The 55,131-nt window shown below is 45.7% G+C and overlaps 2 protein-coding genes across 9 annotated transcripts; both read right to left on the bottom strand.

The window, feature by feature from the left end:
• Positions 1-6,879: 6,879 nt before the first annotated feature.
• LLGL2 (LLGL scribble cell polarity complex component 2) lies at positions 6,880-40,148 on the bottom strand. 6 transcript variants are annotated; one of them, XM_062010776.1, is made up of 27 exons: positions 40,068-40,148; positions 32,724-32,831; positions 26,365-26,462; positions 25,308-25,389; positions 23,966-24,081; positions 23,323-23,481; positions 22,388-22,550; positions 22,071-22,203; positions 21,244-21,298; positions 20,896-21,050; positions 17,358-17,575; positions 16,790-16,857; positions 15,658-15,811; positions 15,443-15,547; positions 14,618-14,910; positions 14,202-14,355; positions 13,724-13,874; positions 12,925-13,041; positions 12,261-12,427; positions 11,301-11,565; positions 10,478-10,631; positions 9,823-9,860; positions 9,269-9,316; positions 8,694-8,736; positions 8,407-8,461; positions 7,912-7,973; positions 6,880-7,526 (listed from the first exon to the last, which is right to left on the bottom strand). In XM_062010776.1, exons 2-26 carry the CDS (start codon positions 32,796-32,798, stop codon positions 7,920-7,922), a joined length of 3,120 nt encoding a protein of 1,039 aa, XP_061866760.1. In that variant the 5' UTR covers positions 32,799-32,831; positions 40,068-40,148; the 3' UTR covers positions 6,880-7,526; positions 7,912-7,919. The 6 variants fall into 6 exon arrangements, with proteins under 6 accessions (XP_061866760.1, XP_061866761.1, XP_061866762.1 ...); XM_062010777.1 differs by having other exon boundaries at positions 6,880-7,523; XM_062010778.1 differs by lacking the exon at positions 8,407-8,461.
• A 1,432-nt stretch (positions 40,149-41,580) lies between these two features.
• Positions 41,581-51,598, bottom strand: TSEN54 (tRNA splicing endonuclease subunit 54). 3 transcript variants are annotated; one of them, XM_062010913.1, is made up of 12 exons: positions 51,534-51,598; positions 51,260-51,391; positions 50,028-50,091; positions 49,801-49,884; positions 47,838-47,936; positions 47,476-47,528; positions 47,027-47,125; positions 45,358-45,992; positions 44,751-44,811; positions 43,934-44,050; positions 43,185-43,368; positions 42,818-42,895 (listed from the first exon to the last, which is right to left on the bottom strand). In XM_062010913.1, exons 1-11 carry the CDS (start codon positions 51,560-51,562, stop codon positions 43,218-43,220), a joined length of 1,524 nt encoding a protein of 507 aa, XP_061866897.1. In that variant the 5' UTR covers positions 51,563-51,598; the 3' UTR covers positions 42,818-42,895; positions 43,185-43,217. The 3 variants fall into 3 exon arrangements, with proteins under 3 accessions (XP_061866896.1, XP_061866898.1, XP_061866897.1); XM_062010912.1 differs by lacking the exon at positions 43,185-43,368 and having other exon boundaries at positions 41,581-42,895; XM_062010914.1 differs by lacking the exons at positions 43,185-43,368; positions 51,260-51,391; positions 51,534-51,598 and adding an exon at positions 51,101-51,234 and having other exon boundaries at positions 41,581-42,895.
• Positions 51,599-55,131: the final 3,533 nt, after the last annotated feature.

Here is a 55,131-nt window from a genome sequence, read left to right as displayed (position 1 = left end):
TCAAGTAGAATGACTCCTTTCAACTTGAAATGCAATGAAGCTATGCTCCTCTTTAAACAAAGCTTTTGCAGACGGGTCAAAATTACTAGCAGCAAGTGATTGTGCCCATGCAACATCACTGTCTAATTCAGTGATGGTTTTCCCCTTCCTAGTTTTTTTCCCAAGGAATCAGGTAACAGAGCAAACACAAATGCACTTGGTCTAGTCAGTACATGCAGTCTCTCTCTGCACTCACCAGGTTGCAAAGTGACAGCACGATTAGTGAAGGATTTAACTACTCCAAGGATGACCCTTGTTCTTTAAGGCAAAGTCCCCTTCTACCCCCTCCCAAAAAAGCTTTCCAGAGGAGTTGGAGATTAAACAAGATAAACTCAGGTGTGGCCAGCAACCAGAACAAGTGACCCTAACAGAAAATGGGACAAGTACTGTTAAGATAAGATACTAGCTGCTCAGTAGCATTAGTTTGGGTGGGGCCTGCCTTCCTACCTCCTTCCAAGAGCTCCCTGGCTGTCATGTACTGTGCTTTGAGGGCTTTGCCACTAAATAACAAAGATAAAAACTGAGTGCTGAACAAAAACCACACATTACCTAAGCTTTCTGTCCCTGGATGGTCCCTCTTAACTCTTAAGAATGGGGTTGTAGAGAAAGTCGACTATTTTGTTACATTCTTTTATTCCTTATTTATAACTCTTTATCCCTCTCTGCAGAGAAGAGAGGTCTCTTTTGTAAAGCCCAAAACCACTGATGTCATGTGGATCATTAATTCCTTAGCCAATCTGGAAAAATCCTCGAGGCTCTTAGCTCTAAACTTCTAAGGTGCACATGGTGGGGAGGAGAAATAACTCTGAAAGATCCAACTCTTCCCAGTTCCCAAGGTGGAAATGGCTCTAACAAACCATGTTGTTATTATCTGGAGCCTCTTCAAGGCTCTGTATACCCCAGGCAGAACTGGAGCCCTCTGTTTCTTTGAAGTCTCAGACAGTATGATTGGGTTTTGCCTGAGGAGGATGGCCAAGATGAAGGTACTGATCATGTTCACTTTCTTATCAGACTACTGTCTGCTTTGAGCTACACTGAGATGAGAAAAGCTAAATTGATGCTGTGCAAATACTCTCTTTCCATCTCAGACTCAAGCCTGTCTGCCTCAGCACCTCTAACTGAATTCTCTGTATAGATTAAACACTGCATTTGTTTGTCTTTTAAAGTGCTCCGGGCAAGATGCTGACAGTTTGTTCATATCTTTTTAAGAAAGAAAGGGATGAGCACCAGGAAAGATGAAACATTGCCAAATTCCAGCTCCAGATGGCTGAGCAGACTGGACAGTGGATTCTGTGGCCCAAGACTCGGATTCAATGTCTACCTCAACCACTGCTTTACCAGGTAGCTTTGCCTGTCATTGCTTCAATAACAAGATGGATTCACTTTTGACCAGGGAATCCGGGAGCAAATGGAAGGAAGAAAAATCATCCCTTTACATCCCTTGAGGAAGTAAAATAGTCCTTGGTTTCCTAAAGATTCCCTTATTTATACAAAATATCATGTCCTTACAGCTAGTATTCAGCAATTATTATTCTAAAATGCTATTGGAGAGTGATATCAGATCCACCTTTCACTGGAAATTCTTAAGTGAACTACATAACATAAAACTTCAACAGCCTTGTTTGTTGGGTAATAGTTTGGATAAAGATGCTGGTCGATGCTGTTATCAACTATTTTTAAGATGAAACTTGATTAATGCCTAATAAGGTCCCCTCTCAGTTTCATTCTTTAGCAATTAGAATTGACAACCCAGTCAGGACCCTGCAGCCTATAAGGCTGATTTTAAAATACCTTTCTCTTTTATTGTGGGTTTCCCCCCAGGGCCTCACTGCATTAATATAAAATATGTACTCTGCTCCTTCTGTGTCACATGCTGCCTCATATTGACTGAAAACATTCCCCCTTGGGCCTGTACCCCAGGCTGCTTCTAAATGGTAAGGCCTCTGCTCTCTTTGTCCAATAACCGAGGAGGCTAAATAAAGTATTCATGAGTGCAAGAAGAAACCAAAACAATTAAGTTACATACATTTGAAAACAGCCTCCTTGAATATTTCAGGAGCACTTTGTTGCCCAATTGTCTGCTATTCAATGAGGCTGGATGATCCTGTTACACTGGAAAGCCGGAGTCCCATGGCCCTTACCCAGAGGTCAGCCAAAATAACACAACAACACACTACACAGATGGTATTACACCCTACTGGAGGGACAGACTTTATCCAGGTCTGAGCCAAAAGACTGCACGATACTAAGACACAGCTCAGGCTTCCTCCTTTTAATCCCCTGACCTACCTCTCTAGTTAGTGTCTAAAAAGTGTAAACTGAAGATGCATGGCCAGGCAAGGCTGTATTAACTTTAATCTTGCCAGTTGGGTGTCCAGAGCAGGTAACAACAGTGAATAATTGGTAGTTATGACAACAGCAGTGACTCTGTCATGACTAGGAATCAGCAAACAGGCCATTGTATCCTTCTTCTGCAGCTTCACTGTTGTTGTGTCCTGTGCTAAAAACAGATGTGATTTTGTGCTTCCATCACACTTTCTTTTTACTGGGCACACCGAGCTGCCTGGGTGGCCTCCAACAAGGAGCAGTCCTTGCTCCCCCTTCCCCTTTCCTGCATAGCAGGGAACCATGGGTTTGATTCAGAACTCATGTGAATCGGTGAAATCCCCTGGATTTGAACTGGTTTTCAGACCAATTATACATGAATGCAAGAGACTTTCCAGTTGTGTGGGCCACAGCCCTGATGTGTGGCTGCTCACAGGGCTTATTCTCTCCCATGAGAAAGGACTTCTCTGCAGAAAGCATCATAGCCCCTGAAGTATAAATCAAAGGATCAAAGTGGAAAGTTAGATTGTCCAGACTGAAATGATTACACCCAGGTACTTGAATATCCTCAACAGATGCTAATAAGCTTGCAGAGATAAAGATAGAAGGAATCTTGCAGCTCGGGGGTGAGGTTTCATATTACAGCTCCACTGACTTTCTGACTGCCATCAGAAAGGGGCCACCTCTTCCTTCCAGTATCTTCTGCATTCCTCAGTTGTTTCCTTTGCACCAGTTCTGGTGATCATCTCAGTGCAATTTGACTTACAGGTGATTTGATGTAATGGTGAGCTTCCTCTGAAACGACTGGGCACACTTACCTGCAATCACTTTTGCTGGTTATTCTCTTACTCCAGATCATAAGGCAAAACTGGTTCAGCAAAATTTTAACATAGTTAAAAATAAAGTTGAAAACTACAAATATGTACTTGGAGAAGAAAAGGAGTAGGAACAAATGAACAGCAGAACAGCTCTTAGCAGTGACACCACACACCTGAAACTCCTTTAAGGTTCCTAAGCTCTGGGGGCGAATGAGGAGGAGAGTACAGGGAGGTTTGAGTACCTAGAAGATGGTTTGGTTTTGAAACTTTGACAGATACTCTGTAAAAAATAGATTACTCTTTAGTGTAGTATTAGGTCATACATGTTTTTTGTGCCCAATTGTATTGTCCTTACAATTTTGCAATCATAGACACTCTTATTGTGCTTTGCTACCAAAGATCTGGGACAACCATTTATTATCATCATCATAGAGCTTGCAACTGACACCAGGCTACCTCACTCTACCCATCTCCACAGAAGCAGCATGAAGGAAAGGCTTTTCCTCAACCAGAAACCAAGACATGTTTGGCAAGAAGCTGTGCTTGGGAGGGACTGTTTCTACCCAAGCAGCAGTGGGAACAAATTAATCAACAGCAGAATGTTTCAAGGGCCATGGTACTCCACAGCAGCCTTTTCACAGGGGGTTGGGTTGATCCTTTTGTAAATTGTGCCTAATCTGGAAAGCCTGTCAAACATCATCATCGTGTCAGAGGTCAATGTGCTGCATGGAAATAATCCAAGCACTTGGTGCCTGTGGTTGTTAGTGAAGGCATTGACTTTTCTGTGACCAAGAGCTTTGCGGCAGCGACTGAAGGAACCAGTCTCCTGCACCCGGCTTACCTCAGGGAATCAGCTACAGCTGCCACACAACTTCGGCCTTTGCTTGAGAGAGACCACTAAGTCAAATAGTGTGTCTTAGCAAGGATCCTTGGGCTTCAGTTGAAAAATTGCACTGAAGTCTGTCTCATTCTTTAGCTATCCCAGTCCTGCTTTGATTAAAGACATCCCCATTCATGGGGCCACATAGGCAGTGATGTGCTTTGCAGGCTCAGTTTAAGACTACAGTCCAGGCATGTGTTTATTCCAGCTGCAATAGACACAAACTGTACTCTAAAGAAAGAAACCAATTAAGCTGTAAAAAAATGTCATTCTCTCACTAACAAGACACGCCTCAGGCCTTAGGACTAAGATGAAAAGTACTTTTCCTTCCAACGTTATGTTCTTCTAATAGAACTGTTAGACAAAACCAGCAAACATTCAGTTGCTAAACATCCAAGGAAATCTTTGCACTCCTGTTGGAGGTGATGGGGAAGAGCTCCAGGTCAAGCTTTTCTAGGACTAGAGAACTTGGGTACCAAATATGCAATCCTATAAAAGAGCTCACATTACAATAAAGTATTTGACCTAAAACTCAGGCCCACTATAAAACAGCATCCCATATTAAGTACCCAATATGTGTATTCAGATGTGGAGAATTCAGGCTGTTCTTTAGTTGTGATCCAAGACTTTCCCCCTCCACAGGTCTGCAAGGGTTAGGGAACATGCTGCCAGCACAGCTCAATGAAAGCATTTTTTCAAGCACTGGCAGCTAGTGTTAACAGCAGCTCAGCTCCTGCAGCAAAGGGGCACTTCACAGTGCCAGACCCCAGTGAGGCTGCATGAAGCAGAAGGGGAGAGCACTGCCAAAGCCTGACTGGCAACAACGTTAATGAGGGCCAATGAGCCCTCAAGAGTGCTTCCAAGCATTAAGCTCTTGGAGACAGCAAACTTCTATCAGATCCCAGACAAGGAGTTCAAGTGAAAAGTAGAAGTAGGCACAAAACTCGAGGAGTTTGGCAGCAGCTGAATCCTCTGATCAGAAACAGCCTATTATCATTACTGTCAGCTGATGGGCAGACTGAGGGTAACAGCAAAGCTCAGAAGGCAATTCCTGAAAGGGAGAAATGCAGAGGGATTTTTTTTCCCCCATTACATTCAAAAGCTTCTTACAGACATTCATTGAAGACTCCATCCTTCACATCTCATCCCATCACTGATTTTACTTGCTAGTGGTTTTCTGACAGCACAAAAAATACATCCTAATTCTGTCATGAGCCTTTCCATCCTCTCCTACTCAGCTCAGAATATAACCAAAAGCACAGTACGTGAGTTCTAGTCCTCATCTGCTTTGCCACTTTGCTGCTTCTCTTGTAATTTAGGTAGGGCAGCTCTAAAAGGATCCATAATGCCCTTTGCTCCCAACAATAAACCAAGCACTTCATTCTAGTGAATCCTTCAGCTGCAGGTTTCAAATAAGCACTGCTAGGAAAAGTCTGCCCTAGTTCAGCACCTATCATAAATTACTCCTGTTTTACCTTAGCTACAATTCCAGTAATAGTCTGACTTGTGCTTTCAGGAAAATAACAAGAAGCTTAAAGTTTTTTTGGTCTGTTTTTAAATCCAATTTTACTTTAAACAGTATGAATTATGACACCATTCTTTTGTCTATCTTTTTCAGTGGACCTGCTGGATTTTTCAAGTTCACAGAATCATAGAATTCTATGTTATAAAAAGTTATAAATTATCCCAAGCCTGACAGCAAATGAAATACTCTGGAGGAAAAAAAAAGGCATTGGAATCAGTCCATCTGTGAGAAGCAGAAAGGAGCTGCTTGGTGCACCAGGATCACACCAGCTCAGCAGCTGCTGATTAAACCACAACCTCCTGTAAATTTGCAGGATCAGTGCCTGGCACAAGAGGTGGGAAAGAGCAGGCCACCTTTCTGCTAGCCTCTGTCCTGCAGTCATAGAAACAAGGAAATAATGAACTTAGTAGAAATAAAGAAATGCAAACTAGTTTGTCAGACCACAGACAGCAGGAGAGAAGACTCTCTAAAACCTCATTAGCAATGAATTAGGTCTCAAAGGAGATACTAATACTTCTAGAAGGAAAGGTGCCTGAAACACCACCTGAGCAACAGCAACTCTGCAGGCATATTCTCTGTAGAATATAAAGTGCCACCCTAGTACTCTGAGAAAGAAAAGATCTCTCCTCCTTGCTCAGGAAGATAAAGCCCAAAGCAAGAGGGCTTCCAACTAGAAGTTTCTAAAGCGTGCCAAGGATGACAGCTCAGTACCCAGTATGAAGGGATTTAGCCCTTTCTCACTGAGTCTCATAGTGCTATAAGCAAATTACAGGGGAAAGAGACTACTCTCCTCTTAGCTGGAAAAGAAGAAAGTGGTTTTAGGTCCCTAAGGAGCAACAAACTCCTCTATATGGAGTTTCTCCAGTTTCAGTTCAAAATCCATTGGCTGACTAGTAGAGCAGCATTACCAGATCAACTGTTTCTCCCTTCAGTGTGCAATCACCCAAGTTATTTCAGTTCAAGCTAACAGATGAGCTTCTAGGGACTACCTTCTGAACTAGTGCCCTTTCCTGGCTACACGATGTACAGATTGCAGGACACTGATAGGATCAGTTTGCTTGTCACATGCATTTTCTCCAAACCACCACCTTGCTCAACAAGGCCACTTAATCTCCAGGAGTGCTCTTTGCCTCTCCAGCCCAGAGAGAGACAGCTCCACCTTCTTCAAGGAGTTAAGTGGGCATGAGCCTGTTGCCAACGTGAAAGAAACTGCTGATGGAAAGAATAGATATGAGAGCAGACAAGGATCACAAAAGGGAATTTAGAGTTTTATTTCCAAAAAAAAAAGAGCAAGGTAGTGTTGAAACAAAAATCAAGTTCAATTAGTTTTCCTCTGATTTGAATGGCTACAAAAATAGATTCTACCCAAATCCATAAAGCCAGTTAACAGTACCATAACAAACAACCCCCCAAATTACTCATCCAGATACCACATACAGCAGTCACAGGAATCTAACATATATTATTTAATTATCTCTTAAAAACAACACAAGGTTTCTGAAGTGTTTCTGTTCAAACTGAACTAGCCCCACGATTCTAAACAATTGTACAAAAAATAACGTTAACCCAGTCGGAGGTAACAGTGTGCGTTTATTAAACCCTGCTCCGAGGCAGCGACGTTTATAATTTAAAATCCAGCCCAGTAGAAAAGAGAAATGTGCAAACATTTAAAAGTTAGATGTACTCAAGAGGCTTGTGGTGCATCAGACCTGGCAATCCGCTTCTGTCCTAACACAAGGCAGGCTCTCCAAGAGATGTCTCTAGTGAGGCAGCACAAAGGAGAGGCAGAGGCAGGCATGCACGTGCATGCAGGTTGCAGCTCAGGAGCCTGCGATGCAGGGAGCAGTGGTGCCCTCTCCCAGGGACGGTTTGCCCAATCAGTAGTGTTATGGCACTCAATGCGATGCCAGAAAGTCCATGATGAATTCTGGTCAGTCTGCTTTGGGATAAAAGAATGCAAAAGGTATTTTAGGAAAAAAAAGTTGCAAGCTAATGAGTTGATTCACTCGACAGGTAATTGCCATGAGCTCTGGCTACCTCTCCAGTTTGCTTAATGGTAAGGTGTTAGGAGTTAGGCAGGAACCTTCAAAGGATTTTTTAGTTCTTCCTTTAAAACTGAAGCAGCACATTTACTCATGTGGCACAATGTGCTGAACAGTGCTAGTACATCACTCATCCAGCAGGTTCCCTCTAGAAAATTCATCTCAGAGTTCTGCACTGTTGCAAACCATTTCAATAAGCTGAATTTTGTAAACAAACTGAGTTCTACTTTCTGCCTCCTTCAGCTACTTCCCCGGGCCTGAAATATCTCTAGCCTTACATACCTCCTCCATTACTTAGTCCATGGCCTAATGGACTTCTTGCCAAATTTCTTTCCACATAGCTCCTGCAATGACACAAGAAAAGACTCATTATTGCAACGCAGTGGCATCCCTTCCACTCCCAGCTGCTGACAGAAGACCAGGATTAGGTAGTGTCCAGAGGAAGTGCGCAGAGCAGAGCATGTCAGGCAGTCACTTATCCTTACACACCAGCAGGGACCAATCCCACCAAGCTTCCTGCATCCGTTGCAAAACAGTAGTCCTTTGGCTACACTTGGTAGCCCCTGTCACCTGAACAACAGTATTCTAGGGAGACAAGATAAAGCCCCGCACCCATGGTGGTAGCTTAGCTCTACCGTATAGACAGAATGGGAGCAGATACTGAACGTGTCCAAGTGACAGTGTCAAGCCAGGATTAAAACTCCAGAGTCCCATCCTCGACCAACTAAGCCCATGTGGCCTGCCCTTAGATCAGTATGGGTTGACACGAATAGAAACCTGTATGCGAATACTCAGAGTCCTGCTCCTTTGGGATGTGGGAATGTGATCTCTCCTGCTTTTCGGAGAGAAAGAGACAAAGCATTATTCATTAAAAAAAGGTCAAGGGACACCATGTGAAAGAGAATCTGCCTCTCTCTTACTGTTGGCAGTTTGTGGGGGACACACAGGATCAGATTCCAGCACAAGGATCCCTGCCATCACCTTGGACATCCCCCTGCGTTCAACCAGAAATGCCCTCCCTTGCCAGCCCCACCCATTAGGAACTGAAGTTGGTTGATGCTTACCCTCTGCCTGCCTCCAGAGTGCTCTGGATCTCCTTCAGGACTTCTGGAAAGCAGAGGGTTAAAGCAGTGAGCCAAAACAGTGGAGATCTGCTTTCAGACAGCAGCCTAGCCACATTCCACCTCCCCTCTAAACAGCCTTTGAAACCTGCCTCCCACAACACAGAGGTCAGACCTTGTAATATCATTGCCTCTGCAGCAGTACCAGGTTTTTACTGAACAGTCTGGCATAAAGGACTGAAGCAGTCGTTTGCCAGGGGAAATATTGCCATTCCCAGAGTACCAAAGCCCCAAAGGGATGGTCTGTTCCAGCTGCCATTTTACGTAAGTCCTACTGGAAAGTAAAGATCCTTCCCTTATCACAGAAGCTACGTGGAACAACCCTTGCCTGAGGGCATGACAGATGTCCAACCTCTCACTTCTAGTGATTTATGAAAACCCAGTATTTCTACCAGTCTTGTGTAATTGCAGATTCCTTGGAATGGAGTACTGGAATCCACAAAATCCCCAGCAGCTTTCTTCTTTTCACACCCAGAAAGGCACTTGCCCTGTTAGTAGCAAGACTTCATCTCACTCACTTTCATCATTGAGTAAGGCATGTTCCATCAGCCTCCCAGACTTCCTTTCTAAAAAAAAGTAGGAAAAAGGCTTGTACCTAATAATATTTTCCCCTTTCCATGAAACACATGCAGTTCTGAAACCCACAATAGATCTGGACTTGTATTTTTTTTCCCTGTTAAGTACCTTTTGACTTTACTGAATGCTTCACAACTAATCCTTAAAGCCTCTCTCATACTGAAACGTATTTTCCAGCAATACTAATTTGGCTAACAGAAGATCTAATCTGCAATTTCAGACTTTATCTTCCCACAACCTCTCCCCTCCAGCAGAAACTGGAGGAAATTTTAGATACAGCATACAAAATGCTCTATCCTTTTGAAGGCAACGTTGCCACGTGCAACTTGCTTTAGAGCTCTGGCAGCTACAGTGTCCAGGCAGGTCATAATGTTTCCCTCTTGCCCCTCCTTACTGTCACCTTTCTTCAGTAGAAAGTATCATCTCTGGTAAAAGGAAAAATGGTTCAGATTTACATGGCATCATGCTACATTTAGTACAGTTATTTTTTGCTTACCATCTTCTCCATAGTCACCTGAACTTCTTCCTGATCCCCTAGAATAGGAAAGCAGGCAGAAAATAATCACTGACTGAGGCAGGGTGTAGAGAATCCATGTATACTTTTAGGAATCAGAAGCCCCAGTGCATGCTAACTAAATGGTTTGTGAAGCAAGAATGTAGCAAGGGCTTCATCACACCTTAGTGATGCAGGAGTCTGCAGGCACCAGAGAATACTTCTAAACCTTTGGGATAAAATTCCTATAGTATGTCTATGTCTATCTACTGTTATTTGACATGCTCCTGATGTTCCAAGAGGAGAGAAGGAACACTGGATTTCCCTTCACAGAGCAACAGTTCAGCCTTGTCATTAACACACAGCCCCGATTATGCAAGAGTCAGGTGTCAGGCAGATGCATTGTTAGGGAACCAGTAAAGCAAGTCAGAGCTTACAGTTTACGACTCTAGCTTAGGGATACCAATTCCAGTGCTTCATTACTTTGTCCCACCAGCTCTACTGGAAGTAGGAAAACCACCAGGGAGAAGGTTACGTTCCTTGATGCCATTTTGATCCATCTAGCAATGCTGTTACAGACTTCAAAGTGGTTTTGTTGGTCGTTGGGTTTTTTTATCTCGCTACTCAGACAGTGTGTGAGAGTTTTTACAGACTTTACCTGGATTTTCTTGCAGCATTCTCCATGCCAGACTTATTGTGCACATGATTGTTGCTTGTAACTTCTGGCATGTCCACAATGCACCGGGGCTCCACTAACCATTTAGTAGAAAGGGAAAACCTCTCAAACTCCGATGGTGAGATCAGATAGAAACCTAGAGATGATTGAAAATTCATAAGTCCAAGAATTCAAGTCCAGAGCTACAGGTGATGTAAAAAAGAAAGAACAGCTCTGAGCATCCTTTGTGTTTGGCAGAAAGGGTTTGCATTTCCTCTTATCTAAGTGAAGAGGAACCACTGAGGAAGGTATTATTCTAGTTTCCCAAGGATTGGCTAACCTGAAGACTGGGCAATTTAAGAATAAGTTAAGAGATAATTGCATTGTCCTGTGCTGACACTTAGAGAAAGCAGCATAGAAAGACATAAAAACTGAAGTGCAAAGCAGTGATCCACCTTTTGCAGCCACAGGATGTTGGATCCCAGGTTCTGCAATGTGAGTGTTGAGCCATTTCCCCAGTGCCTGATGCTTAGAGAGCCATTCTCGTGACTCTCAACAAGAGGAGGGTGACCAGATGGAAGCTACCTATGGTGCACATGCAACCCCTTAGCTGAAAACCATTGTACTCATTAATAATGGAATGAGCTGACTTCTGCTTCTGCTAATTCACATCAGCACCTGTTTGCAACTGGTATTGGCCAGAAATATAATGGACATTTACTTAATATTCACATATATACACAGTCAGTTCCCAACTAAACCCTATAATCCCTCTTCCACTGTCTCAAACACACAGAGGCAGATGTTTGGGAGAAGCACACCTTACCTTGGCCATACTTGGTGAATACACAGGACGCAATGCCACTCACATCCTCCTTACGGATGCAAGGGTAGCGCGTCTGTAACTTGAGGAAGGGCAGTGAGATGATCTGAATGTCTCCCAGGTTAGTCAGGACAGCCAGGTCATTCTCACAGTAATCGTCAGTCTTGCAGCTGCCAAAGTTCGCAACAGTCGCCTTTCGTACCCTACAGCCCTCCAGGGCTGTCAGCTTGAGCTTCATTTTGGAGCTAACCTTGGGTAACGTGAATACCTGCCCAGAGAAAAAAGGCACTGACGTCCTCCCAGCAGCAGCTGCACCTCAGGACATCTGCTGCTCCCTCCTTTAACAATGTTTGCATTCACAGTGATTACACACAGGTGTAATCCGAGTCACCCTGCTCTTCCACAAGAAATCGTCAGCCACCATCAGTGTCAGAATGTTTCTGTTCTGACATCAAGCAGTTTTATGCTTCAGGCTGCAAACTGCATTTCTCTCAACTCTTTCAAAAAACCCCATATTTGACTACAGTTACAGAAAGAGAACAGGGTTTAGGCTGTGTGCTCTCCCACATGAAAAAGCCAGGGCCAGCCTACAGCAAGCTGCTTTAGGTTAATGTGCAAAACAAGAAGCTTTTTAGTTGCTTTACAGAAATGCTTACCAATTCCTGCTTCTGTACTAAGCACAGCAAAAACTTTTTCCCCAATGCAGAAAGCAGCCTTGTCCAAAAAGCATAACGTAATATAGGAATAAAATCTCTATGTTCATCATGTGCAGCACTATGCTGAATACCCGGTTTGTCAGCACACACCTGATTTGTGGACTGCACCAAAAGAAGTGCTATCTGAGGGGTGTTATTCAGGTACAGAAGAATAAGCATTACCAAGAGTTATCTTTCCACTGATCAGTGCTCAGTGCTTTAGCAGATTTTATGCACAGTCCATATGCACCTCTTGAGTGATACTTACCTTAAATTGTTCTTCAGATACCACCAACAGTTGATGGCTGCCTTGCATATCAGGACTCTTAGAAAGGTCATGTGCTACTTCTAGAGGTTCTGGGAGGGGAGTGCTGCGTCCATCCAAGACAAGTATACTCACAACAGGAGCCCTATGCATCAGCTGGATCTCTTTGGCTAGACAAGCAAGATAAAGAGGAAAATAATCAAGAACCCCAAACAGGAGTCTAGTCAGAGACACTGTGTAGACACACTCTCAGAGTTGGACACCTAGGCAATGTGGCTATAGAAACCCTGCCTAAAAAGATTTAGTAATTGAAGGGCATTTGGACTGAACTAGTTTGTGTTAAACAGTAACTATAATTACCTAAAGACCAGCTGTCAGATGAGGTACACGTGCACTGCAGCTTGATGGCAAACTTCAACTCCAGCTGACACAAATTTAAGTTTCTGAAGTGTGCAGGAATGAGGCTAAGGCATGTCAAGCAGTGCTGGAGCTCACACTCAGCTCAGCTGTTGCAGCAAGCACTGCTTAGCTCACACACTGCTACATTTAGCTCCACTCTCACTGATAAACAGCAGCAACCGAGCCGCCTTACTTTTCTGTGCATAACTCTTGGTTATACGAGCGATAGCTCAGATCCATTAGGCCCTTGCTGTCACAAGGCACTTACCCTGCTCAGCCCGGACAGGCTCATCCATCCTCCTCTCTGCTGGAGGAACGTGTAAAGAGAAGGCGTAGACTGTACCTCCGTTGGTGCCTGCCCACAAAGACGGGCAGTGGCGGGAGCCTGGAGCAACAAGAAGGCTCATGAGCAAGGCACCATCTGTGGCATCCTTGGGTAACTGCTTCCTTCTGCAATGCACATTTCCCCCTCTGTTCACATCCTAAATACCTTTATATTAGGGCAGATTTGCCAAGGAAACTACAGCTTCTTAGCACTTCTTTTCATGATACATGTCCATCAGCAACCCTGATAAAGGACGTGACGTGAGCAAAGGGAACAGAGTGCTGTTCCCATCAGCCACCACAACTACTGCATACAGTTTTCATGTATTTCTATCACATGACCAGACTAAACCTGTGCATGGTATCAGTTTGGGCTCTGATGCACAACCAGCCACCACCTTCACCTAATTAAAAGGCTCTGCTGGGGGCTGGGTTGAACTTGTAATGAGACAATGAAAACCTTATACTAAAAAGTCAGATGTTATTCCAGCACACTTGAAAACCATATGTAAGGCTGCATTCAAAGATAAACTACTATTTGCCTTGGATTAACCAGCAGCCAGAGTGGCTGAATAACAATTCTGCATGACAACATATGCTCTTGTTCTATATTAGTTTTTCAGGATAGTACAAAGTAGGGCACAGGAGGTGCCGAATTTTCCTGGCAGTAAATCCTAATATATTTCTTGGCAGAAGCAGGAAAAACCCATTTGGAAGAAAGGAGAAATACTTTTCCTACTCACTGTCTCTCAAGAAGGTATCAGCAAAATATAAAGTTCGCACAAAGCCAGTGAAAGAGTCTTCTGCAGAGCGGGCTTCAATCTTCCGCTGGACTGGAGCCAGTTCCATTTCCTGCAACGTGTCTTGGTCAAATTTGGCATTTGCTTCTCGCACCTTCAAAGATGAGAAGGCATTTTGTCAGACAGGCAAAGACATACAGGGGAGAAGGAGAATAAGAGTGGCAGCAGTAGAAAGGGAAAGCACCAGTGAACAAGTATGTTCTGCATCATATGTTTAACTACAGACAGTACATTTTCTTTACCGATGTGACTGTTGTTCTCTAGCAGATAGCAGCATCAAACTGTCACTGTTGCCCATATATCAACAGCTACTGACACCACAGCAGGATTGCAGACCACCTCCTGCTCTAGGCAGTCTAATCAGGACTCTGCATGCTCCAAGTTGTAAACAAACAGGACCTCAAAAAGGTGGATCCCTCACCTCTGTGGCGTTCCCACCACCTCCTCGTCGCTTCCTGCTGGACACGCGGCTTCTTCTGATCCGCCTGAACGACTGACGGAGGGACTTCTTCAGGGATTTCACACGAGACAGTGGGCCCTCCAAGGCCAGCTGGTCACTGGGATGCAGTGTACACCTGAAAGAGGGAGACAGGAGGCAAATGGTGACTGTCTACTGGACAACAATCACTCCCAAGAGTCCAATGGGATACACACACAAATCTCAGAACACGCTTTCATATATTCTTGAAGATCTTCAAGGACAGAGTTCAATAAGGTAGAGCTTCTTGCTATGCTGACTGCTCTTGAGAAATGGCTTATCACAACTTGCTTTGTTAGCAGTTCCAGCCCACTTTCAGCCAAGGATTACCACAGACCTCCTGAAAAGAAGACACTTACTTGACAAAGACCAGTCGCTTCTGCTGGTGGTCAAAAAGCCCAAAACCATGACTGGTACCAAAGGCCACAAGTTTCCATTCAGAGTGTAAGGCCAATGAGGTGACCACAGCTGGTGGCTGACATTGGACAAGGACAAACGGCTGAAAACCAGCTTCAAACCGAACAGGTCCATCTCGAGTCTTTAGTTTCTCATGACCTTTCCATCGATAGCCCTCTTGGTCCTGCAGAAGATCTGCTTCAGCATGGTCCACAACATGTTCTGCATCTTCATCATTCAGTTCCATCACCAGTACCTGAGAGGAAGAAGACAAGTTTTGCTACAGCTTTTACTATGCAAGGTGTCCTCCAAGCTACAGGTCTTCTCACAGAATGGTAGGGGTTGGAGGGAACCTCTAAAGATTATCTAGTCCAACTCCCCTGCTAAAGCAGATCGGACAGGAACATGTCCAGGCAGGTTTTGAAAACCTCCTGAGAAGGAGCCTCCACATCCTCCCTGGACAGCCTGGGTGAGGGCTCCCTCACCTCAGCACCAAAGGAGCTTCTCCTTGTGTTTAAGTGGAATTGTTTGTGTTCCAGCTTTTGTCAATTAACCCTAGATTTATCACTGGACACTCAGCAGCTGCAAAGCTAGAGCATCTCTCAGGGCAGATAAATAGCATTAGATTAAGTCTAAAATACAGATTAGAGAAAGCAGAGAACCATTGAACATTTCCAGGAACTAGATTGATTTACCACCAGAGAAATAAGCATTTCAAATTTTAACATATCTCTAAGTCCCACTGGGACTACCTGCACCACTTATAAGGACTGGTTGTACTTCCATACCTGTCCTGCTGTCCCAGCTACAGCCAAGTATCCGCTGTATTTACACAGGTAGATCTTCTGGATCCCAAGTCTAGGATCATCACTGTAAGGGTCGAAGGTACCAACCTAGGCAAGAGAATACACAGTGGCTGGTCTTGGCAGATGCATTATCTAGGACAAGGATCAAAACACTTCAGAGGTTCTCTGAAAGCTCCCATGAGCAGTAGCTATCTTACCTTGCGAAGGGGTGGCCATTCGTCCTCACCCAGGGTGTTCATATTATCATTGGGATCAGCATCTGTGAGAAACACCCTCACTGTGCTTAACTTATAAAGGAGACGTAAGCAGACGCCAGATGCATCCCAAAACCGCACGGTGCCGTCTTCGTGCCTGTATGGGGAAGGGTTAGAGACACATATCATATAAGAGAACAGCACATCACTCAGAGGAGGATGATAAACAGAGGGGAAAACCAGCACAACTAAAGATTAAACCACAGTGTTTAAAGCCCTGAGCTGTGGCAACTTACAAGCTTTGAGAGAAAACTTTTAGGCTTTTTTTTTGTTGGGGTTTTTTGGTTTTGTTTAGGTTGGGTTTGTTTAATGCAGTTGGTTCTCAGTGATCTGTCACCAGTGCACAAGTTAAGGTTACTCTAAAAACCACTGAAAAGGGAAAAAAAAAAGCTTAGCATATAGAGGGAATGAATCATCCTGACAAAAAATACTGTTACTAGAAGGGAGGGAAAGAAATCAAGCTTTAATCTTCATTCTCCAGGTGAAAACTGGCAACACTTCTCACAGTGCTAGGGAAAGGACTCCTAATAACTTGCTGCATCAAGAATTAAATCTGAAGAATATCCCACTGAAATTCTTAAAAGAGCTTTGAAAAGAAAATGATACATTTAATGCAATGAGACAATCTCTTACTAGCTACTTCCAGTGCTTAGCTAGATCTGTTCATAGTGATCAAAGCAGATAGGAACCCAGGCTAACCTCTTTTCTGAGACTGAGAACAGTGTAAGGTAGAGAAGAAAATGCTTCAAAGCTGCCAGATTTTAAGCTTCACTTTTACATTGCTCCCTTTGAACCACTCTGGATTACTGCCTGCACTTCTTATGCCCACACTGATGTTTGTGCAGGGAATGGTGACACAACAGATCTACAAATAAACCAACTTTACAGGTTATGTGTGGACATCACGACCTGTTTGCTCAGAAGCAGTGGAATCAGCTCTACAAAGCTAACAGCCCAGCTTGGAGAAGTAAAGTTGCATCCTTCTCCCTGAAAGATGAGCATGGAAAAGCCTCAGTTCAAAAGGAAGAACAGAAACTGGAAGAGGCCCTTTGATTGATATCAGTTAAGTACATACCCTGTCAGAAGCAAGTCCCTCTGTGGAGGATCTGGAGCTATGTTGGTACCACCATCAATCGGCCATGGCTACAAATACATTAAGGGAAGACTGTGATTTCCTAAGGCAGTGGCAGTGTGAAAAGAATATGCAGTCAGCAGGAGAGCATCAACTTCAGTGCAAGTGCCTGTGAAACAGTCCATGCTGTTAGCTTTTGTTTGGATTAGATGTTCCTGTTCTGACACCAGCTGTGCTTTTTAGAAGATACTCTACACACTTCCTCAAGAAGCTCTGCTGAAAGCTTCATGCTTCTAAGCAAGAAGTTTGTTACCACTGACACAGCTGGAAACACTCAGACTTTCCCCTCTAGTTTGTCAAAGCCTGAAAAAATACCACATTTTAATCCCCCAGTGTAACTGTATTGGTGGTGCTCTGGGAAAAAGCCTCTCTTGACCCTATTAAGGGGCAGGACAATGTCTGTTCGGACTCATCCCTCCACACACAGTCAGCAGCACAGACCACCCACATTCTGAGCAGTCATGCTGTTCTTAAATGCATAGAAACACATGAAGGTTGAAAGTTGCCATACCATATTTGAGTAGTGAACGTTCTGCTTGCTCCCAGCACTGATAATCCTCTCCCACAGTTTCAGCGGGATGTTGGAGACATGGTGTGAGCAGGTGATGGCTGAGCAATGGAGAGAAGCCAGGTATGGAGGGTGGACTACTGGCCAGCCTGCAGTTTTCAAATCTATAACTACCAGCTCTTCTTCTGCCAGAACCACCATAGCAGAAGGGTCATCAAACTCTGCAGAAACAAGATTCATCAAGGCTGACAAAAATAGCCATCCAAAGTTAATAGAAACAAGCTTTCTGGAAGGCTTATTTGCAAACTGTTATCACAGAGCTTTACACAAACATTTTTGTTGGCAAAACCTCCAAATGCTTCTGTGTTAACTGGCCTTGTTGAGGCACTAATATTAATAGATTTCAAGATACTAACAGATTCACTGCAAGTTCAGATTTCTCTATATAACTCCCAGGACTGTCAGAGTGACTTCTCACAGATTGCACTGCAGAATAAAAACATTGTTAACAAAATACATGGCCAAATAACACAACTTCATATTTGCCATTGTCACAGTCAGAACTCAAGGACCTCACCTGCAGCTAATTGACAGCATGGGGCAGACAGACATTCATACACCCCTGCAGTGACCCATTTAGTACTGTGTGAGGACCACAAGGCCACCTAGGCTAAGCTGCTTAAACACAGTAATGCCTTGGGTTCTGCAGAATGCTTCTGCTTGGACTGACAAGTACTTACAATTCAGCTCTCTTTTCATTTTCCCTGCTTCTCAAATGATGTGATACATCCTCTGGACTTGCTGTTTTTAGAGGGTATGTACATTATCTAATAGATATTCATACAGCTATTAGACAAGACTATGAGCAAAATATATCTGTTAGGGTAACTTTACAGGTGACATATGATGGAATCAAGAAGTTAATTCTAGTTAGAATGAAAAATCTTTTAATTTACATAAAATAAATGGAATCTCCAAGGCCAGTGCTGCAGCACCATTGGTGAGACAGCCACCATAGCAACTGGTGGGGAAAACCAAACCCACAAATTAGTTCACAGCAATTAACACAGCTACAGAAATCATAGCTGTAATGCATTACATTGCAGAGGGGAGTGTGATACAGTCAGCCATAAGGAAACCAGCAGCTTTTCACTGGCCTTTCCTGCTACCCTGTACTTTTACATCCCTTCTTTAGTTGTTTGATCACCAGGAATACACTTGCAAGAAGGCACGTTTATAAGCAAGCACACACCGAGGGTGTTCACTCAGCAAACTTAACTTCAAGTAATTACCACTTGGCACCAGTCTAGATAGATATCCCAAGTTTTACCTATAACTAGCCACAACCATAACACACCATTAATCAGCTGAGTTTCTTCATGAAAAAAGTGGTTTATATTCAGTTTTACTTTGCTTCCTTACGTGCTGTCATTGGCAGCTGCCTACAGGACTTCTGAATAGAAAATTCATACCATACCTGTGCTACATGTGTTATCAGCCCTGCACTCTGCTGCTGTACACATTAACCAAATACACTGTTTTAAGCATAGTTTTTCCCTGCAAAAACACACATCAGAGCCCATTGCTAATGACAAGAATCTATTTGTCTAAGCAGCAATACTAGAATTTGTCATGAGTGCCTTACACTCACTCACCTGCTGGTTTAAACAAAAAAACAAAACCAGAAAGGGTTAGCCTTTTAAAGATTGTTTCCACAACATATTCAGGGCAGTGGAAAGTCACCAGCTACCACCATGTATAAGCTTTGTGCTTATTAAATTAAGTGGCTTTGGTATACAATTAATACCTTCGTATTGCCACTGCAGGGAAGGCTGCTTAAGGGCAAACAAGGCAAGCCAGGTAGATCCACTAAGCTTAGGCAATCAGCCACAAGGAAGCCTGTCAACCACAGAAACCTCATTTTAATGTAAAAAAACTTCCTCATCTCAGTTTCCTGTAGCAGCTTCTGTCTGTGCACACTAGAAGTCCTGTTAATGAGATAATTCAGTCTTGGGAAGTACAAATATAAAGCCTCTTTAAGTTCAGCTATCTCATCCTAAAGGACTTCTAATCATATCCAAGAATCAAACTTTTAAGCATTCAATCTCTTACCTATAAAAAACCCCTCAGTTTCATTTCATGTCAGACTTCTGTTCCATCATCTAGGATCTGAGCTCTAATAACTTCACAGAACATAAAAAGATCCAGTTTCTTTAATGAGAAAAGCTAAACAGTACCTCAAGTTTAATGGCATAGTTATCCTAGACCTATAGGTTCTGCACATTTGGAAGGTGCTTATAAAAGGCAGTGTTGTGTAGAGAAAAATCTGTTGCAACACACACATACAGGCACTTCACCTTAGTTACATTCTGTCTATTTCTTTACTGGCTTTTCATTGCCTTGAGAGGGCCTGTTAAGGTTCAGAAGAGAGGAGAGTCACCAGAAGAGGGGACTTCAAAAGCTGTTTCTTTATACCTACTTTCCCAAGACAGTCCTCCTCTGAATCTGTGGCCTGCTTTGTACAATAGGCCATAGGCATCTACATATCTGAATGCCCACGTCTGCACAGTGTGTAGCTAGGAGCTGTCACCACCAGCAGTACACTAGACAAAGAGGTTGGAAACTAGGCTACTGGTCAAACCAGAAACTAGAAAGCCTTAGAAGATTCAATAGGAAAGGTTTTAAATACAAGCTCTTTAAAAGCATCTACATTTGTGTGATTTGGTCTCGCCCAACTTCCAACACAGTGTATTTGTGGAGCTTAAAAAAGCATTTTACACTCGGTTACTTCAAGTTAACCAGAAGCAAGAACTACATCAGCATTAGACAAACAGTTCTTGGGGAAAATCCTTTCCAAATCCTTGAAAAGAAAGACTTATGGCTACTGTGCAAGTAAAGGCAACAAAGCTCTTCAACAGAAGCAAGAATCTGACAAACTCAAAGCAAGCTGTGGAATGAGGGTCATTCAGCTTTAGAACTGTTTACATTTATGTTCACTAGCAGTAAGTAAATTAATTCTCTCTATACTGACCCTTAGTTCTGTCACCTTTTGCTGATTTACTATCCAGAGCCCGAGTCATAAATCCAGGTAGTAATTAAAAGAAACAGTGTCTCAGTGGGAGTAAATTCTGGTTTTAATTATTGCTTCCTTTGAAGTGCTATTTCCCAACAGCAATATTCAGATCCTCATTTCACAAACTTGTTGTGTCCAGTGTCCAGCTTACACAGACATGAGCCTAAGAGATCTTTTCTCATTAACAGAGTAGCTTAATTTTGAGGAATGTATGGCATTTGTAACTAGTCCATTCTTTACACCAGTATTTTACACTTCACTTGTAAATGGCAAATCTCTTTTATGGTTGGACTCAATCTCAAGGGTATTTTCCAACCTAAAATCATTCTATGATTCTCTGTTAAAGTCTCAGAAAGCCCCCAAACAACTGACCTCCTTACCACATTTCACATGCTATTTATACCAGGCAGATTTCCACAGGCATACCCAGCTCTCCTAATTCCTCAGTAAAGCCCTTTCACCACATACCTGCAGCAGGCTCTGAACTGAAGATGATAAAGAAGTCTATCACCCGTGACGTGAAATCAAAGGCTGTTTGCTGACTGCCATGGATAACAGAGATACTGTGCCGATCACCATAGCTAGCCCGGGGCATCCCTCCTTGGAATATAATGTAGGGAAGTCTTGAGAGAAAGACAAAGTCAGAGTGGTGTCAGTTGAAGTGAGCAGTCAGCAAAATATCAAAGACATGAGGCAAGTCAAACTTTATCCAAAAATTCTTCTAATGTTACTCTCAAGGGCTCTCAGGATATTGCATGCTGCACCCTTGGAATGCCTTGGGACAGGTGAGAGGGAAGGGATACACCATGAACTTACCCATTTTTTGTGGTCTGCCAGTAGATCTTGGAGATGGCCTTGCAAGGAAAAGGACCTAAGAGAAAAGAGTCATTTGGCATAGTTCAAGAAGTGCATCTATATGGTAAGAAGTTCCTTACTCTGCTTTGCCTAGGTCACCTAGGCCTCTAAGTCAAGGGGAGCCACCTGAATTAGTAAGCACCACCACCACCTCCCCAGACCAAACCACATCAGAGAAGTCTTCTGGGACACACTGACCACAGTACTGCCCAGCAAAACAAGGCTTAGACTCAGGAAGTTTTGAACCACCACACTGATGGCTAACAGGGGAGTGGGAGTGTTGTTGTGGAAGCTGATTAACCAGAAAGGATTGTTAAAAACATAGGCATTCCTGAAATTAATGCAAAGGTGATAGAGCTGTAGAAGCTTCTATATGCTTGAAAGATGAAGTCATCCCCATTTGATGGGTTTCAGCAAATCAAAGACATCATTTCATCACTGCCCAGGTCGACAAAAAGTACACTGAGCTCACTATTAATTACAGAAGATCCAAGCAACTCCTGCTGAGCAGGACAATTGAACTAAAACAAAGAGCTGAATCACCAACACCCTTCCTCAAAAGGGACACTAATTTCTTCAACACATTTGCTCTTCATGTTCAGGGCATATTTCAACATTATAAAGGAGTTTAGAAGGCAAGAAAACAAAACCTGGACTGGAATCCCTTATGCAGCTGTGCCTTCTGCCATTTGGATTAACCAGGGAGAAGGTGACTGAAATATCCCACACAAGCTCAAGATGACTTTGTGTTCAGACAAAGATGCAATGATCAAATCTCACTTACTGACCATAAGGCACAATGTTTTCCAGAGGCTCAGGCTGCCTGTTGTCACTGGATACTGGCCACTGAGTGTAACTTCCATCATAGTGACAACTAATGAATTTACTCCCATCTCTCTGCCAGTAGAGGTTCTCCAGTTGCTGAAGAGGAAGAGAGACAATGATTGCTCTCCAGAAAGCTGTTAACTCTCACAAAACTAATGCATTGTTACTGAAAAAAAACCAGCTTTGTCAAGCACTCCCCTGCACCTACTTATCTTCAATGTGCTCTGAGAGGAGAGGGCCTTTCCTCTCCTGCTGAACTGACTTTGAGTTGAATTAATACCTGGCTGCCCAGGAAATGGTGTGTGACTTTGTTATTCTGCAAGTCCCAAAGGACAATCAAGCCCCTGCTGTATCCAATCAGGATCTGCTCAGGGTTCTTCGGATGCTCCCGAAGGGCTTCCACCAATTCACACGATCGCCTGTTACAGGAGTCTTCTGGGACCCTACAGAAGCAGAAGGGAAAACCAAAGAGTTATGCCAGGTACAATCCAACGTGAATGCAATAACAGTTAAGGTGCAAGATTGAGAAATTAAGCACAAAAAAGCTCAAATAAATGAGAATTAGTACAATCTTTTCACAAATCCTTCAAGCAGTAGAAGAGTCTGCACTAAGACATCACACCAGGCCTGCCACGTGAACATGACAGTCCCATTTTCTTCAGGGAAAACCCAAGGTTTACAATGAATTCCAAGACTGGATGCCAGAAATGCAAAGAGTCTGAATCACTTTCCTGATTCTCTTGCGGCCCTCACAGAATAAAGGTAACATGAAAACATCAGTAGGAGCATCATTGACATAAAGCAGGGCAGTTTTCAGCAGGAATTAAATCTCCAGAGTGACAAAATCCTCATTTGGACATCAAAAGTCCCATGGTCAAAAGAATAAACAAGTAATTTCAGCTAAGCATAACATTTTCTGCAAAGGTAAACACAAGGGACAGGGCACAAGGTCTGCAGATTTACTCCAAGTGTCTTCTATGTAGTTCTTCCTATAAGCTATACCTCCATGGTGACAGTGCTGGGCTGACCCAGACAGAAACTGTTACTTAACACATACCAGGACCAAAAGTTACTTTCACAGGAGTCACATAGATTTAGACAATGCTTAACAAAACAGTGAGGCCCCAATACATAATCTAGGGTGACATTTTAACAAAGGATATGTTTGCTAATGGGATTCCACCTCTCCACAGCAGTGCCTGTTTGCTCACTCACCGCTGCAGCACAGCCTCAGAGGTTATACTCCTGTCCTCTAGCACTCTGAATGATGGAAGCTCCACCACAAAGATGTTGCCACTCTCTGTGCCAAGATAGAGGACTTCCCTTGAGGAATGGGGAAGGACAGCTGTTATCTGTGTGGCACTCGGTGGAGACCTGGGGATGCAAAGAGACTCTCATCAACTGCATGCAAGGTGACAATCACAGACACACAGAATGGTGAGAAAGGGACCTCTAGAGATCACCCAGCACAAGCCCCTGCTAAAGCAGGTTCCCCTTGCACAGGAACATTACTCAACTTCAGAGAATTAACAGCTCCAAGATATTTACAAGTTTCATTTGTTTCCAGGCAGAGATTTTTGAGACAGGCATTTTTTCTGAATGTAAGCAATAGCTTTAAGATGAATTATGTCAAAAGACTTCTGACAAGCACATGGACAAAGACCCAGATGCCTTTTGACAGGAGCTTCTCTTATTAAGTGTCCCTGAAGGAGCTAAAAACAGCTCACCCCAAACTGGCATGATCTACTGAAACGAAGAGCATAGCAGTATTTTAAACTCTGACTGAAGAGATGCTTAGATTTACTTAAAGATTGCTTGCTTATCCCCAAACTAACTCAAAACCACTCCTGTGGATTACCCAGGTGGCCCTTTCAACGTGAAGCGGTGCTCCTCCCGCAGCTCAGATGCTCCACTATGCTGCTTCAGGCTCCAGAGATGCAAGCTGTTATCATCTAGCAATGTTACGAGCTGGCACTGCAAAACCACACAATATGCTCCTTTCAGAATCTCAATATTAAATATAACACAGTAAATCCAGCAATGAAGTTGCTGCTGTTCATAATTCTCTGCTAAAACAGGACTGAGCAGCCAGCCACAGCTCTTTGTAGTGGTGGTTATAAACTGCAGCCACACTGTTGGCTAACAGCAAGGGATTTAGGGAGAGGCAAGAACTAGCCTAAAGGCTGAAAACCCTCTTACACTGGACAAAGGCACAGGTTATCACTGAGGGGGATGACAAGGATTTAGGGTCTTGAAAAAGATCAGCCTATGCTATAGAGCTCAGGCAGGCAGCTGCAGGCTGTTAGCTCACCACCTTCTCGCTCAGCACAGTTTGCTGCAACACACCCCAGCTGCAACACACCCCAGCTTTGGGTGCGGCTGATACACTCTACTACACCACACTCCTTGCATTCTTTGTGTCCAACCTCATTCTGGAGGGTTGTGTCAGAGTCCTTTTATGAGCCCTGCCCTGCTGGCTCTGTGTTCAAATTGAAGCATTTTACCTGCTGAAGCCACACCTGGTGCAACACTCCCCATGGGAGTTTCAGCTTATACCATTAGTTAAGCAAACAGACACCCAAAACAGCCTCAAGAATTAAACCCCCTCTCAAAATGCTATACTGGGGGCATCAGACAACAAAGTACACAGCCAAGACAGCAGTCTGACCACCAAAGGAAGGTAAAGCAGTCAGATAGTTGGTAAATTCTGCCTTCCTATTATTATTTTGCAGCAATAATTGTTCACAAATCCTCAGGAGCAAGATTCAGTACCCAAAAAAACAAAGGCAACAAGCTTAGCAGCACTCTTTTGGAATAATTAAATCAGTTCAAGGGCTGCTATTGTTTTATCTGCTCTGCAGCAGAAAGACCACCCAGTCCTACTGAAAGAACAGGGGCTGCAAAAGAAGGTTTTGCTTCTGCAGCAGATTGCCTGAACTATTCTGGCCTTACCACCATTCCCAATATGTTGCTTGAGATAAATGACTAACAGTTACAAACAATAAATCTACTCTTACATTTTACCAAGCATCTCCACAGCAACAAGTGCTGCTGAGAGCCCAAAATACACTGAAATAAGCATTCCTGATTAAGCAGCATTTGAACACACTTGGTAATAGCAGCTCAGTTGCCTGGAACAATCTCAACACCTGTTTGAGAGAGACCTACCCATGTCACAGAGGTACTAAAAATACACTTACCTGATCAGGTATAAAGTGAATCTGCACTACAGTATTGTTTTCTTCATGTAAACCCATGAACTCTACCCCGGGAGCACCATATCTGAAGAGTTTGTTGAGGATCTGTGGTATTTAAGATGGCCCACAGCTACAATTACTTGATAAGAAGCTTGCTTGCAAGCAAGAGGAAAAGAGATTAGTTTGAAACCCTGTTTTACCGTGAGTGATCTGGACTAAAAAGAAACCACGCAAACCTACTTTGATTTTACGTGCTTGTGGCAGGTTACACACCAGAGGAGAACACAGAAGGTCACTTCACCCTTTGAGTATATGCAGAAGAGGTGTCTGGACCCTGTTTTTTTCTCAGGGATGTTTAGTGGTTTCCCAGACACTACAATCCTGCTTAACTAATTTGTAACCAAGAGACAGATGGCTACCGCCAGCATGTGGAGCCCAGCCTCTGAACACAAACAACACCAGCAATGAATGATTAAGCAGGCAGAGAGAGCATCAACTTTTCCTTTCTGGGCTGAGTGATGTGCCTGTTTTACAGCTTGCCTAGCTGGTCCTGTGCCATGGGAATCACCTCAGTGCCTACTGTATACACAAAAAAAAAAACGGGCTGGGCATGGTTAGTTGAAAGAGTCACCATCTTCAATGCCTGCATGGCTAAAATCTGGGAAGCTGAGAGCATTTCTGACCAGTTTTAAAGCAATTCCATTTCAAAGGTTAAGAAAAAAAAAAAGAACCCTGCCCCAAATATTTAAACAACCCTGGAATTTACAACATGAAGGATTGATAAACTTAGGCCAGATCTAGTCTGACCTCCTGCATAGCAAGAGCAGAGAGTCTTGTCTAATATCTGCCATCAGCTCAGCTTCTGTTTGAGCTATAGCTCAGCTCTTGGTAAGATAATCCCATTCTGACCAGACCAAAATCTCTTCAAACCTAGGCAAACTGTTCCAATGTTCCCATAACCCTTGCTTGCATTTGTACATGTAGTCTAATTTGTTACAGCATCTTCCAAGTTGCCCATTTCTGGTCAGAGAAAAGTAGCCAAAGTTGTTCAAAAGAATACAGTTTGATGGCTCCTGATCGTGTTCCAATGGCCATAAGGCGGAGGAATGGGCTATAGCCCAGTGCACTGGGTTGATGGGGAAATCCATGTTCCACAGTCTGGTAGAGAGAAAGAAAGAAAGATCATGATCAACAGCATGTTTCATTGACATTGCTGTACACAGATAAAAAGCCAGAAGTAAAATACAGCATGGCAGTGTGAAATACAGCACTCAATGACAGCTTTTTCTGTTGAAAAATGTTCAAGCATTGAGTAGATTTGCTGAACAGTAGCCTAAGGATGTATCTACTCCAAGAACCCCTGACTCTGTAGGCAAGATATGCAGAAGTGTAACAAATGAAGAGAAATAGTCTGAAAGCAGCAAACCGAGCAGCTCTTTATGTTAAGATTATAAATAACTCTGTGTAAGCACAGCTTACTCAGCCACAACAATGCACTCCATCATTCCACAGCAACTTTCCTCCTGTAAACCAGCTGCTCAGCACAATTTCGAAGTCTGTCACAAATACCACATGTTGTAAAGTCAGCTTTATCTGCCAAATTCCACACAGGTCAGCCTTCGTGACCTCCTCTTGTTGACTGACATCAAGAAATAGTGCAAAACTATGAAGAACTATTGAGTGAGCACCAGGGCACATCAAGAAAACTGAACAGACTTCCTATGGGGCAGTAACGAAACTTAATGTAGCTAATAGCCATTTTCCAGAGGCAGCACAAGGAATACTGGGATTTAGGAAGGGCAGGAGCCTGCCAGGCCACCTCAGACTAATTCAAAGCCATTTGGTAATAAAAAGATGTCACTTACTACCATGGGAGAAGTATGTTGCTTGGCCTTAATGGCTTCCCTAAAGTACCATTTGCACTGTAGCAAGAGGAGTATATTGTACCCATCACACTTAGTGAGGTTGATGCATTTATACATCACTATGGAATAAAATCCTGCCATACTCACAGGATGCAGCCAGGCTGTGAAACAGCTCAGCTGAATTTGTAGAAGTGCTAATGCACAGCCATTATCATTGTTCAGACAAAACAGGCACACAGGAGTGTTCAACAACATACAGTCATGTAAGGAGGGATTTGCGTGCCCAAAGATTAATAGGGCTACTTCCTGGAAAACACTGTTATCCTACAGTACCAGCTTCTGGAAAATATCTTCTTCTAAGGCAAATTGCTCAGCTGCAGAATAGGAATTTGTTACAAAGCAGCCTGAGGACCACTCACAAAGAAAAAAAAGCAGCAGACAACCCTCCATCTGCAGAAGTAAGCACTCACACCTCACTCCCATCCTCATTTCCATCATGTCTTTGAGACAGAGCTACCACATCACTTGCCTTTATGGTTTATTCAACCTAAAAGCAACACCTGGACTTTATTTCCTGTAGAGTGATTTCCCAACTTAATCTCTTGCAGGAGAATCAAATAAAGCCAGTTTCATTTCTGTGGCCATGCCATTAGCCTGAGGTGCTCCCAGCTGCTCCCAAGCAGTTTAATGCCCTTTTGCTGTTTCTGCTCAAAGACACATAGTCAGAGGAGGATGTGGCTGACTCCATAGTCTGCCAGACTGCTTCAGTTTTAGCCCTTTGCTGTCAATTCATAAATTGTAAAAATAAACCTCCTTCCTCTAAATCATCAGTGACCACAGCCTGAGGTCCTGTTAGGGGAATATGAGCCATTTTAGAAGATATAAAATAGGAAATGGCATTTCCTAATTTTCTGTTTGCCAACACATGAGACTGGGCAAAGAAACAGTTACTAATGTCTAACCTTTTACATGTAGTAAATTAAGATTACTACTGGCTCCAAGACCACTGAGTTTATTTCCCTTTATGATAAATTAATCTCCAGCCTTACTTATCTATATTCCAAGAAGGTAATTTAAGTGTTAAATTTGTATTACTAAAACCAAACTTCTGAGAAGTCAGTCCTTTTAATGACATCCTTGAAGTTGTTGCTAACCAACCTTTGCTAAGCTACGCATCAAACTTCCTAGAGGAGGCTCTATAAAAATAGGAGCTTAGCTACAGGCTCAGAACTCAAACAGGGTAGTTTTCTAATCCAGAGCAGGCACAGAGGAATTTTTCTGTACCATGATAGCTACTGAGACAACACAGAAGAGCTTCCTAGTTGACAAAGTTGTGGGAGTATGAAGGTATGGTATATTTCTGGGATGAAGATTCAAGGTAACGTTATCTTAACACCAAATCTGACATTTAATGGAATCTGGTGCAGCATGGGCAACTGACACCATTCTACTCTCCCCTGAAACAGAAAGAAGAACTCATTAGGGAAACATCAGTGTAATTCCACTGTTTTAGTTTCAACTTGTTCACAGTCACTGCACTGTCAAAAATCACCAGCACAACTAGGTGCCACTTTCAATAAAGCATCAATTAGAAACCATGTTTATTCTGAGATTTCTCCCAGCCCAGAAGATAAGCCATTACTGTCATAACAGAAAACCATGGCTTCTACAACATTATACTGCTTGTGAGGAAGCTGTCAATACTAGCTTTAATATTAGCCTAATTATATCTTGGGTTTGATGTGTTAATTTGTAAACACATTAGCCAAGTCATTAAGGCTTTAATTTTTGAGTCCTATGAACTGCATAACCAAGTGTGTACCATTCAGTAATAACAGGAGTGTCATTTTTTCTCTCCAGGTTTTCCTTCACTAGAAAATGTGAAGTATCCCCTCACCTCATGGAGCAATTTGCAAGAGCTCCAAGAACTCTAACACCCAGGAGCAGACTGTTAGTGATAGAACACTGCAGGGGGAAAACAGCACCACATGCAGAAACACCAGAGAGTGTAAGTAACAGCCACAGGATGTTACACAGCTTCTCATGCAATAAAGAAAAGGTACTAACGGGGTTTCATTAGACCTAAGGAAGAGAACTCCCTCCTATGTTAATCATTTGTTTCCACAGCCAGGCAAGATAGGCCTTGAGGTTTGGCTTCTATTGACACCACCAGAGCCAGGCATTCACATTCACTGTATTGATTACCCAGATCTTTCTTCTTGTACTTCTTTACACCTAGTTGTTAAATCACATCAACTTCTCAGCTGTCCTCTTCCCTCCCCTCTCTCGAGAAAGCTTTCAGCAGCCAATCCTTTCACCTGCTCAGCAGGTAAACTCAGCAAGGGGGAGCAAGGAGGCAGGAGAGGTTACAATGGAGCCTTTCAGACGAGCTGAAATAAGAAACTAGAGTGCCCACACCGTGCCCTCCTTCTCAAAAGAGCCTTTGTTTCTTTGAGGAAAGGTAGCAGCTTTCGTTTTCATTTTCCTCAGACCACAGATTTGTCAGACTCAGTAAAAGTAAGCCTGATGTCAGCAGCATTAACTAACAGAAACGCTTCATGTCAGTCATATTTACTGCAGGAAGAACGTGGCCAAGTTAAACAGTTGTTTGCAGCCCACACTAAAGCTGTGCAGAAGAAATTCAGCACTGTCTTCCTTCTTTCATTTCTCACCACTTCTCCTCTCAGATTGTTTTATGACAAAGCAGAGACAAACCCAACCACAAGCAATACAAACCCTGTACCTCTGTAATACATCCTTTGAAGAAACAATGAAACCTGTACATGTGAAATCTACTTTGCATAGACATCAATTCAGATTTAAGGTAAACTATCCATCACATCCATTAGCAAAGGGTTAGGAAGAATGAAAAAAAAAGGGGGGAGGAAAAAACATACAAAGCCATAAATTAAATGCAATGTTCCCAGTTTGGTAACATTCAGCTGTAAGACAGGCTGGTTCACCTGTGTGTTACCCATCATCTAGTCTGACAATGCCAGCCTGAACATGTTTGCTCTGCAGGGCTTGGACTGAGCCAAAGGCATCCAAATACTACTTCCAAAAGCAGGATAAACTTTAAGAAGTAGACTGCCAAGTCCACATACCTTATCCTTCATTCTATCCACTGAGCTAAAAACAGATTCTTGTAACAGGTACACACAAGTATGGGAAGTTCTTACTCGTACAGAGGAACCGATATGCAAAGCTGAGTGACTAGGAGAATTTAGGAAGGTGTTTTTTGAAACAAACACAAGTTTGAGGACAGTTTGAAAAGCTGCCCACTGATCACTTGGTCTTCTTTAAAACCATTAGAACCACCTTATCATGACCAGAAATGCAAGAGAGAAACAGTAAAAAGATCACAGCCTGTTTATACTTGAGGAAGAAAAAAGATCCAACACCACCAATTAAAGAGACTTCTGAAAGTCAAGTCCATTGCTAGGTCAGCATGGCCAGACACAGCCCACTTATTAACACTAAACATGTGTGGCATCATGCATTCGTATTCAACTTGTGTGTAAACAAGAAAATGAAGGCAGGAATCCCCAGCACTTTTAAGGTACAGGTACAGCCTTCCATTGGATCACCACCAGCACCACACACCAAAGATGTGCAAATACCCCATGCAACTGCTCTCATCAGCAGCTTCATAGTCCCACAAAATTATTTCCCAAGCAGGTTCTTAACCAGAAGTGTTTCAAAGACCTCAAATAACAAGTGTTTAAAAACTTGCTTACCAGCACTAATGTGCTAGCTTTACCAGCACGTTAGACAAGGACAGTCTTGTCACAGAATGTACTGTGTTTCTTGGCTCCTTGATGCCACAACATTCAACAGGTCAGAACTAAGGTCTGACTTTCCCAGATCTTTTCAGTCTACCTAGCTGTGAGAAGATGTTTATTGTATCAAAAGGTAGAGGTTTCAAATGATCTATTATCTCTGGAAATACTGGAATGGGAAACATGAGACTTGGTTTAATGTAAAAGATTCTGGTGTAATGCAATGGTGTAATCTTCATTCCCTTTTCGATTTTTGTTAGAAAAGAACAAGTTACTGTGGCTTAAAAGTGCAAATGCATTTTGCAAGGTCTTTAATTACCAAGTTGTTAATGAGAGTAAACCATTAGGAAGTGTCCAAAGTAGTCCCCTCCCTAGAAACAACATGCAGTATTTACCTTCGGGACTGAATCAAATGGAGACACAAATCCTGATGCCAACTTCTAACATATTTGGAAGTTTCGCTCTGCTACAAAAGCTAGTTCTTTCAACCTTGTTTTGCATCATCCAAATTAGTCTGTCTCTGACAGGTAAATTTTAGCCAAACATTCTCATAAGAGACAAGCATACTCAAGGAAGAGATGTCTCTGAAATAGCAAAGGTTTTTCCATGGTATTTACCATTTCATATGCTTATAAACACTTCCAGCCCATCCCTGGGATGTCTCTTCTGAAGCTGACATTGCATTCAGCTAAATGCAAGCAACTCAGTCCTGATCTTCATATACTGACTTTTTTCCTGCATCTGCACTGGCACTTCCTCACACTAGCAAGCAGAAATAGGCCTGAAGCACTCTCAGGTTGCTTTTGTCTCCCCAGTGGGAGGGAGGCATGCATGGAAATGGTGTGGTTTAGTACCAAATTACACATCTCAAATATCCAAAGTCCACTTTAAGTATCTATCTATGCTAGAACTTTAACGAATCAAGGAGGTTTTTCCAAGGCTGACTTCATTTCTCCGTTCCACTTTTCAGAAACGTTCCATTTAAACCATGGAAACACGAAACCTACAAATGGATTTCTGATAGCCAGAGAAGGTGTAAGTAGCCATTAGCCTAGCAATGAATTAATACTAGGCATTTACAAAGATGAAAGCACTATGTTCCTGGCCAGGGCTCAAAAGAAAAGTACCCAGAGTGTTGGCTAAATAGCACAGCCATTGCCTCTTCACACAAGGAAGGGGAAAAAAAAACCCCTAGATACAGATTCAGACTAAGATAATAGCAAATTCATTATTAATGGTCACTGTGCTGTCTAGGCACTACCACATTTCTACCACAGACTTTTAAATTCACATTTTACAACAGAGATATACTTATAAACCCAAAGTATAATCAGAGATGGAGAACTCTGGCTTCAGCTGCATCACAAGCTGTGGCTTATGCATACCTTTAGAAAAATGTTTACTTTCGTAGCTGTACTGCAAAGGCTGTAACACAGCAGTCACAGCACACAGCAGGACAAACTACAGAACACTGAGTATGTAAGAGCTGCCTTGAAGATCTTCTCTTTAAGAAAGTGCCACTCAACAGCCTGACAATATCCTTTTTCTTAAAAGTGAAAGCCAGAATTGAGAGTGCTCGTGAGCTTAAAGAAAACTAGTCAGGCATATCAGAGGGAAAAAAAGGACAGTATTGAGGAGGAGAACAAACCACTTCTCCCAAATTTAACTCTTCCACCCACACTCAAGTAGTTTTTCCTTCCATGTACACTGTGCAGTGGCTCAGGATAGATTTGCCTTGCACACGTATGCCTTGGAGTTTGAGGAAAACACCGTACCTTGTTAAACTGGAAAAGGTCGCGTTTAAGCCTCTCTCTCACTGGATCATGTCCAGGTCTTAAGAATCTTCTCATCTTCCTTGGTGTAGTATCTTGGCACCAAAAATCCTATCAGAAAAAAAAACCCAACAAAAGCATATAAAGGAAAGCAGCCTGAGAAAAGAAGTAAGCAGAAGTTATTTATTTGGGTTTAGCAGGTAACACAAATCAGCCAGATCAGAGACAACATCACTATTGAGTAACTAAAACCTGATACCAGCACAGAGCAGCATCTCTGAGGCAGGACTTGCACAATACTATTTGCACGTTGCTAAAGCAAACCAGTACAGATATGCCAAGAGCATTTTAGAAGAGTTTTTACACTTGGCCATTTTGTGATCACTTCACTTGTGACCTTACCCAAAGAACAGGCAAGCAAAAGTGCTGCATTTGCATAAACATTTCAGCAAACCCCATCTAAAGGCTAACTCCCAGGCTCACAGGCATTATTGACTAGTATCAATTTTCACCCCAGGTAACCCTCCAGCTATTGAGTTAAAAAGAGAAAGAACCACATTTCCAGCTCACTCCATGGGTACAGCAGAAAGGGCACTGTGCTGCCTGCAGGCTGCCTGCATTAATTATTAACCTGCTTTTGTAAAACATCAAGCCTAACTCCCTGCTCAAGGTGGGGGTTGGAGAAGGAAGCCTTACACCTGCAATTTAATGTGCAGATAGAAGCACAAGCCTTCCAAGTGTATCTCCCTGGCTCCTCACCCAAAGTGGCAAGAGGATACAAACAGAACAAATTAGACCTGACTTGCAACCTAGCGATCACACTGGCGATACCAGGCTACACATTCTATACAGATCAAGTCATATTTGTCACATCTCCCCTGTGCAGAGCTGCTAAGTGGAAAGTAAAACTCTGCCAACTCAAGAGCAAAGGTTTAATTCGCATCCTGTCAACTTACCTTAGTGCTCCTGCCCGCCCTGGCCATCTTTCACAAGCACCAGTCTCTAGTGTACAGACAGCTGAGCTGTCCATGACACAGCTACTGGACACTCCAGTCAGTATTTTACTTTAACTTGTTGGACAGGAACTTATAGCAATTTACCAGCTGCTCTGTACACAATACACAAAACATGGGAGGGGACAGAACTTCCAAGGTGTGAGAAAGAGTATCTATACAGATTCTATGTAACCCATCATCAGAGAGGTACACAGACCTACAGCAAGGTGGGGAGCAGGGGGGAGAAGGCTGGTGTCACAGGGAAAGAGAAAGACCAGGAGTGCCAAAGGGAATGTTAAGTGAACAGAGAGCCTTGGGCTCTTGATCAAACCATGGGGCTGCAGGGTATTTGAGGGAAGAGAGTTTTCATTGCTACTGCCATCTACACAGATAGGCTGAGGTGGCAAACAAGGTGGTCATCTGTGTGTTCCTGCTAGTAACTATGGCCTTTGGTTAATGACTTCAATCAGCCAGCCATTCCTGAGGAGCCTGAATTGTTTTTCAAAAGGTTGCTAGCACAGCCTTAGAAGCTGTGAAGGGCTACAAAACAGGAAATAGTATTATAAACAGGATGATCCATACCCATATTTTGGGAAGTCCCTTTAGAAACTCCCTGAGCTACAACTTGTTCCTCTTTGATCTTTTACTCCCCTTTTACCGCTCTTCTGTACACTCCAAAACCTCCAGCAGTGCAGCCCTGGTTCAGAGGATCAGATCACATCAGTATCAAGAGCCTGAGTCACTTAATCCCCACATAGAATCACCACTAGCATCTTCCCTCAGCACTGAGAACAGTGGCTCTGAGCAGACAGCTACAGGCATCTGTGTTCATCTGCATTTGTGGAGATGCCATCAGCAAGTGCAGGGGTGAAGAATATGCACATATAGCAGAGGACTCCAAAAAAGAGAGGAAGAACACAAGCTTAGTCTGCTTGGAAAGTGTATCCTCCTGCAATGGTTTAGGTACCTCAACTGAAAGTTCAAAATTTGTTATCAGATCACAAGTCTTCTTTCACCAGACATTCCTGGGAGAAAGAAGGACAGATTTACACAAGGCTATATTTACCTTAAGTTAGCAAAAGCTACAGAGCAGTGACAAGCTGCTGTGCTATGCAAGGAGAGCATATCACACCCATGTATAACACACAGTTTGCCCTTAGCCAGACAAGGAAAGGAAAGTGCCAAAAAGACGCACCCTTTCCCACTGTCAATCAATATCTGGGATCTGTTGAACTAGGCAAACCCACAGAGAAACTCCACTAATTATCCTCCTCACTTCAGAAGAGAGACCTCCTCAGCCAGCAAAGACAAACTCACTGTTGCAAGTGAAGTAAGGAGAAGAATGGGCTTGATTTGAGAGAAACAGCTTTATATTTAACACCCTGCTAGAATGTTTTATCCTGAAATATTAATTGCATCCAGAAGCATGCTGTTTTACCCTGCTTATGCAAGAGATCTAGCATTCACACTCCAGCCCACAACAACTTGCTCAACTGGCTAAGGAGCATAGTAGTTCAGAATAAAGCAGTAACTCACTTGAAGAAATGTCATCCTGGCAAACTGATGTGTCCATTAAGACCAGAGAAGGCGTGCTCTCTGCCTTGTATCAGGGCTTCAAGCCTGACCAAAGAGTTTCTGAGTATCCCAGTATGGGAGGAGATGAGCAGTGCTGAGCAAAGAAGAAACAGCAAAGAGGATGGCATCCTCTGTAGCCCAAGTGGAATTATGATTCCAAGTATTCTTTTACCAATGAGAAGACTTTTCTTTTCAGTACAATAAGCAAGGGTCTGTTCCAATTCCAGACAAACAAAAAGATTCCACAATCTGTACAATCTTATCTTCCAGATGCACATTTACATGTTAGCAGACCAGTTTCTGTCTCACACACCTTTGGTGTCTTACATAAAATTCCAACCCCATGTGCTCTGCAGTTATCTGCCAGTCAGCACTTAACAACCATATGGTAACAGTTGTGGCTACCAGTAGCCAGAGAGGAATTCTCCAGTAGCCTCTGAAGCCATGCCAGGTCTGCATATATCTAATGTTCTTCTTTTCCAGGGAAACAATTATTTAGGTTTTCAAAGATGAGCCTTTTACCAGAAACTATGTGCAAAAGTCTCTTCTTCTACCAGGCACTGAGGTCAGCAGTTTACAGGCAACCATAGCCCACAGCTGAGTCAATCTCAGTTTTGCTCATATTCACTACATGGACACCTGACAGCAGATCTTGGGGTGCCCTGTACCTGGAGCTCTTGGCGCTTCATCAGCTCAATGCTTAGCTAAATATGATGAGGTACCGTTTTCACCTCATTTGATTAGATCCAGCCACAAACCAATAGCTCTTTGTACAGAAAGGCAATAAAAGCATGAGTTGCAGGATGACCTTGTTTCCAATCACACTAAGAAGCAGTTAACATCAAAACCAGATTTTGTTCTGGCTTCCTTGCTCAGCTCCATTTTGGATGTTGAGATTTATGGCAAGTGCACAGGCCACATCTCATGACAGACCCACATTCAACTGAAGGCCTAATGCTTCTTCCTAGGAGAAGCATTAATTGTTCCTCAGTGCTGTGTGTTACCAATCCCATCAGGGCTCCACATTTTGCTCTGTCTTTATTGCTTGCAGCCATATGTCAAGATGCTTGCTGAGATGCTCTGGATTTTCTCCACCAGCTAGGCAAGGGCTGCAGGGAGAACAACCCTTTGTAGAAATTTGTTGCAATTTTTGCTCATGTCTCCCATGACAGTGGCATTTCCAGACAAAAGTATAAGAGAACCAATGTTGTAAGTCCCAATTACACAAGTTAATCCAGTCTTGCAAGACGAGGAAGCCCAGGTCAGAAGTTTTTACTACACAGACAGTATGTGGATACATGTGGAAATGGTCCCAAGTTAACCTCAAAACAAAAACATACCCACAATGAGTTTATTTTGCCCATGTAGGAGAGTTGCAAGGTACCATACACGTGCTTCCTAGGCAAGCTTTACTCTACCTGAACAGGTTTTTAATGGGATAAGGTCCAACAGCTTTCATTTCAAAATACCATTAAACGTCTCAAGAACTCTTAAATCTTGCCTTGCTTTAGGTCTCCTTTTCATTCCTTCCTCATCATCCCTTCCTGCTTACAGGTCCTTAAAGCAAGAACTCCTACCTATGCATCTGATAATACTTTATCAACCCTGCTAAAATAAAAGAGGCTTTATCAACAAGCTTTGTTTGAACTACAAGCAGTTAGTGCTCCTAGAACAAACAGGCACCGCCATGGCCTTGTCTGAGCTAGGTTTCCTCCTGTACTCAGAAGTTTGTCCTGTTCCTGTTACCAACACAGTCAGCAGCAACAGAAGAGAGGCCAGACCAACGGCCCAGGAAAAAGCTATTCCTGAGCACCAACAATCTCATAACAACAAAAATGATCAAAGTATCCTTTAAACACTACTCTTATCAAGTGTATGGATTACAGGAGCCATCAGACATGACTCACCATGAAATGACAAGTTTAAGAACCCTTTTAGCTTGAAATGGAAGACACAACCCCTGGCTATCCTTTAACTTGGAGGTCACTCTAAAGCTCCCCTTTACAGTTATGCCTGGCTCTAACGCACTATCAAGACAGACACCCAAGAAGAAAGGACAAACCAAGGTGAACAAGGGAAGAAACAGTTGCAGTACATGGAAGGCTTGGAAGGGCAAAATAGCAACTCCTTTTCCTGGGATAAGGCTTCACTGGAAAGATCCTCTAACAACATCAGTCTCATTGTTTAATAATACCATGCAGACATCTCTCACGCGACATGTGCTGATCGACTGCTGGGCCCTTGGCACTCACAGCTTTATAAACAGGCGAGTGCTCCAATGCACCTTGCCTACTGCAGTCAGGCACCAGCACAGAGAAAAGCCAAGGGATCCTTGGGTAAAAAGCAGTTATTTTTGTGAACCTGGAGAGAGGCAGTTAAATAAACAACTGAACAGCCTGGGTCAACACTGTGTGCAGGTGTCTGCCCTCCCAAACACAGACAATTATTCCCCAAGAACTCTTGGAAAAGAATTAAGAATCAATCACACCAATCAGGCAAGTTCAAGTACTTTCACATCTCTGTGCTTGGAGTTACCAGGAACCACCCACCTGCAACGAATTTACTAGTTGTGCAAACCTTGTGTGTCATTCTGAGTGCTCCTGTGTTCTCCTTGTCATGGGAGCGTGACAACGCGGTTTCAAAACGCTACAGCAGAATAAAGTCTTTGCACTGAACGTTATTGCACATGATGCAAAACTCTTTGTACATGTCCATTATGATGCATGACTCAAATGGCACAGTGGTTTCTAACTTTGGAACACCATTTTGCACCAGACATCATGGGTCAATGGAGTAAACCATGAAAGCATTTCTTTCTTAAAGCAACACACAAACAGATCTACCCAGAAGAAACTTTCAGAAGAAAACTCCACTTTCCATGGAATTTCTGCACCAAAATCACACTTTTAGCTACTGACAGTCCTTCCTTTGGTAAATGATTTTAAGAAAGATCATGCTACTAACAGCATCACACACTTTGATTGCTATGCACTAACTGTCCTACTTTATTTACGTTTAAAATCTCACTCTCTGACATCTCTCAAGCCTCTAGATCAGCCAAGAAAAAAAACCCAACTGTATCTCTTCCATAAACAATTCCCAGTAATAACCACATTATTGTACCAAAAAGCCACTAGAAAATACCAGACTCTCAACTGGTTTAACTCCTCCAATAATTTTCTTTGCTTAGCAGTTACAGCACATGCAATTTGTTCAAAAACAAGTGAGAGATGTTCCTCAGCACCACCCTGTGAAGATGTTTGGGAACCTTTTTCAATATAATAAATTAAATGGAGTCCCTGAAGCCGTTACAAGCAGCACTGAGCAGGATTAGGGGCTGCTTACTACCTGCACAGATCATCCTTGTCCCCTCTGTGGGCCAGGCTGCCTTCACAAGGAACGTGCCAGGATGCACGGAGAAGCCTCAGGACGTACCAACACTTTGCATCCTGCTTGCCAGAAGCACCAGCTTCCCAAATCAAAAGCTTAAAATCACCAGGCAGCTGCTTTGGGCACACAGCTTCACCCAGGACTTGGTAAAGCAAGATATTCCAGTTGACTGAAGTGCTCTCACAAAGAGCAGCATTGCCCATCAAGTAACACCTTACAACGGACAACTTTTGCTTTTATTATCTCAGCAAAGCCGTCTTCCCCTCTCGTCACAATCCTCACACGAGTCGAAGGCTTTGTGCCACTACACTGCAGAAACACAGACCCAGAAGTCTGCTCCAACTGCTCTGCACCGTTAACAACCCTGAAGAGAACCACACAAAACTTTCTCCAAAGCCAAGGCTGAGCCTCATCTCCAGGAGAGGTGTCGGTGACCAGCTTGTTCACACACCACAACTGCAGGACAACCCGTGACAAAGGCTGAACTTCTTGTTTCACCTTCTGGCTTCACCTGTTAGAAGCAACATGCTCCCTCTCACCCATCAGCCTCTTACAACTTCGGGGAGGAAAAAAACCCTCCAACAGTAACAGGGCACAATTAATACGGGAAAGAAGGAATTAAAAGAAGGAAGAAGAAAAGGCTACCAGAGCGTCCCAGAGAAGACACTGTAACTGTTACTAATTACAGCGGCTTCGAGCTGGTGGCAGCAGCCGGAGCCCCGCACGGCCAGGTCGCGGGCACGGGCACGTCCCGCAGCAGGACGGGAGCGAGGGGCCGAGCCGGGACAGCTCCCGCCGCAGCCCCGGCAGCGGGGCCGGTCCCGGCAGCCCCCCGGGAGCGCGGCGGCCCCGCACGGCCCCGCCGGCGCCGAGGGCTAAACCAGGAAGTTGTGGAGCGGGCGGGCGGGCACGGCCGCGACCTCCGCCAGAAAATCCCAGGATGTTCGGCGGCCCCGCGGGACCCCGCGGCCACGGGCTCGGCCGCAGCCCGGCACAGCCGGCGAGGCAGAAAGGGAAAAGAAGCAGCAGCAAACAAAAACCGCCAACCCCTCACCCCAGTGCCTGAAGTTTTCTGCGCGGGCCGAGGCCCAGGGTCCCGGGATGCATCGGGACACGGCGGCTTCAGGTGTGGGTAACCCCGGTGCGTCCGGGCCGGTGCGCGGGGCAGCGCCGAGGGACAGCAGCCGGCGAGGGGGATGCCCGCGGGGGCGGTGAGACGGGCGAACACCCGCCAGCGGGATTTCGGGAACAAGCCCTCAGAGCCCAGGAGGGGCGCGCAGGGGCCCCCTCGGCGACGAGCCCCGCCGGAGCCGCGCTGGCCGGACACTCTCCCTGGCGCCTGTTCCGTCAGGCCGAGCCCAGTCCTGTCCCCCCGAGCCGCGCTCACCTGCGGGGCCTGGGGCCGAGCCGGGCCGCCCGGCCGCGCTCCGCTCCGCTCTCCCGCGCCGCGTCCTCCGTCCCTGGACACCGCCGGGAGGGGCGCGCGCCGCGGGGCGGGGCCTCGCGGGTACAGCCCCTAGGGGCGGGGCCTCGCATGCAAATGAGCTCTCGCCTCCCTTTCGTCCGGCGCGGTCATGAATAATTCATCAGGGCGCTCGCTCGCAGCCAATCAGAACGCGAGCGCCGCTGTGGCTGGCTCGGGAGACCCGGACATGGGGCACCGGGCGAGCCCGGGGCAGCGGATCGGTTCCCACCCGGGTCAGGCCCCCTCCTCCCGGCCGCGTTCGCCCACGAGGCCACGGAGCGAACGCGATGCTGAGGCTTAAAAGAAGGTTGAAGCCTTAGTTGGAACGAGCCCCACAGCCGCCGCCGTCCCGCTGCACTGCAGCCAGCCCGTCCTGCTGCAGAGCCCAGCAGCAGGGAAGCAGTAGTATTGTGGAGTGCAATGGCAATCCCAGGTCCAACAACCTCTCTGCACCCCTGCAAAAGCTTGACAGTACCTCTGACGAGGGGCTGGTAACAGTCAGCACTTCCAGAGTGATGCTTTTCAATTAAAATACTCGTTTCTGCCATCTTCTTGCAACATCTAACCGACATCACAGGCCAAAATGAAGCAGTAGTATCAGTCTGCATCATAATCCCATCCTGGTAAAGGCACCATCAGATGGTGTGGTGCTGAGCAAGGCAGCCACAGTTTCTCAATCCTCCCTGCAGTGGTTATTAAACTGTAATTGTTTGGTGCTGAATCAGGGAGTCCTTGCCCCAGCGAAACTCACTGGGTGGCTCTCGTAGAGTTCATCAATACAATTCCACCTTGGCATAACAGATGAGGCTGATTGAAATCAACCAGGAGTGAGTTTGACCTAATTCCAGGACAAATGTGAGCCCTGTAGGTCAGGCTGGGGCTCTTCTGGCCTGTGCCTGTTCTTAGAAACTCTCTTCCCACTGCCTTTAATCTGCAAAATAGTCTGGGAGAATGCTGAGGGCACAGAACTGAGCTGCCAAGGGCCCTGGTGTTTGGACTATCAGAGCAAAAGCACTGCTCAAAGGAGGAAGAGGAAAGGGAGAGTGTGTGGGAGGAGCAGCCAGATCCTCACCTCAGCAGAGCCCTGCTGACTTCCAGCACCTGATAACAGGGGTGTGTGCACTAAACAGGACAGGGTACAGTGCAGGCAGCAGATCCCTGCCCCCATGGGCTAGGATACCTCTGACCACACAGGAGGGAGATGGCAGTGTCACCAGCTGATGGAGATTAAGACACACTGTCCTCCCAGGAACCGGGCAGGGGGTGGATCCACACACAGACAGGGAGAGGAGAGGGGTTACGCAGCCACAGGGCTGTCTGACCACAAGCAGCATTCACCAGCTGGTGCTACAGGGGTCCCAGCAGCCTCCCCAGAGTGTCTCTCTCTGTATAACATATACTAGGGGAATTAAGAACCACATTGAGGAGCTTGCACTGTTGGAAAAGGCTTTTTTATTGCTTAACCTTCTTCCCATCTCCAAAAGGAACTCAAAAAATATCAAATAAAATGCATCTAAACCAGTTTCTCTTACAGTTCTGAAGAACCATGATCCCAAACACTGCCATGCTCAGCACACTGCTGTCCACAGCAGACCCTCTGGCACCTGGCACTTTTGCATAGAGGCTAAAGCAAATTTGGTACCTGGATATCCCAATGAAAAGCTCTCACAGCAGGGCCTGGAAAGCCACGTTGTCCTCAGCTTGAAGCACAACAGCCACGGGACTGGAAGGCTCATGAGGAATGTGTAGCTTCTTTCTTTACTGGGGATCTCTCCTTTGCAAAAGAAAAGGATCCACAGCCAGGAAGGAGGATGTCAGGCTGAAACAGAGGGCTGCAATACAGTCCTGGTAAGGCTCTTGCATACAGTGTGTCTGTACTGGTGGCCAGACTTTGAAATGGCATAATGCTGCATGGCCAAGACACATCACAGTACAGTTGCTACAGCATGAGGCTGGAGGCCACTTGTAATGCCCTGGGGCTGAGACCTCCAACTGACAAAATGGTGTTTGAGGAACAGCTTCCTGCTCTTGAGTGCCTGGAAACTTGACTCTGGGTGGGTGTTTTAGGGCTGTGCCTCCTTCAGATAAGAATCCAATCTGACAGTTACTAGCACAGCTGAATAACAAAGACTCAGGACACTGCCACTGATCTGATCAGCTTATTCAGTCCCTGACTGACCTCAGTGACTCTCCAACCATTCAACTGGTGTAGCAGAGTGGTTCTTAACATGTGACAAGAGGATTACCAGCAAAGTGTTTTCTAACAGTCCACAGGTCAGCCAAAGATGACACGGAAAAGGCAGACTAGCGGTCCATGAGATGAGAAAGCTGGAGAACCAGTGGCTTCAAGAACAAAGCAGTGTGTATTCCAGTCCAGAAATGCCCAGCTAAGCCACACATACTTGTTTGCTGTAAATGTTGCTATTATGCCTGAGCCATGTTGTTGGGTGAAGTCTGTAACAGTGAATAAAGAAGTCAACTACCCAAGGCTCCACTTAGCAGCAGCTCTATTTTCTGTAATATTTCATTGGTTGAGAAAGCATATCCTGAGTAAAGCTCCTCCCTTCAGCTCATATCACTTCTGCAAAGGACAGCAATGTCAGTGATTCACATCAACTGGCAGCTTGAACTCCTTTAGCGAGTAAAAGGCAATTTCTCCGTGATCCACCAGCGCAAAGACCACCGGGACGTCCCCGCTCTGATGAGTGACCTGCTTCAAAGCCCGGAGGGATGGGATCTGCTCATCAAAGCTGCAGAGAGAAAAACATCCCCTTGTTCTCAAAGCCAGAAGAACAGAGACAAAGCTGTCCTGGCCAACGATCACAACAGCTCACTTAGTGCTTAGGAGTTGGTAGTGACTCTCCTCACCCCTTTCAGTCAAAGCAGGAGGCTGCCAGCCCTGACAGAGCATGCTGGGAACTGGGAGCTGTCAAATCCTCTGCCAAAACCATGGCCAACTGCACACTGCTCCACGCTGTGCCCATTAGACGCAGCTCCCAGGGCTATGGGCAAACGGCCAGTCCAGTGCAATCTTAATACCTTTGTGTGAGGAAGATCTTTGGGTTGCTGGGATCAACATCTGAGCTGCTTTCTTTCTCGTTTGAAATCTGCAGAGTCTGTTTGCTCATAAATGAAAATGCTTCTAAGGCAAGGATCATCCTGCTTGCTCATGACAGACCTTTGCAAAGGTGCATTACTGCCTTCCTGGCTCTGGCTACTACAGCTGCAGAGAGTGGAGGAGGGATAAGTGTTAAAGGGATAGGTACAACTTTGTACCTGCCTACCGAGTTTAAGCATCAGACTGATGGATCCAGCAAGAAAGGGGAGACTCCTCCTCTGTTCACACTGATCTTGAAGTTACATTTAACAAAAGATGAGAATACTAAACCCAAGGCCCTGAGCCTGTGGAGAGCTCTGGGGAGCTGCATCTCTGCAGAAATACAGAGGGATCTGCACTGGCTGTGGATTCAGGTATGAGACAGCTCCCTGCAAAACTGAGCTCTACCCGAGTTTCACCAGCATTGCGTAAATACAGCTGTGGCCTCTTATTCCTGCCTCTATGAGTTAGCAATCAAATGACCAAATGAAGAGGGCTGAGTGCAAGGGCTGGGGGGATTGCCAGCCACAGCCTTCAACAAAGGAGGAACTGAAAGAAAGAACCACCCCCAAAGGCACTCTGATGATCCGTAAAGCTCACAAGAAGCTGGGTCATTTACAGATCATTAGGACTTAATTTCCACAAGAAGCAACTGCAAAGTTTCAGAACACAGAATAAGGCCCATGGATACCTCCTAACACACATCCTAACAAAGGGTTTCCCAGGATTTGTCTTCTTAAACTTGGACACAGCATCTGCTTGATACACGTTGAAGTCTATCTTCATGGCCTCTGGGTCCTCCTGCAGCCTACAGAAGAGAGAACACATCCATGTATACATGGTATTGAAACGGTACAGTTTCTCAGTAGAGAAAAGAGGGAGCAAAAGCTCTTGAGGCCTGGCTAGTCTGACCCTTTGGAAGGCTTCACTCCTCAAAGGTCAATTCCTGCAACTGTCCACCTACTTTCCAGATCTTTCCTGGAGTCAGAGCAGAGTAAGCTCCCACTCTGCATCTGCCACATTCCCTTTCTCTGCAGAACCCCTTGCAAGCAAAGCACTGCTCTGCACTCCAGGAACTGTAGACAAACACCATACTGACTCTGAGACAGGAGCAGAACCAACAATGTCACAGCCAAGGTTTTATAATCACTGCAGCAGGGATGGCAGCACATTCCATGGATGAGGCACAGGTGAAACCCAACCAAACCTCTGGGGGATGTTACTTGGCTGGGGTGCAGAGATGGAATGTCAGGAAAAGGGAGTAACCCTTGTTTGAATCAGCCTGGAATGCTCTGGCTCTGTTGCTGCAGGGTCTGGTACTTCAGAGAAACATCAGCCCCTCATTACAGATGCAACAGGATCAAGGAGCAGAGGACTGGATTCTTTCAGCACCCTGGATGCCAGGCAGCTCCCAAATTGCTGCTGTGAGCATCCTGAAGACATCACAAGTACAGACAGTCACAAGACACCCCAAGTCCCTCCCAGCTCCAAGCTGGCTGGCTACTCACTGGGAGGCTCCATCCAGGATGTGGGAGGGCTGCAGCACGCTGATCTGCTGGAGAAGCGCAGCTGGGGGGAGAAGGAACAGGAAAAGATCACACCAACTATTTGTCTCCCAGGCTACTCCAAGCACTCCACTACCACCCACGACCCTTCCTCCTGTGACAATGGTTGGCAGCACCACAGTCACTACTGGCTACTTCAAAGACCTCAACTTCCCCATCTCCTCCCAGCACATGGCTCAGAACCCTCTGCAATTGCTTTGCATCTTGTTGGCCCCGATTTCACATGCCTAGAGCCTAGCAGGAAGGCTTGCAATACAGTAGGACATAGGGAACAGATTAGAAGACCTCTCAAGGCTCTGTTTATCTTGGCACTTGAGTAGGCTACAGAAAGAGATGGGAATGAAGAGGACAAGCTAGCTTCTCTCTCCCCATGTCCACAGCCCCACTGTGCCTGTTTTGCCTAGGCCTTCTTCTGACATTCTCCTTCTCAAGGCCCTGTCCCCTAAACTTATGTTCAGCATCATCCCTTTTGCTGTTCCATACCAAGGCAAAATTTCCCAGAGCTGGGGGCTGTGAAAGGGAGTCCCTGTCCAGTTCCCAGAGCCCCTACCTGACGAGGCAGCTTCCTCTGGCCGCAGGAGCGGGGTGACAGTTTGGTTCCAGAGATGCGGCGGCCGCCTCCAAACCCTCCGCTGGCTCCTCTGCTCCAAAAGGCTTTTGTATTCCCGCCAATTGGAGCAGCTCCTCACCTCCCTGTCAGCATTGACACTGCTCTTGTACCTCCTCTCCCTCTCCCACCGCTCCCTCTCCTTCCGGGACAGCTTCTCCTGTTTCTGATTGATGCGTGTGCGCCAGGAAGCAGCATCAACCTCCCTCCCCGGCACATTCTCTGGCAGGAGCCCGTTGTCAGGTGAGGGCAGGTGTGTGCAGGGCTGGTCTGGGGCCACATTTGGCAAGATGATGGTGGTAAAATCCCAGCGGGGTGTGTGGGTGCCAGTGCTCCTCTCCTTGCAGGCTCCAGCTGGGCTCCTGGAGGGACTCAAGGAGTCCTTTTGTTCCATATCAAGAGGAACTGGGTTCAACTCCTCCTTTCCACTGCCAGCATCTGATTCCTTTGGCTGCTCTGACAAGGGCTTTTCATCCACAGGAAGGCAGATGGAGTCTCCACAGACATCTCCAGCTTTTTCAGAGGTTGCTTCAGCTTCAGGAAGGTCCTCAGATACTTTATGTTTCTTCTCATGTGACCTAAAGAGAAGCAGCAGCATAAAAGACAGGGAGAGTGGTGGAACTTTATTCCCTTTCAATCCTGCTTCCTCCCTGTAAACAAGAAGAAAGCAGTCTGAAGCCTGAAGGAAGGACAGCAAAGGTGGCAGGAACCTCTAGACAGGTCTGCACACTCTTGACAACAACCTCTTGGCTGGAAGGAGGGTGTGTGACAAAATGAGAAGGGGAAAAAGAGAGCCAGAACAAACAAGCAGTGAATGCCAAAGGCAGAATAAACTTCACAGCAGTCCCGCAAGAGGTTTGTCTTCAACACACAGAGAACCCCAGCCTCGATTCATACAGACACGCATTGCCAACCCGCCATGGAGTCTCCACACATTGATCCAAACACCTCCATGCAAACATGGAGTCCTTCAGGCACACCAGCACAGGTCTGGCAGGAACCTCCCCACCAGCACCTCTTACTGGTAAGAGATTCAGCTCCTGGTCCCAGCAAAGATGAGGCAGCTTTTAAACCAGAACTTTTATCTCCCAATGCCTAACATTTCCTAAGTCCTTGGACACCCAATTACTTCTTAAAAGCAACAGACCTGCAGACCAGTCTCATCCTCCCTGTTTCTTAAGGGGTGATGCCACCTACTGGAAGCTGTCATAGTTATTAGGAAATTACTAATTGTGTCAGCTTGTTTGCATTCTGGCAACATCTAGAGGCCACGAGCAAGGCACAGGTCCCAGCTGTGCTCTCTGCTCTCCTAATATGTAAACTATACAGGGAGTGTCTGAGCAAGGGGAGACATCTGCCACATGCTGCTTCTGAACAACCTCTCTATTCTATTTTGACCTCCCATCACTGCAGTTTGGAGGTTTAGCCCTGCATCAACACAGATGTGACACAAGGGAACACTGCAGAGGCTGGGAAAAGAGCTGTACTGCTTGGGGACAGCCAAAAGCAGCTGTGCCAGACAGGTCACCCACAGCACTAAGGGCTGAAGATGCTGTTCCCAAGCTGCAGAGCTTGGGAGGAGACGGAAGAAGGCTCTGGGCCACATCCTTACCGGGGGCTAGAACTCCTCCTCCTTTTGCGATGGTGCTTCTCAGAGCTCTGGCAGTGACTTTCCAGGTTCAGTTGCCTCTCATAGGGAGACAGGACAGTGCTGTAAGGAGACACCAACACAGAGGCTGACAGCAGGGCGGGCAGCAAAACCACCCTTCTGCTCAGCCCCCAGAATACAGCCACAAAAACCTTTCTTCCAGGCACAGAAAATCCACAAGCATGACCAGGATGGTCCTCAGTTTGTGCCTCATTTCATGTTCCCAATCCCCTCCTCAAGAGGGAGGAGCAAGGAAGGGTAGAGTGCCACTTATAGCTTTTAATCCTTCCAAGAGTCGGAATGCAGGGTCAAAGTCCTCTTCTCTGCCGTTCCACTGGGGCCATGCAGTGGGCACAGAGCAGCTCAGGGTCTTCAGAAAGGAGAAAGCAGCATGGAAAGAAAAAGCTGGTTACCTGGGGTCGAATCTCAGTACAATATAACCCAGCTGCTTCAAGTGGCTGAACACCTTAGAGCAAAGGAAAGCAAGACGGTTAAATGACTACCCTAAAACCAATCTGTTTACTTCAGCTCTGCTACAACTGGGTAAATCCAGTGTGGTACTGGCAGAGGAGGAAAACACCAAGGTCGCAACCCAAGCCAAAGGTGGGTAAGCAGGAACTGATCATCTGGAAGCAGGTGAGTAGGAAAACTGAGGATAACTCCCCTTCCCTCCCTAACCATACTACTCTGCTCTCAGCCACTGGAAGAGGTTGTGTGGCAGAGGCTGGGGTCTCTGCCTTCACCCTCCCAGCAACAGCTGGAGGTCCCAACACACCTGGTAATGTGGCAGGCTCATTGTCTCCTGGGCCAGCAGGATCTCATAGGCTTCCTGGATCGACAAGGGCAGATCTCTGTAAAAGAGCTGAACAGAGCCCTGCCGGGCAAAAGCTTGCTGTTGAGAGAATCACAGGGAACAAATCCATGCAAGTTCCCACTGGTCTCAGCATCCTCCTTCACACGATATCCATGTCTCCTCCTGTGCCACCTAGATTATTTACAGTCCCTCTTTCCCATGACCAGTTCCCCTTGTTTTAGCGGCCAGGTAAGAAGTTCTCACTCACAGCTGTCAGCTCCTGCTCCAGCACTGCATCTGTTTGGAGGATGCAGCTGGCAGCACAATGCTCAACTGTGAAAATAATCATTGCTTGGGGAGATAATTTTTGATAACTTTGATAATATCAGTGACTCAGGATACAAAGCAACCACAAAAACATTTAGGATCAGCACAACTGAGAGCTGAAGCCAAGGAATCGAAGCCCCAGTGATTCAGATTCCCTAGGCACCAGCAACTAACCACCAGAAGGCAGTTTCAGGCTACTCCTCTTTTTCCTCCCTTTTCTTTAAAATGTCTTTATGTATAAACAAAGAAAACAAACCACTAGGAACCACATTATCTCCCACAGGATGGGCTGAAGGCATCTAACTGGTCTTTGTTGGTTCTAGGGAAAGCTTTTTGTACTCAGTAGCTGAATGTACAATGTCATTTTCATTTCAATGTATTTCTGATGTATTTTGTTTGTCAAAACACGAGAGGTACAAAAGCCCCAAGTTTGCAGTTAGGATTTAAGGGATGGCATCAGATGCCTACAATCTGATTTAAGTTTTGCTAAGAGAAAAAAGTTCCCCTTTACACCAGTACATCTATTCTGCTGATAACAGGCTTCATTAGAGACAAATAACCCCTTCTCTACAGCAAAGAAATGCAACTGAACCCCAATCAGCACTTCCTGCAAGGAATGGAGCACTGAAAGCAATTGGTTTCACTCTCCTGTCTGCCACATTTCTTTCTGCACACTAGGGAGAGATGCCAAGTAGCAACACCATAGATCTCTGCTAAAGTGTATAGCACATAGAGCACCGGCTACTGTGTAACTGCTTTCCATGCCAACACCATTCACACAGAAAGATCTGACTTGGTGCCTAAATAGGGCCCTACCAAGCTGGACAGTTTCATTAATTCCTTCAGCTTCTTAAACAAGCTCAGAAAAAAAGAGAACTGTGCTAATGAACTTAGGAACTCTGCCATTGCAAAATATGTAAGATACACTGGGGATAAGGGAGGAAGTCAGCTTAGGACAGAGAGGGCACTGACCAGTCTCAGATGTCCTCATTAACTGTACACCAGTTCTAAGGAAAAGGATTTCTCAGTATCAAATCTTTTATTCCAATTAACTCCTGCAAGGAACAGAAGAGAATGGTTTGACCTCATTTCCACATCCCCAGAAGAGTGAGTTTTCCTGGATAGTGGAAGTTCAAGTCCCTTGAGCTCTAGATTTCAGTAAATTGATACATAAATGTGTGTTTCATTACCCTGAGAGAAAGTAAATAGAAATACCAAACAAAGACTGCACCATGCCCCTTATGCTTCACTCACCCTGCTAAGAGAGACTTTAGTGCTGTACTAACAGAAATTCAGATCAGCTGAAACTCTCCTAGTCCTATTTGACACAGGCAGGTTAAACATGATACCAGCAGAATAAAATGGCTACCAATCCAACTAACAGACCCTGTCAATGACACAGAGGCTTTTTTAGAGTAGAACACATGAACCCATGGCCTGCAGAGAAACAGCTCCATCAGCAACAGGCTAAAAGAGACAATTCCTCGTCAGCTGCTCAAACTGCAGCAGCGGCCAACACAAGTCAGGTGGTTCCAGATTTCAGACTAAAGCTGCTACAGCTCCTCTACCACTGGGGAAAGACAAAATGCCCCTGTCCACACCCAAGCATGCTACTTACACACTCCAGCAGGTACAGAGCTTCCTCAGGCTGCAGGCACTGTTTGCCACGCTCCGTGAACCCCATGGTGTGCCAGAACTTCCCCTGGAACAGAAGCACAAACCCCTGATGGGCTCTGGCTGCTCCCTGCTGACAACCAGGCCCACTCCCACTTCAAGCAGCAAACAGAGGCACCTGCAGGGGCCCCAGGAGATGATGGCACTGCGTACACTCTGCAGCAGACTCACCGCAGGGGTCTGCAGCTCTACGATGCCCTGGCCTGGCTTCCACTCAGCTTTCACCAGATTCTTCCTGCAGAGGTTAAAGATCAGTTTGTTATTACTAGCATTTCCTACCATCAACTCCTACTGCAGTAACACAAAGAGTTCAGGAAGGCAGCAAAAGGCAGCAAACTTCCAGGTGGCATTTTTACAGGGTAAGGCACCATCCTCTGGATCTAGCAGTACCAAAGATTTTATCCAGCACTGCAGATGTCTGTCCATAGGCTACAGCAGCCTAAGCCATAGAATATCACATAATCTTTCAGATACTGCCAAGACACTCTCAAATGGCTGTATCCCACCCAGCAGCAGGAAACAAACCAACAGCTGAGAACTGGAGGGTGACTTTGCAAGAATGCAAACATGTGTTTTCAGCACCTGGCTCAAGGAAACAGAAGTTAATGCTTCTAGGAGCCACCATAAACTTGCTCTTTAGTCTGGACCAGAGTTTTCCCACCTGAGAGAAAATCCAAACTTACCCAGCTGTCCTCCCAGCTCTCCACTACTGCTCCAGATACACATTTATAGACATCAATAAACAAACTCAACTGTGACAACAGTGGAAGGTAACTGTCCACCCCGTCAGATCTGCTTGTCTACTGGAGGTGACCGTTCTCTGAAGCCTCCAGTGGTCTGCTTCACGTGTCTATTTTCTGCTGCTATTGAGCAGTGCAGACAGATAAACTGTCACCAGAAAGCAGTGGGTCAAACTGGGGAAGTGTGTGCTGAGAGGCAGCATGTGAAAAATCTCCCAAGAAACCATAAGCTCCAGAGACTGGTTGTGCTGGTGAAACCACCAATACTGATAATCCTGGGACACTGAGAGGTGGCTGGATCTGCACAAGGCCACACAAGGGTTTGTGTAACTCAGACAACCCAGGAAGACAGTGGCTTCGATTTGCAAAGGCTACGGGATTATGCAGACTCCTGAGAAAACGAAGCGGCCCTTTGAGGGTCTTGCTGAACACTCACATTGAAGCCGCGGGTGTGCCGGGGTGCTGTGAGCAGGGGACAGGCAAGGAAACGGCGCCAACACCTACCCTCTCGGTTCTATTCATACCGACACCGGGCCTGCCGGCAGCTCTGCGCTGCCACACACCCCCGGCCCCGCCGCGATCCCTCCCAGGGGAAGGCACTCGCTGAGCCGTGCTAGGGGCTCCGCGCAGCCCAGACACCCCCGGCCGCTCCCGGGCACCTACAGCCGCTCCACTCGCTCCTCGGAGAGGATCCGCCACTGCTCCTCCCGGCACAGCCGCAGCTTCTCCGCCTGCTCGGCCGAGCCGTCGGGGAGGAAATCCTTCTGCCCGCCGGGACGCTGCGAGGCCTTGCGGCTGCGGGGCAGGAATGGACACGCGCTGAGGGGTCAGCACCCCGATAGCGCCCAGGGCCACCCGCGGGAAGCCGCCCGGCACCGCGGAGCAGCCCCCGAGCGCTGCCACTGCCACTGCCACCGCCCGCCCAGCCCGGCCCTACCTCGGGCGGCGGGACCCGCCGGGCTCCATGGGCGCAACGCGGCCTCCGCTTCCTTCCGCCGCCGCGCCCCGACGCCGCCACAGCCAGCCGGCCGCTAGCCCGCCCCCTGGCGGCTGGGAGGACCGCGAGCGGCGCGGAGCTGGCACCGCCACACGCGCCAGGCGGGGTCTGGGGCTGGGGCTGAGGCTGGGGCCGGGGCTCACCGGGGCTGAGGCTCACCGGGGCCGAGGCTGCGGCCGGGGCTCACCGGGGCTGCTGCCGGCCACATGCTGATACTCATCAGCACTGGGGAGAAAATAAGTTCGAGGTGAAGACGGGCAGGTCGCTCGGATTACTGTCCTGAGGCGGAAAATTACCATATTGCCAATTAATTAGACCCGGGTGTGGATAACCGCTCCAGCAGGGCCTCCTCTGGGGCTCCCGGGGAAATCCTGCTCTGCTGCCTCAACCTCCTTCTCACTCTCTGACTGTGCCTCTCACAGAGCCATCTCTTACATCTTTTCCCCTCATGGCCCTGGGGCATTTTGCCCTCTCTTAAGTTTCCCCAGAGGTGCCACCAGCCACACCCCGCGATGGGCTGCTGGAGCCGTCCAGAACCAGCCAGAATCGCCTGGAAGGGGCTGCATCCTGCAGAAGACAGCCCCATCCTCTCCTCACAGAGCCCCAGGTGCCACAGCCCTCAGGGCAGATGCAATGGTGCTGGGGAAGGAGGTTTCCCCCTTGGGCAGGTGTCAATGTTTGCTGTGGCTTATGCTGCATCCAGCCAGCACGGCCTCGTGTCTCTGCTGACACAACCAGATTTGCTGCCTGAGGAGGCCTGAGCAGATCTGATGGGGAAACGCACCAAAAGTTCAAGTTTCACCTCAGGCCCGCCTCGTGTTGCTGTGGGAGAGCTCGCAGGAGTCACACAGCCTCGAGGAGGAAAAATACAGCTTTCCCTCACCAAAGTCCCAGCTTCCTACTGTGGTTTCCCAATAACAGGCCTTTGACAGGGTGCCAGCATACACAGATGAATCCAAAACCCATTCCCCTTCATTTTCCACTGAATGGTTTAATTTTCTCTCCCTGGCTGATTATTTCCTCCTCTGAATTGAGCCTTCATCCTGCAATGAAGTCAGGAGATTTTGGTCTGGCACGCAGGGAGATGAGGACTCATGAACGGTATGAGGAGCAGTGGGCTATGCACTGGCAGTGCTTTTCCCTCCAGATTCCCAAAAATCCATGTCTTTTGGAGGCTACTTGGCCTGCTTCATTATAATGTAATCCCAGAACACCACATCCTGTAGCTTTCAACTTAGGGGCTGTCACCCCTTTGTTTAACTCATTCCTTAAAATAGGTGAAATTGCTCAGAGAAAGGCTCTGATCCAGAATTTGCTTTTGTCACCTACTGTGATTACAAGACCCAGAAATGTCAAGACTAATCTTAGTTCACGTTTCTTTTCAATAGTGGGATTTTAGCTGTCACAGGGCAGGAGTGTCCTGTTCCTCACAGGGACGCCAGCAGAACCTTGTCTGTTGCAGGACTCACCCTCTCACCAGCTGAAGCCTCTTACCAGCCTTAATTCTCTGAGGGTCATCAGCTGGGTGTGAGTGGTCCTGGGGGCTGCACATTCTTTTCCTCACTTCTCTCCTTCAGGATTTAAGTTGGGACTTCTAGGGGGATGTTTCAGTAGATCTGCCTTGAAGTTGTGATTGTGGTGCTGCTTGAGATTGTCCTGGGCTTTCTGCAGTGGCTTTTTGTGGTAAGGTTGTGAGAAGGTAGACAGCTGCAAGATGGAGATAAAATAAGGGTCATCAAGGTGAGTGGTAATACACTTTTGTGAGTGAATGATCTGCTCAGGGTATCCTGTGAGCTGAAATAAGGATGGATGTTAGATTGTGAGCCCAGAGGCTGCTGGAGAGGAAGAGTATGAGTGTGTGGCACTAGGTAGTAGAGGGGGACCAGTCCTTGTCATCTGAGTGGCGTGTATTCCCACAAGAAATGGGCTTGATTTGCCTGGAGAGACACAACACTGAATGTGTCTGTGTTGGGCATGGGCATTGTGGACTCTCAGAGTGAGTAAAGTGTGGTGGTTTTCCCCATTTCTCTTTTTTTTCCCTTGGGAGATGGAAAAAATGATGATAAAGTGTACAAAGACTATCAGGATTGAAAACATAGGTTATCTGCCTCTTCTGAAGGGAGCAGCTTGCTCCTGGCTCTTCCCCCTGGTGCTCCAGGCTGCAGTGCAAGGGCATGGATTTGAGCCCTTTCAGTCCTTTTCTGTTGTGTCCAGGTCACATTTGTGCAGCATATGTAACCACAAGTTCCTTGTGGTTAACTCTTAGGTGAACCTGATGTAGATATGCTCAGTATTTTTGGGAAAACAAGAGAATGTAAGGCCTTGGGATGGGTTTTCTATTTTTGTGTGGCATACAAGGCACAGGCAGGTGGGAGCTACAGGCTGTGTGCCTGAGCTATGCAGCTTTGCCAGGTACAGCTACCTCCTTTAATGCCTGTGTTAACAACTCCTGCAGTTCTTGGCACAGTGCTTGGAAATATTGTAGTAACTCTGCAGAAACCAGGTGTACCTCAGCTGTTCATGGTACAGAGTTTATCTATTTGCCAACAAATAGGAACACTGGGAAAACAGTGTCTGAGGTGGGTAACGTGGCCTCTTGACTTCAACTTCATTGCATGGAGCGGACCAGGAGGTTTTTTGTTTAGATACTGTAATTGATTGTAGGACAATAGGATGTTAGAACTCACTAAAACTGAGAAGTGCTTCAGTTCTTGTGTGTGTTGCAATATGTGTGGTGTTATCACAATTGCTTAGCCTTGAGCAATGCTCATATCAGTGCTGTTCAACAAACCTGCTATCACAGGTTAGCTGCAGTTCAGCAGGCAATTGTCTAATTATCATTATTATTGCACTTAAGACATTTTCCACTAGAATATAATTAACTCTGAGCTTCTAGAACATTGTATAGCAACTTTTTACAGTAGGATGTACAAAGTGAAGGTTTGGCAATCGGTTTCATCAGGATTTGGCAGACCTTAAACATGCACCAGAGTGCTTGGGTTTGGATGAAAAGCAGATAACGGTGTCAGGAGTTCCAGCTTGTTTGGGAGGTGTGGGATCAGTCTGTTTTCTAGCCTCACCTACGAGATTCTGGCAAACTCCTTGCTGCTTTGGAATGCTTGTGATGCCTGTGATCATGCCAGCAGTGTGTTGCATCTGGAGATTTGGGTAGGGCAACGGAAAGACTTCTGCCCAAAAGGGAGATTACCAAGGAAGGTTTCTGGGCTAAGCCTTTGCCACCTGTCAGGACTAGACTTGAGATGTAAGGAGAAGGTTTTTAAGGAAAAAACCCTGTATCTTTGAGTGCAGGATTTTGAAGTTTAAGTGGTTAATGCTTCTACATAACTCGTGTGTGCTGTGGTTTCCTGACCTCTACCACTGCCTTCTGATGGCTGAGAAATGGAGTGGCTTAAATTTCACCTTCTCTGTTCTGATAAGTTTGTTAGAAACTTCCTTCATGTGACCATCTGTAGACTACAGCACAGTGCTTGGGGCTCTGCTCTGCAGCAGGAAAACCAATGTGGTATCGTTATGCAGG

The sequence above is a fragment of the Colius striatus genome, chromosome 18, assembly GCF_028858725.1.
Source record: "Colius striatus isolate bColStr4 chromosome 18, bColStr4.1.hap1, whole genome shotgun sequence".
Lineage (NCBI taxonomy): Eukaryota > Metazoa > Chordata > Aves > Coliiformes > Coliidae > Colius > Colius striatus.
This window is presented reverse-complemented; position numbering and strand designations above follow the sequence as displayed.

Coding starts and splice junctions, on each gene's coding strand:
- LLGL2 (XM_062010776.1), bottom strand. CDS start 32,798: ATGAGAAGATTCTTAAGACCTGGACATGATCCAGTGAGAGAGAGGCTT. Junction 16,858..17,357: donor ACGTTCACTACTCAAATATG/GTATGGCAACTT, acceptor ATGTATTTGTAG/CCATGGCCGATTGATGGTGG. Junction 7,974..8,406: donor CTCTGAGTATTCGCATACAG/GTTTCTATTCGT, acceptor GTGTCATTGCAG/GAGCTATGTGGAAAGAAATT.
- TSEN54 (XM_062010912.1), bottom strand. CDS start 51,562: ATGGAGCCCGGCGGGTCCCGCCGCCCGAG. Junction 50,092..51,259: donor GAGGAGCGAGTGGAGCGGCT/GTAGGTGCCCGG, acceptor TAACCTCTGCAG/GAAGAATCTGGTGAAAGCTG. Junction 44,051..44,750: donor ATCCTGGATGGAGCCTCCCA/GTGAGTAGCCAG, acceptor TCTCTTCTGTAG/GCTGCAGGAGGACCCAGAGG.